This window comes from Anguilla rostrata, chromosome 9 (genome assembly GCF_018555375.3).
Source record: "Anguilla rostrata isolate EN2019 chromosome 9, ASM1855537v3, whole genome shotgun sequence".
Classification (NCBI taxonomy): domain Eukaryota; kingdom Metazoa; phylum Chordata; class Actinopteri; order Anguilliformes; family Anguillidae; genus Anguilla; species Anguilla rostrata.
This window is the reverse complement of record NC_057941.1, coordinates 15,545,012-15,617,100: the sequence shown is the minus strand read 5'-3', so window position 1 is coordinate 15,617,100 and position 72,089 is coordinate 15,545,012. Positions and strand designations below refer to the sequence as shown.

Here is a 72,089-nt window from a genome sequence, read left to right as displayed (position 1 = left end):
GAATCACACAGATGGCTTGGGTTGGGCCTTCAGCCAGCTGTTGTAAATATGCTGCGCATCTACAGAGCCTCCTCCACTCTTCACTGTGCTATGATCTCCTAGTTCATCAAATTCGATTCCAGAGTCTTGCATACCTAAAGATGGCTCCATAACTTAATTCCCTTCAGTCTGTGACAAAGAAAGATAAAATGTAAAACATAAAAGTGCACCTAACAGCAGCCTCACCATTTTTCACAAGTTCAACTGCTAAGCATCACTGCTTAAAGACTCCTACAGTGCCACAAAAAAGTATTTTCACCTTCCTGATTTTCTATATTATTCCTCTATTGTATCGAAAGTGGTTCATCTACCGTCATCATCAACATGTGTTTTTTTTTTTGGTCAGAACCCCTGTATGCTACTCACAAAACAGGGACTTTCATGAACTGAGAAAGACATCCTATTTGCTATTACTGTAATTTCCCTAGGCTCCGCCAATTGCCTTGTGAAGCCATAGGTGGAATGAAGCCTGGTGAGTAGGTGCATCTGAATTAATGAGCCCAATCATGTGGATGTGAGGTTCCACAAATCTCCCTCTTCAGGATAATAAAGATTTATTGCAATGCATCCAATTTTCCTTTTGCTTTTTCATGCCTATCTGTGTTATTTAAGGCGGAGAGGAATGGAGAATAGAAAACTTGTTGTAAACTGATGGAACACCTGACTAACTTGATTTGCTTCTCTACTTCATGATTTTAGATTTTTAATTAAACAATTCACATGTAGTTAAATGGTATTTTTACATATGCTTTTTATACATAGTCCCCCCCATTTAAGGGGAAAAATGTCTTCGCTGATGTTCTTCATGAATCAGCTGTGTTCAGTTGCATTCTTAGTGCAGGTATAAGAGAGCTTTCTGTATCTAGTCTTGATTCTAGGATTTTGATTTCCCTTGGGGTCTGTTCTTGGCATTTGTCAACATGAGGACCAGAGTTGTATCAATGAAAGACGAGGAAGTCATTATGAGACTGAGAAATACGAAAAACAGTCAAGAGACATAGGCCAAACCTTACACTTACAAAAATAAACTATTTGCAGCATCATTTAGATGAAAGAGAGCTCTGGTGTGCTTAGTAATCACAAAGGGCCTGGTAGGCCAAGGAAGACCTCTGCAGTAGATGACTGAAAAATTCATACCATCATGAAGAAAAATCCCCAAACACCTGTCCGACAGTCTTCTGGAGGAAGGCGTGGATGTGCCAGTAACTACTGTCTGCAGAAAACTTCACAAACAGAACTACAGAAGCTACACTCCAAGATGCAAACCATTAGTTAGCTGCAAAAACAGGATGGCCAGGTTATACTTTTCAAAGAAGTACCTAAATGAGCCTGAAGAATTCTGGAAAACATTCTTGTGGACAGATGAGAAAAAGATTCACTTGTATCACAGTTATGGCAAGAGCAAAGTAGCCAAAAGGAACTGTCTGTGCTACTACCCAACGCTGCAGCAACAGAGGCAAATAAAGAAACATACTGGCTAGACTAATTAAAGATGCAAAATAAAACAAAGCAATGAAACATTAGCTTTTGCATTAGGTCAAATAATAGCCTAAATAATCAATGAAGTATGCACAAACTTTATATGAAAAATATGTCAAGATCAATCTGAAATAAGGGCAAAAAGGGAAGATGGGTAGAATCCAAATACTGTGTGTGAGCTGCACCGTGTTTCCCTTGCAAAGTGTTCTATTGAGCAGTTCCACAATATTAAATACTCCTCTTTCAGGCAATATACTTCCACAATAGTTAATGTGACTGTTAGATAGATAACCTTAACTCTGTGAGAAGGGCACTGTCAACTTCATCCTTTTGTAGTTTGCTTTAAAGCATTTATTATACAGTGATAACAGCCAATAAGTACTGTAAGTGAGTGGTTCAACAGATGTCTCATCTAAACGCATGGAATAATGTAAGAATGTCATACTTATTGTGATTTGTTACAGATGATTGGACATACAATATCTCTTTTTGTAAATGTTACTTTTTCTAATAAAAACAACTGGGAAGTTTAAAGGAGATTTTATTCTTTTAAAGAAGTACATTGAGGTGAAACAGCCTCTGTGTGATTTCTTATATATGTTTAGCAAAGATTACTAGCATGGCTGCTCTTGCCCTTTCATTGCCCTTGGTTGAAATTTGCTAAACTAATCTATGGTTTCTCACCTGTACTCTGTCAGTCACTCCTATTGCAGCCATGATAGCTGTAATTCAAGAGAACGAGACCTGTCCAGAATTTTTATGCATGCTCCTCTGTATGCTGGACTTTTATTTTCTTAAATAATGATGAGCCTCAGCTCATCTGTAGCCTCATTCAGTCCACCATTGTGATGCGCACTGAATTACCTTTATGCAGATTTGTGAACCAGCAAAGAGTATTTATATTTTTGCTTGTCGGGCATTCAAAGGTGATTCCAAAAAAAAAAAAAAAAGCTTAAAAGAGTTTGAAGAGTTGAAAAGTGAAAAGTAGAAGGCATTACTTGAATCTGTACCTGTCAATCCATCATTTCTGTTAAGGAAAGTGTTAAGGAAAGTCAGAAATCAGTCCATTACAATACACAGAGCAATTTTAACAATGTTTAATTGACATGCAATTTTAACAATGTTTAATTGACATGCAAAACTGATAAGCAATTACTTCTGCATTTATGAAACGGCAGAGGAGTGGTAGGAGATGTGGTCATTTCAATTTATGCTTCATTCATTACTTCACCTTAATGTATTTCGTGAGATAATTAAGTCTGAAAGTTTCCTAAATCAGTGCTACTTTTGTGAAATGTGCAGTTATTAGACATTTTAAAATGTTTTTTTCCCCCCCATTCTTAAGTGGAATAGTTGGCTGTAATTAACCACAGGCACTCAAAATCTATTCATTTGGGCACCTGCTGCTTTCCTGATCTTTACCTTCCTAAATCTCTTGGCTCTTCAGATTCTAGGCAAATAATGAGAGTAAATTGTAGCCACTGATTCTTAACATTTTAGTCACACTTAAACAATAATGAATTAAATGAGTCTACATTTGCAACAGTTAGATAGAATACAGTCTTGCAATGGCTTTTATTCATATATATTTTGAGCAATTGAGCCATTGGCTTTCTGGTGAGCAATAAAGGCTGCTTCCCGGCTCTTGCAGAAGTGCCAAGAGGCTACCTGTGGGCACACCGAGCACAAGTTGACAGCAAACAGCCGTTTCAGTACACCACGCATATTGTGAATGATAAGAGGAACAGAGAGTCCTCAAAAAATGCAGAGATGATTATGTTGTGTACTGTACAGTTCATTGAAGCATTTAGGCAATGCCTTAGCTAGTTTATTCTTGTTTGTCATTTGTTAATAGCAGTGGTGGCTGGTGAGCAGAAAATAGAAGGGGCAGAAAACTTCCCTGTAGCTGGTCTTGTTTCATTCATTTTCCTTGATATAACAAGTGTGTCAATGATCTGAATAATCAATTGGTAGGTCAACGCAGTTTGTTTCATGTCATGTTAGGACGATTAAATGATAAAAACAATAAAAAAAAGTTTCAATCACTAAATAGGCCTACACTTAATGAAATAAAACTGGCTCGGTTAACTATCACATTAGCTTTCAGCACAACATGCAATAAAACCTGTATTTCAATATTGCTTAAATTACAATATTCTCAGTGTGTGAGTGCAGAGAATGAGAAGTATCTATCCACAATTCTAAATGATGTCAATAAAATTTGAACAATATTATTTACGAAGCAATTACTCGCCCTGTCAATTTTCAACTCATCAGCCACTGGTTAATAGCCTACGTTTGATAATAGAGAAAAATACAGGAAAAACTGAACCCTCCCTCATGCAGGGATTTTTTTATTTTATCGGGCTAAAAGTGTTTTGCGCATACTAGCGTCATGACAGTTATTTTCTTCTGCTTCCGGATAAGTAAATTATTAATCACTTTTCTCAAACAGATTGCAAAGTCTTCGAGAATGCCTAAAACATGCATAACTCAATCATCATAGAATCCTGCTTATTTTCTTGCATGAATTAATTGTTACAATTACCTGCTTGTAATCTGTTTCTAATAGCCTAATTCCCTCCCTAAGCTGTTTTATGGCGGTAGACACATAAAGTGCAACTGAGTATCTGCATCTTCACAGTCGCATTGTAGAACCAGTCCCAGACAGTTTAAACAGACTGCATTCACTCTTTGCTCCCTAGATTAGTATCGGTATTGGCTGATACTGTTTGCATGGCAACGGTATTAGTGCCAAAAAATTCAGGATCTGTGTATTTACTGTAGTGAAATGCAGGCTTTCAAAGGTCCTCAGCCCTTATTGACGGCTAGCTTCTACTGTGAGTGATTTTAGTTAGAATGAATAATGGAGCCTTCCTTTCTTGCGATCACTGATCTCATTTCCCTCAGGGTCACTCAGCTTAAATGTCCAAATTTAGACATTTTTCATGCAATAACAGATTGATGAGTTAATATTCTATATTGCCTCCTTCAAAACCAGTAGTTCATGATCACATGAGTTGAACGAAACTGATAGACTCATTGTTCTTAATACTTTTCCCCTGGGTCGCCTGCCTGTCTTAATTTGTGTTCATGCCATTGCTCCATTGCTTCGTCACAGTTGTACCGATAGGGCTGGAGCAAGATTCCATAGTGCTTAAATATTAACCGAAGAGCTGAACCCTGAAGAATCCCCCAAGTTGAATGGTTCCAAAGGAAATTCACCGATTCACAAGATCACACTCCAGATTCAGATCATCTTCATAGACCAAAATTCTAAATAATCAAAAAGTGACGATAAGAAGAAGAATTTGGAAGTGTTTAAATAAAACTATATAAAAAAACATGTGCTAGGCTTCACTTTCAGAGACAGAAAGCAGAGAGAAATTTTGACAGACTGTGCCCCCCCAGCCTAGCCAGTGAAATAACAGCCATAGTTAAAACTGTCTAACAGAGGGGCACAGGATCTGTGCTCACTGCTTGGCAGGACAGGGTTATACCTAGTTGCTTTTTTTTCTATACTGTAGTCCATGCTCTGATCCAGAAAATATATATTTTTTAACATACAAAGGCCCCCATTTCACATAAAGCACTGGCACAGAAAACCTGTTTTGTTGGCTTATTTTTTATAACATAATATTAATATTATAATTTTTATTGAGTTTTAACATAATAGCAGTTCTTCAACATGCTTTAGCAATACATTTTTTAACCATTTATTGAGAGAGGTTTCTCCCTTCATATGTTACTGATAGTCATAAGGAAACCGCAGGAGCTTCGTCATTTTATCAACATATCACCCGGATGGGACGTTGTACTATGGTCCTCACTCTAGCTGCCATTAACGATCCATGGAACTTACTGCAAAGAGTTAGGGGGCTTCTCAGTATCGTGGCAAAACTTACAAACTGACTTTCTCAACCTGGCCACCAAACCATCCCCAAATAAAATTTGCTCAATAATTTCCCTCCCTTTCCACCTAAGCTAATGCGGAGTGAAGCATTTTGGTGCAAAATGGCTACCAAGCATCACTCAAGTGAGTGCTATACATTCATGGTGGCTAAGATGAGTTCCCTTATGATTAATATTTTTGTGTGTTATGAGTACCCAAGATGGAAAAGAACAGATGGTCCTAATATCTGGAAATGGCAGAATATGTACAACATTTCAGCTTTGCAAAAAGCCTAGAATTATTTCCATAAAATTATTTTTAGACTACTTATGGAGATGTTTTGTTGCACCACTTAAAATATATATGGATTTCTTTTCTCAAATTCTCTATTTATTGTTCTCTGTTCAATGAAATTGGTCAAACATGCATCCAGTAATGATATGTGATTTGGCAGCTTTGTACAAAGAGTGAAACAGGACAAAATATCCTTTAAGCACAAAGAATAAATTTGTGCTGGCAAGCTGTGAATCCTATTTTTTATTTTTTTTTATTCCAGCATTTATGAACTTTTTGTCTTGGAAGGGAATGTGGAGGGTGGGGATAACTAAAAAGTTAAAAGATATTGAGAATGATTTTTGTGCATATCTGAATATTATATATACCCATTAGTATGATTGGGAAGCCTGAGCTATGCAATAAAGCTCCAAACTTGGCTAATTTTGTGTTGCTTCATCATCATCACAGTTACATTTATATAGACGGCATAAAAAAAAATTTAAAAAAAGAGTCTGGGTCTGAATTTAGTAGTACTTCATGGGCACTGGATCTGAAAATGGCTGAGTTAATGCTGACAATTGTTTTGCAGAATGGGGATACTGGGAAGACCCAGTCCTTCCAAGCAAACATAAGGCTTTCACATAATATTGGATGCAGTAAATATGATGTAATTTCCTAAATCCCCTCCCCTCCAAAATGAGTATTGTGGCACCACCAATTAGAAAAGGTTGCAGTCTCAATTGCAGATTTCGCCCAGTACAACTGGACTGTGAATTCCATTTTACTTCTCATCCACAAACATTTACTACGGTTGGCATTCAGTGTACTAAACCTAATTAAAACATTTCTAATGCAATACGTTTTTTGGATTGACTCTAGTACTCTAAAGCCAGTGTGATGAAAACATACTGCTAAGAATATAAAGAGAAGAGACTATTTATGAAGACAACAACTGTTAATATACAGTTTGTTAGCTGAATGTCCAATTAACATTGACAAAAACCATTTGTACTGCAAAACAAGCTTTGCACACAGGCATTGTAATCCATACGATGCTAATGAATGGGAACATGTCCAACTATGTGTTTGTTATATAATTAGTTATTAGTTTTTGTTTTCTTATGTTGGTCTTTATTTATCTTAACATATTCAGTGTATCCAGTTCTCACCTCCTGTCTGATAAGTCCTTAATTCCATGACTTAACAGCCATACTTTATTCTGTGAATTACATTAAACTGGAACAAAGCATCGTCAGCATCTGTATAAGCTCCGCAAATTCTTCGTACATATTGCCCTAAGTGTGCTTTATTGGCAATGTCATTCTTGTTTACAGTCAATTAATTAATGATGTTTGCCTCGTGGACAGCCAGCCCATTCCAATCTACTTGCACTTCCTGCCATCTGGGTGAATGGTTCTTGCTCATCCTGACCAGGAAGCTTCTCCACCCTAGCTCCCCAGTGGTGGAACAAACTCCCCATTCCTCTACAACCACTCATTCACTGCTCACTTTCAGCCATGGTCTGATGAAGCAGCTCTTCAAACTACATTGACTAACTGACTAACTCTATCACTACTCCTCTGCAGGGTTACCCCCGATCTAGTATCACTCATGAATTGCTCAAATCTTGATCTTCTAGAACTCATGTTGCACTTGTATCTTCATCTAGCACTTTCATGTTGTACTTGTGTCTTTATATATCACTTTAATGTTGCGCTTCTTCTTGATGTTGTACCTCTTTATTCCTGTGAGACCCTGTGTTGCAAAAATGCAAAATTGCTTTTCTGGCATTCTAGAGACACCATTTTCCCCATTTGGTTCACCATTCAGTTTAGAACAACATTTCCCAGTTCTTGAGGCCCTATGCTATATTTTAGCAACATATTTGGAGTGAGACATTTTTACCGTTACTCAGAATGTCTTAAATACACTCAACATAGGCCTGAAAATACGACAATGTCTGGGTCTTACACATCTCTTTATACATGCCCCACTTCTAATTTATGAATTGCCAAAACTTTACTGACTTAGCCCATGCTTACCGTGTGAACTAGACTTGATGTTCATGGCTATAGATGACTGATACTTTATGAAAATGTTACCTTATCTGGCCTTTGTTCAGTAGTTGTTGCAACAGCCTTTGGTATGCACGTATTGTACGTCACTTTGGATAAAAGTGTCCTCAAAATAAAATGTAATGTCATGCAATGTAATTATATGTTTGTTACATTGTTGTGGAAAATCACCACTCTCTGTTTAGGGCTGTAAGCCTTCTTTATTATATGCAGCATGGAGAGATCTCTACACTTAAGAGTGCAAAACAACGCTGGCAGGAGCGGGCGTATACAAACTCGTTATAGCACTTCTGCATATGCAATAAAAATCCCCCCTAAGTTGAGATGGTAGAAAACAAGAGTGTCACAGACAGTTCAAAATGGCAGTTGTAGTTGGCACGGGTGGATAAACCACAGAAGTTTCACTTATTAGTAAAAACACAATGTATACACTTATCTCTGGTCACGTGCACCAAAGTTAATCTAAAATCCATCTAAAGGACTGCGTTTTCTCTCTTCTTTCTCTTTTCACTATGTTATACAGTACAATCAGGAAAAGCATACACTCATATTAAACATCCACAATATCCTACCATTTGGAAAGCACATTTGTATTACTGGCCAGTCTCACTGTTACAGCCTCTTCTGTCAAACCGAAAAAATGCACAAATAGTCTGCTCTTCTCTGAAGCATGTTCTGCCAGCCACCAATTTTACCTTTTGCAGTCTACCAGTTGAGCCACATAAATTCATTAAGAAAGTACACTTCACGCTCTGTTGGCAAAGGTAGAGTACAGTTGCCCAATCACCCAAAGGAGGCTGCTGATGCCCAATGAAACATGGAGAAGCCCGCCTACCTAAGCCCATTCTCTCAGGGTGATGCGGCAGCCAATTATGCAACGCAGTGTGTGTGGCTGCCAACCACATTTGGGACTGAAAGCCTGGATTCAACACTGTGGCTTTCATCCAGACACTAGAACAGTATCTTAACAGGATTAGCCACCCAGGAGCTCTTCATGTGTGATTGCCAAACTTGCATATAATGTTTCTTATGGTAATTCTACATGACTAAATGTTTTTGATTTCTCTGTTTAATTCCCCCAGCCACTTTCAATGTATATTTCTTTTTTCTCCTCTGACCTTTCTGAAATTCCAAAATAATCTAACATTTATTATTCACAGACTTTGAGGTGTGAGGGGTAATTCTATAGTCCTGTAATATCATTCAAACTTGTCATCCCGATGTATACATCGATTATGTTATTCTGTGATTCTCCACTGTCCTATCACAAGGATAATGTACTTGTCTTATTCTACCTTGTAGTTGACCTGGACTATTCCAACAGAAAAGTTCCTGAATCAAAAAGCTCCTAAAATCAAAACTTCTTTCGTAGAAAATACTACAACTGGTTTCAGAAAATTATAAGCTGACTAAGAGTTTATCAAGCTTTTAATTAATTGATAAATAATTTGATATACAGTAGCTTTCACAATACATTTTTGTCCTGTACTGTGACAGTTTTAATACTTAACCCTGCTAACTTTTCTATTACCATGGCTGTTTTCTTTGTTGATGCTAGGTATAACAGTGGAATTAAATGGGTGTTTTTCATTAAATAAAATAAATAATTGAAAAATGTTTTGTGTGTTTTCCTCAGTTTCACAGTGTTTATTCAATATTACATTTTGTGTAAAAATATGACACCATTCTGGTTAGGCCACAAGTGGGCCTAAATTATACTAAGAAAATTCCCCCCTCAGCATAGCAGAGCCACTGAACCCCCTCACTTTAGGGGTCAAGTATTCAGGCCTGTACCATTCTCTTGGCGTATGCCACACATGCACTTGCCCACTTGTTGTGAAAGATGACCATATCACTTTTTTCCACATCTGTCAACCAGTGCCTATGGTTTTTCCACCTCTGAACTCTCAAATGTGCATTTGTCTTTGTAATGAGAGGTTTATGCACCGCAACCTTACTATAATATCCCTCTCTATGTAGTTGTTGATGGGCTGTTCTTGGTGACACAGTCTGATCACGTACTGCCTTGACATTCTTGGTCACCTGAGGAAGAGTCGCTCTTCAGTTTTTACTCACATATCGCACTAATGCACAAGCATCATGCATGAATGCAGATGTCACTTTAATCACTGTTCCTATTGAAACACCAGCCAGTTGAGCAGTCTTTGCGACTGAAGCTCCTGCCAGCATTTTTATGCATACCACAGAGCATGATAGGATGTTAATTGCTTAATTGTATCATGCAGTACATCTGTATGGAAGCATCTCCATTGGTTATGTTTCTCCACTCATTTATTCAAGTCTTTCCTTTAATTTGTCACTCGTCTGTATGTGTAAGTGACAAACCAATACATACACATATTAAACCAATATAATATTAAGCATACCAATATATATGTATACTAAATAGCCAGTCAAATAGCCAGTTAGGCTCTGCTGTTATCTGTGTTGCAGATTTGAATCTGGGAAGAAAACTGGATAACATTGTGTAAACAATTGTGAAATTTTCATTAATCTTTGTTTTTTGAGGGCTGTATTGTAATCTTCCACCTCACTTATCCAAGTGCATTTTCAGCACTCCAAACAGTTCAAACAGCACTCCTCTCTTACAGTGCACGTTTTCAATTGAATGACAATTCATGCACGGTTGTAGGCATGTTATGGTCTCATCAGCCATGTCGTTAATGTATAGCCATTGTTTCCTAACAGTCATCCCTCCATGGGATCCCTGGAATGAGATAGCTGGCCAGTATAAAGGCGTTGTGGCTTCATCCAAGATAATTTGTGAGCATGTGTGTGACCTTACATAGCATTGCAAATCAACTGGATGTTGATGGAGTTGGCTCCCTTGTGGTTCAATTATATAAGAGCGTTTTCTGTTGGGGCGTGCAGTTGCATGCAATTAATGTCACCGTGAACCCCAGGTAATCCAGAGTTCACCATCAACTCCTGTTTTATCTGTTCTTGGCTGTGTTTTGGGGAATTGAATTTATTCATTGGAATGTCAGACTAGGCTTGAGATAACTACATGTATGGCCAAACTTACGGCAGATGTGGATATGCCTCCAACTGGACATGGGGGATGCAGGCACAGCCCATTTTAAAAGAAATGCAACACGACTTACGACCAGATTTCTCCTACTATAGAATGCTTCCTTGGAGCTTCTCTGCTTGCCATAGTTCTCACTGAGAACAATGTATGCTTCCACTAAAAAAAGTTGTTTGTCAACTGAAATGCCAAATGCCTGGTAATGGACTGATGGAAATAGATTGCATAAATGAATGTCCATCATGGGATATGCAGTTACTATTTTGAGGGAGGTTATTTTATGAACCATTTGAGGCTTGTTTGCATGGCCCCATTAGGCTATATTGCAAAGCAGAATGCAGCGCTTCTTGGGGTGACCAAAGCTCCACAAAGAAAGATGTGAGAAAATTAGTATCATTACCCGTCAGCTTGGCGGAAATAATTCAGAAAAACGAGTCCAAGTCAAAAGTAAACCAAAGTTATGCTTTAACTTAAAGATTAATAAGATTAATGATACTTTTTTGAGTGTTTTGATTATTTTTAGTTCATATTCTTGTAATCTGTCCATAACATTGAAGTATATTTCCTAGGTGTATCACCAGAGCATCTGACAACGTACTGTATGCTCATCCTTAAAAAGCCAGAATGAAACTTTTGAAGTAGTTACTAGAACTTGATTTATTAGCCACACGGTACAGTGTTGCATTTGATGACTTATTTTTTCCTCCCATCGCTTAGAAGCCCACTGAATCTTTAATGTTTCATCGTCTGGCTTGCAACATGGATATGAATCATCATATAAGCGCATTTGACAGAGCAATTGAGGGTTTTTTATGGGATTGGCCATTTGAAATGGGTTTCCTCAAAATGTCAGGAAAGAGTCAGGCCAGAATATTGAATTTAGAAACTTTCTGTTTCATTTTATATATAGTTTAGCAGGAGCAAGCACCACTATTCAGTCCATGTTTGCAGTCTTATTTACCTTAATTATTCTTTGCGTTTCCATTCAATTCTACAGGGGGATTGATTTATAGCAAGGGATACAAGGGGGAAGGCAAGGGTCTAATGGGAAATGGAGAACAATTGCAAAGGATCCCTCATCATGTATTGCACAGGACGTCCTTAACAGAGCCCCCAAGAGCTAGAAAACATTCAATTCAAGGGTATATGAAGTTGAATGATTCTCCTTTAAGGTGTAGAATTTAGTTAATAAGTTTTGTAATAGTGCTGCTTTGTGCATGCCTGCCACCCCCCCACCCCACCCCCCATAAAATAAATAAAAGTAAATTAAAATAAACAAATAAATAAATAAATAAATAATATGTGGCATGGTGGTGCAGTGGGTAACACTGTCGCCTCACAGCAAGAAGCCCGGGGCTTCGAATCTCGGCTTGGGACCTTTCTGTGTGGAGTTTGCATGTTCTCCCAGTGTCCGCGTGGGTTTCCTCCGGGTACTCCGATTTCCACCCACAGTCCAAAGACATGCAGGTAGGCCGATTGGAGACACTAAATTGGTCGTAGGTATGAGTATGTGAGTGAATGGTGAGCGAATGGTGTGTGTGCCCTGCGATAGATTGGTGGCCTGTCCAGGGTGTATTCCTGTCTCTCAACCAATGCACGCTGGGATAGGCTCCAGCACCCCCTGTGACCCTGACCAGGATAAGCGGGCATAGAAAATGGATAGATGGATGAAATAAATAATAATAATAATAAATACATAATAACTCTTGGCTAAGGTGCACACACAACAAGGTAATGTCATAAACAACCTCCTTCAAGGTGATTATGGAGTAACAATGCTATTTACAGCATGCAATGTTCTTATTTCGCTGTGACTTGAAGGTGATTGTACACAGTGTTTCAGAACAGTAAAAGCAGTGAGAGATGAGTGCCCATTATTTGACGGCTGTTCTTTGGAGAACCGTCATTGTCAATGCCTTAAAAACCAGATGTTCAGTTCTGCAAGAAAATGGCAATAGGAGAACAGTTGTTGTTTAACTGCCACACAAACCACAGTTGAAGTCTGAGAACATAAAACTTGTTTATTCTGCAGATCGGAGATCTAGTTTAGTGTAGCATAATGATTAGGAAGCCGGGATTGTAGTTGTAGGATGGATTCCCAGGTGGGGCATTGCTGTTGTATCCTTGAGCAAGGTAAGTGCTTAAACATGAATTGCTTCAGTATACTATTCAGCTGTATAAGCAGATTATATGTAGATAATTTATTCTTTGTTAACCACCCTGCATGAGAATGTCTGATAAAATCTTCAAATGTAAATGTAAAAAGTACACACGTTTAAAATAAACTCTGAACTGTGAACAGTGAATTTTTTGTTGATTGGACTGTGCTAGAGTGAATTTAACACTGGTATTTTTGCTGTGTGGGTTCAAATGGAATGCCACATTTGTTACAGCTGTATTCAGCATTTGCAATTGTGCAGAAATTGTCCTTTATTTTCTTATTCCCACAGTGTAGTGTAGAGTTTGAAGAGCGAGGGATGGGGTCATTTTTGTTTGGCATTTTTTTGCATCCTGAATAGATAAAGCCATGTGACTAAATGCCTTCTGATAACAACAGAGATCAGATTTCATTGAAGTGTGAAGGTAAAATGATTATGCCAAATTGAGCACATGAAGTGAATAATTTTGGAAAATGAAGACAAAATCTGATACGCTTTTATTGCCCAACTGTACAACTGAACACTTATTCTTAGCTCCACAGTGCATTCTACTTAAAGCCAAGAACTGTGGAATATTGGAAGAGGAAATAATCTAAAAACAAAATTTAAAGGTAAACCTCTGCAATGCAGCAATATTAATGCACTTTTACACAGAGAAATTACCAGTGTAAAATCAACTCTGTATTAAATAAATTCTGACGGAGTCTAACTGGGACAATATGTGCTCTATTTGATTAAAAAATTATCTATCAGAGTTTATTCTACACTAGTTTTCTTTGTATTATGATGATGTATTTTGTGTGTTGAATAAAAAACAAAAAATCATCATATATATTATTTAACTTTCATGAACACGTATGTATGTGGATTTTAAAAGGAGTTAGCCAGCAAGCCACTTCAGCTAGCTGTCATCAGAGTCTGCATTGTTAGTGTAGTGTAATTTTCAGAAGGCATGAGAGCAGCACCCATCTGCTTACATAGCATACAGGTGTTGCTTGCATCAATTCACAAAATCACATACCTGAACAAATGGCCAGCTTTCATCTGACCAGTGTAATTGTATTGTTTACATGCTGACTGTCAAAATCACTACTGTCTGAAACGTTCAACTCAGCTTGTCGCTGCCAGTAAATGTTATAGCAAAAATGTATTTGAGCATTCAGAATAAAATTACTCCTTGATACATACTGACAAAACTGTGAGTATACTCTGAAGAGAAGGAAGAGACAATGCAGAGGCTGCACGTTTTCTGCTGACTGACAAAATCACTAATGTCTGAAACTTTCAAATCAGCTTGTCGCTGCCAGTTAATGTTATAGCAAAAATGTATTGACCATTCAGAATAAAATTACTCCTTGATACATACTGACAAAACTGTGAGCATACTCTGAAGAGAAAGAAAAGACAATACAGAGGCTGCATGTTTTCCATTTAAAAAAAATATGTTTCAAAGTATCAAAAAGGTGTGCTTTGGAATACAGCAAAAATTATTATTGTACTGCTTCATGGTTCCATCAGGCCATTAATTAAATACTTTTCTGAGTGGACAAAACTTAAAAAATGTATTTATATAAATTACTTTTCTGCACTTCAAAAAGATGAGTATTTTTTTTTCAATGTTTTTACTGTGCTTCAAGATACAAGAAATAGCCTGTCCTCATCCAAGTGAGTGTGCTCTGTTTGATAGTCCTGTCTTAGTTTCCATAGTAACCATATTTACCATGTGAACTGTGCTTCTGGTAACCTCTGTAAAAACTCTCTGCATGCACCAAGTGGTACATTTGAGTAGCACCGTAGGTAAAGCATTGTCTGCAATGCTCTAAAAGTGTTCAATGAAAGGTGCATTGTCGGAATAGAAATTGAGGGGGATGCACACATACACACACGCGCGTGCACGTGCGCGCACACACACACACACCAAATAATGATCTAAAAGAGAAGACTGAGAACTTGGGCCCAAAATTGAATGAAATAATATTTAATTATATAGGAATGGCACAAACATCACCTGGATTTCCTCCCTGACGTAACACAGTATTTGTACCCATATTGATAAAAAGTAAATGTGACCCACTCTTCAACTGTAATTGCCTCCATTGGCATTTTCTAGGGCTTATTCTATGCATATTCCTGTAGAATAGGAATGTATGTAGATGCATTCATGACCCGTCATAATTTCACTCTTATTACATCGACATGAAATTAAATCTATACATGCATTCAAATAGTTGATACCCAGGACAATTTTTTCCAAAATAGCTAGAGTTATTTTGACAAAGGATAACTGCAGGGAAAACATCAGTCTAAAGAATCTAAGACTGCTTGCATTTGGTTCTTGAATACCAAAGAGCCTTTGAATAACACATTCCTTTTCAATTGATATGTCCTTGTGCTGTTCTAAGCCACAAATGTTTTTAGTACATTGATTGTGTCATAGTTATAGCATCGTTCCTTTTGAAGGCTCACCCTCAGATGACATATTGGAGAAGCCCCACTTAGAAAGAGGTGGCCTGTGGGTTTTTAAATGTGGGGCAGATTAATGTCCTGTATGATAGCCTGTCTCACAGTAACACATTAAATGTAGACAGAACTTGTCTGTGTCTGTCAGTGCACTGAATGTCCGCCTTTTTTGTCATTATAATTGTCATGGCATGAACAAATCTGCAAAGAATTCCACAGCAAAACAACATGATAATAATAATAATAATAAAATAATAATAATAATAATAATAATAATAATAATAATGATTGTTGTTTTCACAACTTTTTGCAACCATATAAATATTTTTGTGTTACATGGCAATTTATTTACTTATTACTTATTTAATTTGGAGCAGGCATTATGTATGAGTCACAAACATACTAAATGCAAAATTCAGTTGCTGAAGGAATGGAGGCTAGTTTTAAGGTTGTCCAGTGTTTAAGAGAAGGTAATGGAGGGATTGAAATAGTGCCAGATTGTGCATTGTAAATCAGAGACAGATTTGGATGTGGATCTGAGATCATAATAGTAATAGTTCAAAAAAAAAACAAACAAAACTGTGGTGTAGGCTTAATGGCATGTACTGCTGGGTTTTCAACAGACTTCAATCAATGGAAGGCTGCAGTTGAGCAGACTGAGATCTGAGCATTACAGTAATCAATTCTTGATGACATTAGAGCTTGAACAAGTTTCTACTAGTGTCTGTGGCACACAATGTTATGAAGATCAAAACACAAATCAAGTTGATGTTATTGATATAGGATCCTAGGGACAGATTACAGCCTAACAAACAACAAGGCTAAATGCTTTCTTTGAGTAACAAACTTCACGTGACAGCAGTGAAATTTGTTTTTAGGAATTAATTCTTGAGGAATTTGAAATGCAACAACTACTCGCCATTTGTGTAGCAATAATAAATAGGCCCACTTTGCAGCCCAAACATCAGATTAAGGGGATGTATGTAAACTGAGAATAAAATAGGTCCCAGAAGTAAACCTGTGGGACTATTTCAGAAACAAGATTGAGAACACATTAAAACTCACACATTACAAAATATTTTAATTTTATTTTTTTATTTATCCTTTTTACCCCTGGAATACAAACCTCACATTTGACAATTACCAAACATTTTCCTTAAAATTCAGATAAAAAATCCAGAATGACCTGATCTTTCTCCCCACAAAGTAGGGGCATTTATCCTTGAGTGCTGCTTACTTCGGGCTGATGCAATTCAGTTATTTTTGTGCAAGAAACACAACTGCACATTTGCTGTCTCTGAAGCTTTATTGCCTTGAGAAAGCAAGGGAGTGAGTGGTTATAGTGTGCTTCCAGTTCAATCGATTTTTCACAATCTAGCTGTAGAAAAGAGTAAAAAAATATTTTAAAAAAACATACCACAGAAATAGTTTCAAAAGAAAAGACATTACATTTCATTTCAAGTCTAGTGATGAGCACTGGGAGTTTGTAAAGGAAAGCCCATTGTGAATCTTTTTTTTTTTTTTTCCCAGAGTGGATTCTTTGAAAGATGTCATTTGACTTTTAGTTGGCTTTTATTATCCTTTATGTCTTATGCATGATATAAAATTCCAATCCTCCTTAGACCCAGCATTTTGTCCCCTGTAGGGGTCATGGGTCTTTTGTCTAAATCTCGAGAGCCATATATTCTACTATGCTGAAACTTACCCTACAAAAATAAAATAGAAAATATTTTTACAGCAACCATCATTATTCACAGAAACCATTTTTGTCATCCAAGACACTTGTAAAAAAAAAAAACCCTATGAATACTTATTAAAAAAATACAGTTTTTCTCATACCACCTTTTAATAATTTCAACCATTTAAGATGCCCATGAAATATTTTTAAATATAATTTCATTATATTATACAATATGGAGACAATATGTTAGAATAATTTTATATTTATCCTCAAGTGGGTATAACATATCTTGGTCTACTGCTCTGGTAATCTGCATAGCAATATGCAGTTAAACTGATTTAAAATATACCTTTTCTATAATTGATAATGATAGAATACAGGGTATATTCCCCATTTTTAATTTCTCAGACATATGGACAAGAGTCCATTTTAAGATTTGTATTATGAATATTTGCAGTCACCATATATAATTGCCTGAATTACCCAGTGAAACTAACAATGGCCTTCACCTTTTGACTCTTCTTTGGCAGTGTTACGTACATTTCTCACTGCTTGGCCCAGTCTTGGGATGCAATAGACAGCAAAATTATTTTCCCTGTTATGTTAATTCCCTTGCACAGCTGTTACCATAGTAACACAGGCAGAGGCATCAGCTTTCATTTCGTCAATGAGGAGTTGATGAAATCCAAACTGTTTTACTTTTAGCCTTATCTATGGACTGAATGCACTTTGCTTTGTGTGTAATACTCAGGGCAGTGTCACAGGTCAGTATTAGCAGTCTCTTGTATAATATATATGTAGTGAACAAAAAATGGTAAGAACAACATGAATCCACTTAAAAGGTCTTTTCCAGTATGTGTGGCCAGTACCATTACTGCCATGGTAAACCTACCATGCATCTGGAGTTATGAAGGGTGAATACACCAAAACTTATCAGTGTCAATTTGTCAACCAGGAGTTGCTGCAATACAAAGTAACCATGTGGTGACAACATCATCCCAGAGGTCTCGCAATGCAAAAAACAAAAAAACAAAAAGAAAAATAAACTGCGAACATACCATTGTTGTGAGACAATCTGCAGTTTGTGTTATGACACAACTTACATAGCAACCCGTGTAGAAGGCACACTATGACACAACACTGATTTACCATGACATTCCTCCCCTTCAAGAGTTGCTGGATACATGCAAATAGTTCCCAGAATGCAGGCAGTCCAGAACGGAGAGGTTCCAGATCCTGTTCCAGTAGGATTCAGTACAAATTAAGCACCTGCAACTTGTTAAAATGAAAGCCAATCAATTCACACTTAGTTGGTAGAAGTGAAAAATGTTGTCTCAGGTGGCATTCCAGAATATCCCACAAATTCTCAATTCTACATTCTAGTCTGGGGCCTCATTTCTACAGATTGTGTGGATTTTTTACTAAATATGATCATACTGTGTGACCGGGTATTAAAACATGTATATGCATGATTTATAAAAACTATAAAAGTTGTGGAAATTACACATACACGTTTCATTTATAAAATTACAAATATCCCAAAAACTGTGGAATAGGGAATAAGCTTTGCATCTTCAGGTGATGAAAGCCCTCAGCTTTATACTGTGGCTTATTACCACTCATCTCGCTGTTTCATTTGCTTAAACATGCTTAGTATGTCTGGTCTCTGAAAACATGCTCATGACACGCCCCATTTGCAAAGTGTTCTTATATTGCAAGTGCAGTCTTGGCCTCTTGAATGTGAGTACCTTATATATCAGTTTTTATAGTCATGTCTGTCATGACATTTCATGTCTGTGAGTTAATTTGAATTATAATATTCTATCATGTTCTATGGATTCCAAACACATTTCTCACTTTTTTGTGTATTGTATTCCCATTGTGCTTCTCTTTTCTTATTCACACAATGTTTATTACATCAGCTAAATTATAATCATGGTGGCGGTCTATAATTCAATAGCTGGCTTCTTGTTGCTGTGCTTCATTTCTGGACATAAACACAACCGACATTAATGGAAATCAGGAATCAGTCGTCCTTTGCCTGCAGTACAACTGCACAGCCACAAGAAGCATGTGCAGTTTGTGCATGTGGCCTGTAGATTCCAGACTCCACTTGATTATTTTCACATCAAGTTCTATGTTTATAAAGCACAAAAAGCACAAACATGGATTTCAGCATATTCACAATGTGTACACAAAATGTTTCATAAATGAGGTCCCTGGTCCTTGAATGGTGTCATGCAGGCATTTGAAACACTGAGTGACTACGCACGTACTTCGGATGGGGGCATTGTGACCTTGGCAGACGCCCCATTTTGAAAGAAAGAAATTATTTAACATCAATTGGTACCATTAAGTTATCATTGTTAAGGGCTCATCTGGGGCTATGACAGACTATGTTATGAATGTGAGCCTGAAACCAAATCAGAACCAGTTATTAACTCCCTGTATGTTTTAGCCCATGAAATTAGTGGATATTCTGAGTGGATATAAGTGGATATTCAGATTATAATATTTTATTATAATTTTATTGTATTTACATCAATTCGTGCCTGCCTTTTATATTATTTTCTTGATAATCATCATAACCATTAACATATTTTCACTAAACAGTGATAAATGATAAATGTTTTCTGTTCCCTGCATAGTATTACAAAATACCAATATGGAATTGCTTTCTTCCATGTTCCACGAGGGTTTATATATTGCTTGATTACACTGGATCATAAACAGTTCAAAACTCGCTGCTGTGATTGTAATAAGAAGAATATTACAGCATGTCTAATGTGAATTCTAATGTTTTATTTGCTTGCAGCGGATTACATAGTAAGATGTATCTGATTGTATTACTTTGTCTGTGAACAGAATATGTGTTTTGTTGAACAGAAAGCAGGTTTGGCACCTGTAAAATATGTTGCATTTTACAGGTGTACATCTTCCTTGTACAGGTATTATCTTTTTTCATACAGAATGTGATTATTTGAGGTTATGTGGATTTATGCAGAACCATTCTATTCATCCTTGTACAGCATATCAAGGACATCCTGAAAGCGCTCTGTGTAAGACAAGTATTTGCACTGTAAATACATTTGGAATGAAAGGATTATTGGTTATTGGTTATCATTTTCAGAGGTTAAATTGATTTACTTTGACTTAAAAATGCTTTTTGCATGCTCTGTGTTCCTGGGACTGAACCCAACAGCTAAAAAAACAGCACTCACTGTGTAAACCAGGTGTAAGGACTCCTGCGTATAAAATTCATATTTATTTTGGTCAGGTATAGATAATTAAAAGACTAAATGTTGAGGATTCATTATGTCACACGGGTATTGTCTGTATTACTTTTTTTATACGGATAAACTTATATGTGCATGTCCCTTAATTATAAGTCAGAAATATTCAGCAATCACTACCTGGCAGATTTACCAGTTTTTGTGAAGCATATCTGGTCCTTCTGCGATCCACATTGATCCTTTTTTTAACTAAGGTAGTCTTTGGCATTAATAAAAATATCTGCCATAAGTGGTTCCTCTGGGGACTGATTGCTAAACAAAATCACAGCATCAGATAATGGTATTATTACGCTAATGATGCTGTTTGTTTTTTTTTTAATTTTTTATAAAAGCCTGAGCAAGGGACTTTGTGTTTGTGCCCTGGTGTGTTTTCCCGAGCAGAACACATCGAAATCTTGAGTCTGTCACTCTTTTAGCGAAGTCACAGGCAGTGCTGACAGCTCTGTTTGTTCCTTTTCACGCGCATGCCACAAAGACGAGGACAGCTGCATTATTGAGAATGATGCAGAGGAAATCTAAACCAACTCGTTGATTGGTTGGTACCACAGGGGCTCTGTGTAGCCTCACCATCTTCTCCAAGCAACATTGTCTGCCCAGTGCCCAGAGTATTGGCTTTATACATATGATCTGAATAACATTCTTGTGAAAGAAGATTTTGTAGGCTGGGACCACTCAACACATTTAAATGAAATAAATGGTCCACCTACAGCACTACGCCAAGAATAGCTTTGCACAATATTTTCTGACAGGCCTGGAGTAAAATAAATCTCTTTACAGCAAAGAACCATCCAACAACAATTTAGCCGTGGAGGTTATGTTAAATTGCATATTTGGTAACCAGATGGTTTTATCTACATGTTTTAATACAAATGCATTTTCCCCTTTCCTCCCAATTTTGTATGGCCACTCAACCTGCCTCAGTTCAGCTCTCAAACCATTTAAGACTAGCTAGATTTACACCTAAAAGTACAGCGTGTATATATATATATATATATATGTGTGTGTGTGTGTGTGTGTGTGTGTTTCAGATTTGAAACCATCATGTTTTACTATGAAGGACATTTTAATAATATGAATTAAATTACCATGCATCTAGTACTATGACATATGTTTATTGATCTTCATCACTATATGTATTGCAATATGACCCTTGTATTGTAACATTACATGACATTACATTACAGGCATTTAGCAGACGCTCTTATCCAGAGCGACTTACACAACTTTTTTATATAGCATTTACATTGCATCCACTTATACAGCTGGATATATACTGAAGCAATGCAGGTTAAGTACCTTGCTCAAGGGTTCAACAGCAATATCCTACCCAGGAATCAAACCTGTGACCTTTAGGTTACAAGATCCCTTATTTACATGAATCTTTATAAATTAAGCTTTTCATACTGGGTTTTGAAAAGTACATTACAGACACTTGCTTAATAGCAAACACCAGTGCCCCACAAATAATTTGAACCAAGAACTCCACACTCTGCATAATCCTCTCAGCTTGCCGTTTTTATGTGCACGCTCTATACTTATTTTCAACAGGTGTCTTCTCCACTTTGCTTTCATGCTACACGCATTGCCTGCCACAGCGAGAGTGAATATTCACATTAATGAAATGACTCCTGAAAGCCGTCGGACAGCTGGGGGGCAGCCGAGCAGGACCAGATTAAAGAAAAGATGCAGCAATGGCGGAGAATATTCTCCGACAAAGGCCTTCTGTCGGTGCTGAACAGGGAACCTAATAACTTTTAGATCAATATGCCGGCTTTGTGGGAAACGCTCCGCCACCGGAGTTCAGCATTCATTACAGGTGCGGCAATGATGTTGTCACGCAGGTCATGGATCTGAGGAATTTAAGGGAAATGACAATCCTGAGAACTAAGAATATAAGCATAAAACCCTAGTGAGGGGAGAAAAACTGATAAAACCTGAAAAGGTTTGTATATTCTTAGTACCTTTTTCATTAAATCCTAGAATACAGATCTGGATATTTCTTCAGGCTTTTTTTCATATATTTCCTATACATTATTCAAATCATTCCACAAAGAACCTGCCAATCATCTCATGTTATTGTCTCAATGCATCTCAGCTGACCTCCGGAGATGATTGGTTAAATAACAGTATTATTTATCTTCTGGGTATTGCTCAAAGGTGGGAGCCGTGTCACTGGCCCCAGTTTCAGTAAAACTCAAATAATGGTTTTCCTTGGTCTGGCAGGAAACTATAGATGATTTATTCCCAACTGGCTTTATAGCTACTCCTCTAATAGAGCTCACCTGGAAGAGCACCTTGGGCAAGTCTCTGGGGACTACTGATACAGAACAACTATCCCAGGTAGGAGGTTGGAACTCCCATCACAAAACTAGACCTACAGTTGCCTGACATGCAGCAGGCATCCATCTTGCAACCAAATGCCTTGGTTTTGGCTGCACCGCACCAGTGCATGAAAACAAAGAACTTCTGCTCCATAGAAAACTATTGCCTCCCGCACTGCTTCATCTTGGTAGTCAAACAAACGATCATGTGCAACAGCACTGGATGGCGACCATGAAGAAATACACGATACGCCCGTGACCAGGTGTTTCCTGGTTCCAGTGTCCTTTTGGCGGCTCAGCGCTGGTCATGACTCATGATTTATGCCGTTATGTCCCCTTCAACCTCCACGCCTTGTGGTCACAGGCCGATTTCCGTGGTCAGCCCCTGTCAAACTGCAGCCACAGATGGGATGCCAGAAAGCAGACAAGAACAGGAGGTGTCCAGAGCACCGCTCTCCCTCATGTCACTTGTCCCAACTGCAGCCAGTTTTCATGACGAGGCAGTTTTAATAAAGAGAGAAAAACCAAAGATTTACCCCCCCTTTTATACAAGCTTTGGAGTCACACAACTTATTCTCATTCTCTCCATGTTTTGTATTACTTTGGGTTGTAGATCAGCCAAGACATGTCACACAGAGCAGTACTACAATATGCCTTGTTTTGGTTTATATCTCATAATATTTGTTTTGTATTACTCTTGTTCAGGTGGGTGTACGTCACTGGCAGGCTTTTTTTTAAACAGGTTTTTGGCTATTCTCATGCGGTAGCCATTGTGGGTGGAAACATATACCTGCAGGTGCACTTTGTCATCAAGGTAGGGGAAAGGGGGAGCAAACCACAAATAGCTGAGCCACTGTCTAATGTATGTTATCTTTTTATTACTTATATAAAAAGTCCTCCGCATTTCCAGTGTCATTGTTACATCACTCCAAAATCCACTTCATGGTTGCTTAAACCTGAACTTCAAAAACATAAAACAACCCATTACTATCTCTAATTTCTATTCCTTATAGACCTTTCTCGAGACATATTTTTATCGTCATTATCAATTAATCAATAACAGGAGAGTGCTAAATATGGTAAATATAAGCAATATATTTTTATAATAATTTATTCTTTAATTTGGTTCATATATTTGCTACATACAAGTGTTCATGTGGCCCAGTCAATAACCAGATTTAAACCCCACTGAACATTCTTTTCAGTTTTTCAAAAGAAAACTTAAGTCTGAAACTCCATCTTACACACAGTAACTGAAAGAGGCAGCCGTAAAAGTTTGGCAGAGCATCTCAAAGGATCACATCATGGACCTAGTTATGCCGATGAGTTGCAGCACTCAATGTAAGCTATGTGCAACAAAACATTGATCAAGCAAGTCATTAAATTTGTCGAAACGTACTTTGTCCCAATACGTAACACTGACTTGAAGCCAGGGGGACTTGACTCATTGAATGGCATTGTTGTATTTAGTTCAATGTCTGTTTAACAGTTCACAAGTTTTATAAGTCAAGTGAGGGTTAAAAAGGATAATAAATTGTAAGGACTTTTTTATTGTATTTTTTTACTTGGTTTTACTTACTTTTTTGGCTTACATTTACTTTTAAAAAGTATTTAACATTTTCTGATGTTTTATTTTTCGGATGTCCCAAGGTTGGCAAATGTGGCTAACAGTGATAATTTTTAAACAAACTGTTCAAACCCTGAAGGGACATCCTTAACACATCTTATATTATGATGTGAAGTTTCCTTTTTCACCATATTTCATACAGCCTGATGCTGTATACATTCTTTAAAATAAGAGGGTGGTTTCTGCCATATCTTCATTATATCAACCAGGACTGATAACTTAACAGCACTGTACTTAGCTAAACATTATCCCCCTCCGCCTTAATTAGTGAGTCAAGATGGCAACATAACTGTATATAATCCATTGCTCAACAAGCCCAGATTTTTTTTTTTTAAAAGAGAATTTGTTGAGTGGATGAGACGGAAAACCATTTACATTTACATTACCAGAGACTGACTCTTCCTTTACAAGACAGAAAAGATGTCTTGTAATTGACATATTGCTTCACTGGAAGATCTGCTCACTCAGTGAGTGAAGGTGAGCTAGTAAATGAGGGACACTGATATAAAGTGTTGATTAGTTGCATAAAAAAATCACAGAAAACAAATCTACATTTTTGTGAATATCAGAAGTGTATTTACAACCATAATAACTGTAATGCAGTCCAGTATTTTATCTTTCATTTGTTGAAATAATTCTTGCTGTGTTTTCACACAATTACGATGATATTAGCATCCATACTAAATGACTAGTAGAGACCCTCTTGGTGAGCTTTATAATTCAGTGTTAAATATGAACACCATTAAAGGTCCAGGAAACTGGATTCAAATCGAGGTTGTATTCCCCAGAAGTTACAATTGATTGTCTTCTTAATTTCTTTCAAGTTTTTAACCCAATTATACTATAATAAACACTATTAGATTATCATGACTTGTTCAGCAGATAAGGACAGGGAGAGTGCCCTCCGCTAATTAATATTCATATCTATGAAGCACCTCGTATGTAAACCATTCCTCGTTTCTAGGTTAGAGCACGTTGTCCAGTGCAGTGACATTAGACTTCCCAACAACATGAAAGAAAGCAGCATAAGCTAGGCTTTACCATCGTATAGTTAAACCTGCAGATCATTCAATGTGCAATAACATTAGACTTGACAGCAGTCTCAAACTCTGGATATTACACCTGAATAATGAAATTCAACACATCTAAGCTATTTATTTATCATTAGCTAATGGTAGGGCTATTTACTGATTCATCTGCGACCTCCAGTTGAGAGGGAGGGAAGAAAGGCACTGCACCATGCTCCAGTGCTAGCTTTTTAGCGAACCCACATTGTTTTTGTAGAAAGTTAATGAAGTCTTCCTTGTGAAAATGGGCACTACAAATATAAACTGTTGGGGTAATTGCAATATTACAGTGCTCATGGGCCTTTTTTGGAAAAGAAAAAAAGCATACTGGTTTTTCTGCATCCAGAGGTGCCATGCTAAGGCATTTCCAACTTATTTTGCCCGCACAAAAGAGGCAAGAGCATCATTTACAGTGAGCTCCATAATGTTTGAGATAAAGCCATATTTTTTTCTTGATTTGGCTCTATACTCCATATTTTTATATATATAATCAAATGATTCATATGTGGTTAAAGTGCAGATTCTCAGCTTTTATTACACGGTGTTGTAATATTTGTTTGACCATGAAGGAATTACAGCATTTCAGGGCACCATACCATTTAGGACAAATGGCTTCACAGGTGTTTCTGAGAATTCTTCAGTCATTCTTCATCATTAACTGTAGAGGTCTTCCTTGGCCTTACTTGGCCCTTTGCAATTACTGAGCTCACCAGTGCTCTCTTTCTTCTTAATGATGTTCCAAACAGTTGATTTTGGTAAGCCTAAGGTTTGGCCTATGTCTCAGACTGTTATTTTTCATCCTATTTCTCAGCTTCTTAATGGTTTCCTTGACTTTATTTGGCACAATTCTGGTCCGGTATGCTGACAAACACCAATAACGGACTCCAAAGGCAAACAAAAGCTATGTCTGATGAAATGGCACATTGGACACATGCAGTGGTTTCCCACATTGGCTACCAAATATTAGAATGGTAGATAGGAATCAAATCCATTCTGTTATTAAGAGCCTCTTTATTTATCAATATGCTTTAATAGTTGGAAAATTATTATAGTTGGTCAAGGAAAATGCAATATATAGCTTAGTTAACTGGTCAGACTCCTCTGTCTGAATAAATGTGGGTCCTACATCAAGCAGATCTTGTCAACGAATTGATAATAGACCATAATCTCAGTGTATTATGTCTGACTGAAACTTGGCTAAGACCTGATGAATATTTTGCGATTAATGAAGCGTCTCCTGTGGGTTTCATAGGTACTCAGGTGTCACGTCCATCAGGCAGAGGGGGAGGCGTTGCAGCTATTTATCAGTCCTTATTGAGTCTAGTGCCTAAGCATGGATATATGTTCTCCTCTTTTGAAGCTCTTATTACTAACTGTGTACAGCCCGATCTAGCTAATAAAAGTGCTAGCGGGCAGTCCTTTTTTCTTGTGTCTGTTTACAGGCCACCTGGGCCTTATTCTGATTTCTTAAGGGAATTTGCCGAGTTTTTATCACACCTTGCAATTTCAGCAGATAAGGTCATCATTGTTGGTGATTTCAACATACATGTGGATAAAAATGGTGATCCCCTAGGAACAGCTTTTGCCTCTATTATTGATTCCATTGGTTTTGTACAGAATGTTTGTGAGCCTACTCACTACCGTGGCCATACCTTAGTATTGTCCCATGGTATTAGTGTGGTAAATCTTACCATCGCACCTCATAATCCTATACTATCAGATCATTTCCTTATTACGTTCAATATTAAGGCATCAAATCCTCCTGTATCAGAGCCTAGATATTACTACAGCCGCTCAGTAAACCCTGAGGTTATTCCAAAGTTTTTAAATATGCTTCCGGAGTCATTCCTCTCCACAGAAGAAAAGACTGATGAAAATGCTGATGAAGCCGCTCTGGACAAATTGACTAACCAGCTAACCTTTACCCTCAGGAACACTCTTGATGTTGTTGCCCCCCTTAAAAGAAGAAACCCTAGTCAGAAAAAGCACACTCCATGGTATAACGATACCACCCGGGCCCTGAAGCAGTCTACTAGAAAATTAGAGCGAAAATGGTGGTCAACAAAGCTAGAAGTATTTCATCTTGCATGGAAAAACAGCTTTCTTCAGTATAAGCAAGCTCTTGCTTCTGCTAGATCTGCCTTTTTCTTAAAACTTATTGAACAAAATAGACATAACCCAAAATTCCTATTTAGCACTGTGGATAAATTAACTAAAAAACAATCATCAGAGTTTTCAACTTATCCCTCCAATCTTAGCAGCATTGACTTCATGAACTTCTTCGATCAGAAAATTGAGGCTATTAGAGAACAGATTTCCAAACTGTCTCCATCATGCACTATTTCTGTTCATGTTAATAAACAGCCCCGCACCTGGTTACAACAGGAAGATTTACAGACAGCAGTACTGAGCTGTTTTACGCCCATTAGCATGGTTGAGTTATCTGAATTAGTTATGTCTTCAAAACCGACGACTTGTGTACTCGATCCTATTCCTTCAAACTGGATTAAAGAACTATTTCCAGTACTAGGCCAGCATATACTAAAAATCGTTAACACATCCCTAGTACCTCAGGATACGTACCTCAGTCACTAAAAGTGGCAGTCATTAAGCCATTATTGAAGAAACCAAACCTAGAACCCGATGAATTGGAAAATTATAGACCTATTTCAAACCTTCCATTTCTTTCAAAATTATTGGAGAAAATTGTTGCTAAGCAACTAAGTGCATACCTTAGCTCTAACGGTATCCATGAAGTATTCCAAACTGGGTTTAGACCCCACCACAGCACAGAAACCGCACTTATCAAGGTTACAAATGATTTACTACTGTCAGCCGACCGTAACTCTGTGTTGGTTCTTGTGCTCCTCGACCTGGTGCAGCTTTTGATACAATTGACCATGGAATTCTTCTGGACAGACTCCAGGCCTGTGTTGGACTTCATGGACAGGCACTTGCATGGTTTGGATCATACCTATGTGACAGGAAACAGTTTGTCAAATTAAAAGAAGATGAGTCCAGCTCCTCAATAATGAAATACGGTATTCCACAAGGATCAGTACTAGGACCAGTACTCTTCTCGCTATATATGCTACCACTTGGCACATGGCGTAGAGTTCCACTGTTATGCGGACGATACCCAGATTTATATTTCAATGAAACCTGGCGAAGCACTGCCACTTTCACGGTTAGAGGCCTGTATTGTAGATATCAAGGTTTGGATGCTTTCACATTTTCTGCTCCTAAATTCAGACAAGACTGAAATGTTGGTTTTAGGTCCCAAAATATTAAGGGAGAAATTGTCTATTCTCACCTTAAACTGTGATGGTTGTTTGGCTGAACCTAATATGGTCGTTAAAGACCTTGGTGTCACCATTGATCCTGATCTATCTTTTGACACCCATATAAAAAACATATCCAGAATTGCCTTCTTTCAGCTGCGCAACATAGCTAAAATTAGACATTTCCTGTCAGTCGAGGATGCTGAAAAATTGATCCATGCGTTTGTTACGTCTAGGTTAGACTACTGTAACGCCCTGCTTTCTGGCTGCCCTAATAACTCGTTAAAGAGTCTCCAGCTTGTGCAGAATGCAGCTGCTCGTATCTTGAGCAGAACTAAGAAGTATGAGCACATTACACCAGTACTAGCGTCGCTTCACTGGCTACCCATTAAGCATAGGATAGACTTCAAGGTTTTGCTCCTGACTTTTAAAGCTCTGCATGGACGTGCACCTGTGTACATATCGAACCTGCTCCTACCTTATAAGCCCACAAGGTCACTCCGATCTCAAGATGCAGGCTACTTGGTAGTCCCAAGAATTTCCAAGAACCTAAAAGGTGGTAGGGCTTTCTCCTACAGGGCCCCACTACTGTGGAACCAGCTTCTAATATTTATAAAGGAGTCAGACACAGTCTCAATATTTAAATCTAGATTAAAAACGCACCTCTATGCTCAAGCTTACAATCAGTTGTAGTCTGGAGACAGGGTGCGAGAAGCCTGTAGTCATAGAGCTTTGTAGGTGGCAATCCTTTCCTTACTGTCACCTGTCAATCAGCTGTGACCCGACTTTACATGGGCTGGCTCTTGATAGGCGGGTATGGTTGTCTACCCCTCATGACTGCATGGGCTCTCCATCCCTGTCCTAGTAGATATGCAGCCATATTCTACTCCTGGCGGGGTCCCCCAATACATACCACTGGCACTTACTCACTGTCTGCTATATTGCAAATTCCCTAATTGCTGTTTCCACCCTCTTCCCCACGCTGCCGGCGGGGCTCTTGCCCCAACCCTCGAGAGTGCTTCGAGAGTCGTCTGGTCTCCCCCACCTCTGCGGTCCAGCCCCTCCTTCGTCATTGCCTCCACCCTGCCCACATCTGCCGCCACCTGCTGTTCCTCATCACCGCCACCTGGCCCCACCCATCATCTGAGCCACATCACATATGATATCTTATGATATCTGCATAAACTGGCTGACATGCTGGTCACCAGTCGGCACCCTGAGCCGACCAGAGGAGGATGGGTTTCCCCCTTGAGCCTGCTCCTTCCAAGGTTTCTCCCCATCTGCCACAGGGAGTTTTTCCTTGCCACTGTTGCCTTAGGCTTGCTCCTGTGGGGGTTTAGGCTAGGGTTGTCTGTAAAGCGTATTGTGACAACTGTTGTAAAATACGCTATATAAATAAAATTTGATTGATTGATTGTGCCGACACCAGAGCTGCTTGCTGGTCAGCATGAGATGCCCATGCTTATATGCGAGGAAGCTCCTGCCCAAGGTCCTACAGACCTCCCAAACTGTGGGTCAACAAGGGTAGTATACAGCAGCCAAAAAGGAGGGGCAGCCCAGCCCTCCCAGCATCACATGATCATTTTCATGGGAGAATGTATGCTTTAAAGTGAAAATCTCTCCCTCTCTCTCAAATTAAAACAAAAAAATTGACTTTTTTTTCCAGAAGTAGAACCAAAAATAAATAAAATAAAATAAATTATAAATAGTAATGACCAAAGCATTAATTAAAGGTTTTCTGGCAAATAATTGTTCTTCTGCTCCAAGGATTTTTCACAGTTATAGAGTGGATTAATAAATAGCCCTTCTATTGGTGTGCTGTTAATGGAAAATCTGGCATATGTTTAAGATGCAAACACCTGGACAACTCTATACTTGCAAAATGATTTCACAATTTTAAAACCCTTCCACACGTTCTTACTCGCAACTTAACATCCTTAACCCCAACCCACCTAATCACCTGTCCTTCCAGTGTTCAATCCATTCTGCATTTGTGTGTAAAATATCCATATCCAAATCAGCAAAACTATAAGTGCCTAAAAATCCTTTACATCATGCAGGAGAGTATGACCACATAGCAAAACAACTGCAAGTATAATGACATTAGCTTGGTCCACTTCTATTCACAATTTATGTAAATAACATGGTGCTCTCAACACTGCATTGTAATTTCCATTTTTATGCAGATGATACAATCTTGTACGCCACTGACTCCACGCTTAACTAGGCCGTTGCTAACTTACAGCCTGCTTTTGATTCTTTTCAGTTAGCTCTCATTAATCACAAAATGTATTTTATTTTCCAGAAATCAAATAGGGAATTTATTCTAATGTCTTCATTCATGCACGTCATGCTACCCAAATTGAAATTGCAATATTATAAATATTTAGGATGTTGGCTGGGCGGTAGATTATCCTTTAAGACTCATGTGGAACATCTGCATCAAAAGCTAAAAGCTAAAATTGGAATCTTGTACAGAAATAAAGATTCTAAAAGGTTTCCCTGAAAAGGTCTTGTAATTAACATATTTATAAATAGTCTCTCTTTCATTAATAGAAAAAACATTGTACAATTAGCTATCTTGTCAGTATTTCCTCACGGAGACATTTTGTACATGTATGCTTCCCCTTCCACTTTAAAGCCTCTTGATGCAGTCATAGTGCACTGAGTTTTATCACAGGGGATATATGTCTTACTCATCATTGTGTTGTGTATGGAAAAGTATGATGATGCTCTTTAACAAAGTGAATGGAACTGAATTCCATTTTGTTTGTCTTTGAGTATACTTATGAAACTTCACTCTCTCTCATCCTTATTTCTTTTAAATCCAGGAACTATGGTACTGAGTCTCAGGACTTTTTTTTTAGCATTAGATACATCGCATGTAAACATTAAGCTTTGCAAACAGGTATTAGTCAATACATAATCTCACAAAATACAGTTTGATGCCACAACAGGAGCAAGAGCAAAATACAGAATGCAGTATTATTAGAAAGAAAATGGGTTAGGGGGTATAATTTCAAACTTAGTGTGGGTGTGGATAGTAAATCCACACAACACGTTTTAGGGCTACAACAACTAATCGATGACGTCGACAAACCGACAAAAAGATTTTTGTTGGCAACAAATTTCTTTATCGATAAGTTGGATCTAATTTTTTTAAAGTTTAGTAGGGCAGTGTTCCAAATTGTATAGCTGTGTCCCATTTAGATGGTAATAGACCAAATCGCACCAGTCTGGATAGAACACAGGTCTTGCACGTTGATCACATAGTCACTACGTTACTTCCTTGAGAGAATGGAAATGCATTTGAAAGATGGCGGGGATGGAGGTGGCAGCTCTACTGGTGGAAACTTGTGTGCGACCCAAATCTTCCAAAGTAAGGGAGCACATTGAAGAATTCAAAAAGCTGGACTTGCGTGGCACGGGAGCACAACAGTGATACACGAGCACCTGAAGAGAAAGCACACTGGAGCTACTGTATAACTGTGGATGAGAGGGCTAAGCACAATAAGTTAATACAAAATACTAATTTATAGAAACAAGAGAATCATCGACTGCTGTTCGACAAGCTCCGTTTATCACAAATTAAACAAATTTTCAAAACTTTTGTGGTTGAGCTGTGTGGAACTGACAAAACTAATGACAGAAGAGGAGCATCTGACACTCATAGCTAAACAAGCAGCTAATGGAAGACTCCAGCTAATGAAATGTGCAGCGTTTTAGTGCTTGTTCCTACTCATAGTGCCAAAGTCCTAATGTATACAAATATAAACATCTGAGGAGTAAATAGTCACCATCTGCCACACAACCATGATGGTTCTTTTCAAAATAAAATTACATTTTATGACTATTGAGATAATATACCTGTACATACAGTGAGCTTAATAATGTTTTAGAAAAGTCTTTTTTTCTTGTACAATTTTAGATTTGTACTCAAACAATGTGGTTAATGTTAATGATTCTCAGCTTTTACTTAAGTGCATTTTTACACATTTTGGTTCCACCATGTAGAAATTGCAGCACTTTTTGTAATAGTCCCCCCATTTCAGGGCATGGTCGTGGGACAAGGCGTCACAGGAGTTTCCAATTAGTCAAGTACGTTCAGCTTCCTTAGTGCAGGTATAAGAGAGCTTTCAGTATCTAGTTTTCATTCTAGCCTTTTTATTGCCTTTGGAGACTGTTCTTTGTGTTTGTCTACATGAGGACCAGAGTTGTGCCAATGAAAGTCAAGGAAGCCATTATGATACTGAGAGAAAAAAAACAGTCAAATACACAGGCATAGTTGCATCATCAATGAAGACAAGTGAGCCAGTATCTGGGACAGTCGTACAAACCATGACACCTCCACCACCACCATTAAGAGGGAAATCTGATTCGTTAGTTTTGCTATCACTCCAAAATATGGCTCCAATCCAAATCTAGCTGTATTTTCCAACACAGACTGAGAAGGGTGGGGTTGCTCAGTTTGTATTAGAAACTTTTTTTAATATCATGTTTTTCTTTAAAAAATGAACATGAATGTAAAATGAATGACTGAATATAAAACAGGAATTAATTTTTTTTTAATAAAATAAAATAAAGAAATCTTAGTCCTAGAGGGCCCTGGCAGTTCTCCACTGAATATGTATGTTTGCGTGTGTGTGTGTGTGTGTGTGTGTGTAGGATTACTCACCAGGTCTGAAGAAGGGCCAAAATCCTGAAAAGGTCTGTATGTAAAACATAATTTGCATGTATTAATTACCCATGCACAGCAATCATATCAGACAAGTTGTAGATAACAATCGATGCTCCTATTCAATAACAGAATGTTTGGGGAGAAATGGCAACCATAATTACTGTAAAAGTTGAGTAAATAACTGCAATATTCATATAGTTTCTTATTAGAATCAAATCAAATTTCAACATTGTGGTTCTTGAAACAGACATGCACGTTGTCCCCCAATCTTCACCTTTTCTGCCAGAAGAGGGCATACTTTTAGTTCCTGTCTGTGTGGCTGATAAAATACAAAGGATGATACAAGGATGATCTTTGAAGTCACAAAAATGACACTCATAAAACATGTACAGTTTTAACTTTACGTATTTCTTAAATTGCTGTAATCTGTATGGATTTTCCTCCCCAAAAACAATGGCATATTTGGTATATCTAAATGAGGAATGACTATTTTGTTATTATTTATTTGAAGCATATGGTTTCATGTTTTGCTTCTATTTACTGTTTAAAAAAAAAAAATAATAATAATAAAAATATATATATATATATATATATATATTAGAGTCTGCTTCAGGGTTTTCCTAATTTATTATGTATTTTTGCTAATGAACAGAAAGACTGATCTTAGTAGCAGTAATAGTGATACCTCTCAAGCAGGCAATTTCACTTAGAATGAAACATGTAAACCCATTATTATCTTTAAGCTACATCAAGTAATTATGATATGCCATGTTCCACATTTGCTTTACACAGGCCTATACAGAACAATATAAAAGAAAATTATTTAGATCATGACATACTTGAATGAAGACAATTCTTAACCTCCAGTATAACTTTACATTGACACTGCAGCCATCATTCCCCTCTGAAATCATATGAAGGCTCTCTGCTTCATCCAAACATAACACAAAGGTATTGGTGGGAATCTCATCTGATAAGCACAAAATATAGGATATATTAAGTAAACACTGTCATATGGAGCTATAACATGTACAGTGGGCTATAACATAACCATTTTGCCTTAACAAGAATAAAAATTTGTGTCCACCCCTTGAAGAACTCTATTTTAAAATAGGCTATGTCAGTAAGACAGTAGGCTTCACTTAAATAATTTTAGGTTATATTACCTCTTTGGAGAGGTAGTTAAAGGCCTTCATTCAATTGGTTAGGACTAGACTCCATAAATTACAGGCAACAGTTAGGCCTAGACCCTGATTCAGTAATGTTGCACATATTGTTTTATATAAAAATATATAAAAATATATATTGTTTCTGTTGTTGTTTTCACTATGGTTTGCTGTTTGGCAATTATTATATATATTATATTATATATTTATTTTGGGGGGGGGGGGGGGGGTAAGGTATATAGCCAATATATTTATGTGACTTGAATTTAAAACGAATTGTTTTGGGCGTTGGAGACAGATGTTTCTCAAAGTTTTCAATTTGCTATCTGTCAGCTTTGGAAACTCCCCTTCCACATACGCTTTCCACTTTTTGAAACAGGTTGTTCATATCAATCACCCTCGCTTCCCTTTAGGAAGCTTCAACTCGTGTGATGCTGTTAATCATTTGTATCTGAACGCAGTGTCTGTATCTTTTTGGATAATGGAAAGAGGTCTCTCCTTTTTGGGTAGACCGCATCTGAATTCGTTGAATTATTCATTTTCCGCGTCAATTCAATCGCCGAAACGCTTTTCAGAATATCACAGCACGTAGTTTTTTCCCCCCCTACAGAGCAGTCTAACTCAGACAGCGTACTGACAATCCTACGAATTGCAGAGCTAGAGAGAAGCAGCTTGACATTCAGTATCAACCCTCCGAGGTAGGCTAACAACGGTAGGATTGCTTCGGTTAATTTAATCAGGTTATGTTGAATTTTTTTCCCTCAATCTTTGTTAAGCCCGACTACACCGTTAGACTGTAGGATATATGGACTGTATGTGAGCGAAGCGGTATTTCCCTTCTTTCAGAGATGCTGCTGGAGTTGCGTTGGCACCAGTGCTTCTGTCCTTAGTCCCCGTTGTGTTAGAGAAGCAGTGTTTTAGTATATGCTACAACGAACTGAATGTCTAAATGGGACTAAACCGACCGGATAAATTTATAAAAATAAGTCGTTTTCAAGACGAATAAAGCCTGCTTTGGGATTTTAAAAAAATAAAAAAATAACTGAATGTACAGCAATGCGAATGTCTGTGGGAATACTGCTGCTCCGTGCGCGGTCAGTGACTGGAATAATTTTAAGAGAAAGCGAATCGTTTACGGCTTTGGGTAAGTTAACAGTTATCTTGACATACATGCGTTTTATGTTAATGTATGAAAACACAACATACCGTGTTTTATTCTGCGGTTTCCCTGTATTAATTTTATGTAATCGATTCTTTGGCTTGAGCTATGAGACCGCTTGCAGCATTAAAGCTCTGAACGTGCCAGATACATCGACTGAAAAGAACGGGTTACCGTTTTACTTAATAGTCCGAATGTGATTTTCCAAGAAATTTTGGAAAATTATTTATAATATTCATTTTTTTGTAAAGTGTTTTTAAATGAAGCTCGTGGTTGGATATATCCTGGATATGTGCAATTTCATATTATTATTATTATTATTATTATTATTATTATTATTATAATTATTATTATTAATACTACTACTACTACTACTGTTGTAGTTATCGTTTTTGTTGCTGTTGCTGTTTGTTGTATAATGATTTTTGGTGTTGATATGACACAACAGTACCCCCATTGCTGTATATTTTAAAAGCCATATTCTCCATTCTATAGTGCATTTTTAAAAGACCAAATATATGCATGAAAATGATGACATATTATTACATACATATATTAAAAAATCTGTATTTTTATTGTTTGTTTATTTGTTTTTGTTTTTTTTTTCTCCTCAAAGGTTATTAAATGGTGCACTGGATTTTTAAAAATCAAAATGCTGCTGTTCTTTCTGGTAGCTTTCACCATACCGAGTTCGTCTCCTAACTCGGATCCTGACCTCTCCGCGGAGACCTGCAGCGCTTGCTCTTGCATGTCCATCGAAAACGTCCTCTATGTGAACTGTGAGAACATTGCTGTGTACAGACCGACCCAGCTGAAACCCCCGCCCTCCAGCCTCTATCATCTAAATTTTCAAAACAACCTACTGATAATTCTTTATCCTAACTCCTTCCTCAATTTCTCTCATGCAGTCTCGCTCCATTTGGGAAACAACAAATTGCAGAGCATTGAAGGAGGGGCTTTCCATGGACTCAGTGCACTGAAACAGTTGCACTTAAATAACAATGAATTAACTGTGCTCCGGGCTGACACTTTCCTAGGCATTGAGAACTTGGAATACATCCAGGCTGACTACAATTTAATCAGATCTATTGAACGGGGAGCCTTCAATAAACTGCATAAGTTGAAAGTGCTCATCCTTAATGATAATCTTATTCCGGGCCTCCCTGATAACATTTTCCGCTTTGCTTCTCTCACACATTTGGATATTCGAGGGAACAGGATACAAAAGCTGTCTTACATTGGAGTTTTGGAACACATTGGCAGAATTGTGGAATTGCAGCTGGATGACAATCCCTGGAATTGTACCTGTGATTTGTTACCACTGAAGGCCTGGTTGGAGAATATGCCATATAATATCTATATAGGTGAGGCTATATGTGAAACCCCAAGCGATCTGTATGGGAGGCTTTTGAAAGAAACCAACAAGCAGGAACTGTGCCCCATGGGAACCGGTAGTGACTTTGACGTCCAGATGCCGCCTTTGCAGCCAGAAAATGGACAAACTGCACCTGATATTGAACCGACTGTGATACAAGGCCTGGTTACCAAAGCACCCAGGGCAACAAATCCCTCAAAAACCATAGGGATCGCTGCGGGAAATCTTAACCAAAACTTGACTTATCAGACGAAGATCCCCCCAGTTTTCTTCTGTCCACTGCCCTGTACATGTAAAGCGCATCCTTCTGACTTTGGCATCAGTGTTAGTTGCCAAGGAAGGAATATAGAAAATCTAGCAGATCTAGTACCCAAGCCACCTAATGCCAAGAAGCTACACCTCAGCAGCAATTACATAAGAGATATCGGCTTAGATGATTTCCGAGGATTTGAAGGTTTGGATTTGTTACATTTGGGCAGCAATCAGATAGTGACGGTTCAGAAAGGTGTGTTTGCCAATTTGACCAACCTCCGCAGGCTTTATCTAAATGGTAATCAGCTGGAGCGTCTTTACCCTGAAATGTTTCTCGGGCTCACTAACCTCCAGTACTTGTACTTGGAATACAATGCCATAAAGGAGATATTAGCTGGGACATTCGACCCCATGCCCAATCTGCAGCTTTTGTATCTGAACAATAATGTACTGAAGAGCCTCCCAGCTTATATATTTGCGGGCGTCGCTCTTGCCAGGCTGAATCTGAAGAACAATCATTTCCCCTATCTGCCTGTGAGTGGCGTTCTTGACCAGCTCAGAACTCTCTCTCAGATCGACCTGGAAGGCAATCCCTGGGATTGCACTTGTGACTTGGTTGCTTTAAAACTGTGGCTGGAGAAGCTTAGTGATGGGGTAGCCACTAAGGAGGTCAAATGTGCATCGCCTGTCCAGTTTTCTAATATTGAGCTGAGATTACTGAAAAATGAAATTTTATGTCCCAAGCTCATAGCAAAGCCCCCGCTGATCCTACCCGATCCCACTCCTGTTGCGACTTCCATGTCCCCAGAAGATGTGGGTAAAATGCCGCCTGGGGGGCCAGTTCCCCTGTCCATCATGATCCTCAGCATTCTGGTCGTCCTGATCCTCACTGTTTTTGTTGCGTTCTGCCTTCTCGTCTTTGTGCTGAGGCGAGCCAAGAAGCCCGCAGGCAGGCACGAGGGACTGGGGAACCAGGAGTGTGGCTCCATACAGCTTCAGCTCAGAAAACGTGATCGCAAGTCCAATAAGGCAGATGACCTGGGCGGGGAGACCTTCATTCCCCAAACCATCGAACACATGAGCACAAGTCACACGTGTGGGCTGAGGGACTCTGAGTCTTGTTTGACGTTTGCTGACTCTCAAAGGCTTTTTCTTAGAAGTGGTGCTGACAAGGACATGGACCCACTGGATCACAGAAACAGAGGACTGGGCTGTATAGATGAGCTGGATGAGTTTTTGCCAGGAAGGGAATCAAACATGTTTCTTCATAATTTTTTGGAAAATAAGAAGGATTTCAACAGTATAGGAATAAGTGGTTTTGAGATCCGTTACCCTGAAAAACCACAGGACAAAAAAATGAAAAAATCTCTCATTGGGGGCAACCATAGTAAGATTGTTGTTGAGCAACGGAAAAGTGAGTACTATGAACTTAAGGCAAAGCTGCAAGGTACGCCAGACTACCTTCAAGTGCTAGAAGAGCAGACGGCCCTAAGTCGAATGTAGGCCACCCATGCCCCCTCCACAATGAGAAAAGTGCCTTTTTGACTTAAGAATTACATAAATTCTCAACTACCATTGAAACATGTTTCCAAGAGGCTGCATGGCAAAATCAGATCACTTATGCTACGTAGACATACTGCAGCTGTGACTTTGTTGCAGATACAGCCTTTAAAAAAAAAAAAAAAAAGAAATTAAGTGATGGTATGTACAAATTGATATGAATATATGGTTCACATTGTTAGATATTGAAATTCAGTCCTTAGCACCAGTAATAAGTTGCTGCTATCAAAATAAGTACTTTGGGTTTCTTTTTTTTCTTCTTCTTTTTTAACCAAATTTATTAGGTATTGAAATCAATTTATGTACCTCATGTTTGAGCTTCTGCTTATTTCTTGCTCTTGGAAGCGTAGAATGGAATTGTGGAAATTTGGAATGTCTAACAGTACCAAAATTGGAGATCTTGATGTTTGACTGGAAACAGGTTTGGATCTCTACATGTTTTATACCTGGGAAATCCATCTGCCCTACAGTTTGGATTTTACCTTTCCATTGCTGGTTGTGCAACATTTGTATTCATTTATGGAATGGGAAGGCATGTGCAAACTAAACAGTGAGTTTTGTTTTTCAATTGCAGATTCAAGTAAATGTATAAAAGATAGTTGTTTTAACAACGGTGGTCTCTCTAGACATGTTTGGGCGTTTACATGTGAGGCTCTATAAGCCCAAAAGAACAGCTGCTTGCCATGTAAGCTTACCTGAATTTCTTTTGTAAGTCTACATTATTTGTATCTGTTTGTAAAGATAACATACAAAATAACATACTCAAGAAAATCAGATACAGAAATTAAATGTCAAAAGAAAAAAGAGAAAAAAAATACCAGTAATGACCACTGTCAATTTGTAGTACATAACTTCATATTTAATGTATTTTTATATACAGGGTTATTTAAGATATTAGTAATTGCTAATCATCATTTAGAACGCTTGAAGTAATTCAAGTGAGGACTCAATTATTTTGAAAGTTGCTTTACTAACCCGACTTGAAGTGTAGGCTTCTGTATTTTGATCTGATTTTCTGGCAGGGTTCTACTGATGGCTTCAGGTTAGGGGAGAGATATTCTGGTTCATTCTGAGTAAGAAAAATCCATGCCATGTTCTGTTGTTGTGCTAAGGTCTGACAGCATATCATGCTTACCAATGCTCTGATCCTTAAACCCTATAGTAATTTGTAAATGTTACAATATGCACCCAAATAAATGCACATCGAAATGATAGGGTCTGGATTGTATTTTGGACTCATAGCAATGAACACAATGTACAGGAGAGTAGAACAGCAGTTTTTCAAATATAGATCTGGACTTAAAAAAAAATCTTTTCTTTACATAGCTACTGATATGATCAGACTCATATCACATACCATGTGCAATATTATACTCAATCATATGCTTAAATGATTTATTTTTTCAATCTTGAGATTATATTGTGGAGGTAATTTCTGTTGTTCTTGGGATGTTTTCCTGCTTTTTTTAATCATATCTTTATTTAAAATACTGTTAAGTTAGAGTATTTGAAATAGTACATATTTCATTTTAAAACAAGGGAATAGAACGTACATTGAAGGGTATGTTTTCTATGAGGCTGTATGTTGGTTAGTGTAAATCTTTGAGCGCAAGGTGTTGGCTCCTATGTTGCACTGTGTTTTCTATTTGTTCTCTTTTGTCCACTGTATTTTGCCAAGTTTCTTTGATTAGTTGTTTCTGAGTTAAAAGCCCTGAATGTTTATCAAGCAATCTGTGTAAAAAAATAAATAAATGAAAAATCATTTTGAAGTGTTAGCTGAATTTAAAAGGAAAATTTTGAAATGTCCTTAAAGGCATTTTGGAATTATGAATAAAATAAGATAAGAAGAGGATAAACTGATCCAGTGGAAATTCAGATCCCTGGGCAATGCTATTGCCATTAAGTATGTTTGTGAACACGTGCTTTGCTGGAACCGTTTTGCACTTTGCATGTATTGGCTGGATTAGGTCTTGGATTAAGGTCTTCACATCTTCATACATGTGCATCCCACCACAAATATTAAGTTGACAATGCTTGGCATTGTTTCTAACAAGATTGTCCCTGTTCTTAAACTCATTTGAATTGAACCAGTAAGAAAATCATGTCACAAATACATAGCAGTCAGGAAGATTGTCAAATATATATATATGCAGTAATGCTTTAATGAAGCAACCTCAAAAGTTTTTACAAGGGAAAAACCATACTGTTGCTGCACAGTATTCATTTAAGTGAAATAGTCTTTATGTCAAATAGAGCCAACTCATGAAGGTAATGTAAAATTTAGACAGTTTGATTTATTTTATCCTTAATGGAACACTTAAAAAAAATATACTGGAACGCATCTGTGGCCCACCCCTCTTATTTGTTTTGGGATTGCCAGCAGTTTCAATGATGATAAAATGGATTTTTGTCGTCTGATTGCTTTTAAGCCAGTCGTCAGTAGAGTTCAACAGAAGGTCAAAAAATCAGAAGGTCAAAAAATGGAAACTAAATGGGTAGCATTCACGCCCTCAAATATTGTGAATGTTATGTCTAATGTTGTTGCAATTAATTGCCATTGTCGGTCCTCTCTTAGCACGCAGACACGTTGATATTTTTGAAAGCCTGTACAATCAGCCTTGCCTGATCCTCAACTATTGTCTTGTATGCTTAGGGCTGAATGCAGGCCTGTGCCTAAGTGCAGTTTCCACATAAATCACTCAGTCTTTCAATGGTGAGTTATGTGGAAAATGAACTTGACCGCCGGTCTGGATTTGGCCCTTAGTGTGTGCTTCAGTTTCCATGGTTACCTTGTAAAAGAAAGGTCCAAGCCAATATCTAAACCTAATTTTGCTTGATATTGTATTTAACAACCTTGCAATTTTATTGTGCTTAGGTCTCAAAATAACTTCTGTCTTCACGTTATGGTGAAACAAGGAAAGCCTAAAAATTGTCAGCATCTACATCCACATTTACTGTGCATTAATTGAAAAGGCTCTTGAGAGAGATTTATCAAGCCTAGTTGTGTGAGTATTAACAGTCTAGCTAGCTGTAACTTTAGCTTGCTTCTTTTGCTTGCAATCATAGAATAATTTAGCTGGCTTTTTTACTGTTTGAGGTTAAAATTATGTCTTGTCACTATGCAGCGTTATCAGTAGACACTGGCTAACATTACTGCAACTACCATCGTCTGCATCACAGGTGTTACAATCCTGTCCCAGAGGGCCGCAGTGTTTGCTAGTTTTTGGTGTGTTTCAGCACCAGTGATTCAGTTAAGTCATTGAGTCATGGCTGGAGTCCACACATATTGTTCTCAAGGCTTTAACTGGCTGCCGACTGAACAGCCCTCCAGAACTGGAGTTTTGACACCCCTGATCTACATGATAATACACGGCTCACTTATTAGCTTTCAAACTTGTTTTCTTCATTGCAAGTATTTAAAAAAAGAGATTAATTTGGCTGTTGAGGCCAGTGTTCAGGATGTCCTCTACCATTGACCAATCACAATCACAGCAGCTTCATAGACATAATGCTCAACATATTGTGCTAAGACCTTAATTCAAGGATGGAGTACCATTATAGCCATAATTCTTGAAATATGACAAGACTGAAAAAGAGCATTAGAGATATAGCCATTTCCAGGCTCTATTTTTGTATACTTGAATGCATTCAGTGAGCATTTTAACCCTTTTTCATTTCATTAAAATATGAACTAGTGTGTAAAATCAGGATGTATTTATTAACTGAAACTATTTTTTAACAATTCAAGAAATAAATAAATTGTTTTGCTTCTGCAAAACACGAAACAAAAGGACTGTTTTAACAGTGTGGCAAGTATTCAAGACTGATTCAAGGTGATGTCTGTTTTCATTTGAAGTATTATGTAAATGGTACCTATATATTGTGTGTTCTAAGGTTAATCATTTTGATTCAGTAGTTTAATGCAGTGTGAACTCAATTAAGGTTGTTTTATATTTGCTTTTAAAGTGCACTTTCTTTTGGTTGAGTTTTTTTCCCCTCTGCTCTCCAGAGAGCCTTGCCATTTCATTTTTGTAATTATTCAACTCATTATTTGTTTTATTTGTTCATCTGAAATCAATAAATAAATAGTTGCAATTGGCAGCGATTGTCATTTTTAATCCGTAGTGCATTCAATGAAATGATATAAACTAATAGTTTAGAGGCAGATACAGAGATTGCAACATATTTGGCTAGATTAAGAGGAGGTTTTTGCCACCATTTTCAGGGTCATAAAAATTGATTTTGGTGTAGCTTTTGTGACAAAGTATTACGAGTGTAATCTGTTAATAATCTATACATTACAATAATTTAGCAGACACTGTAGTCCAGAGTAGTTTAAAACCTTCAGTTTATTTCTGAAAATGGGCAAAATGGGTAATTTTTGGTAGATAGGCGAGCACTTATTAAGACTAATGCAGACAAGTAGTAACTAATAATTGAAGCTAAAGGAAAAATATCATCTTAATGGCTGCCTGTGTGATCTAATTCAGCAATAATAATTCCCTGCAGAATCAGTTTAGTTTTGAAGTCTTTAATACCTTCAAATCAAGTTCTAATCACAATTTGGGAGGTGAGAGTAATCTTTGATTTGATCTGATCAAATTTCAGCTGTGTGTGTGTGTGTGTGTGTGTGTGTTTTAGAACTTGGCGATATGACCGTATTGGATAGTGAGGATGATTGACAGCTATCACAGTGCTATATATTGTGATTGACCCACATAGCAGAATGCACAGTGGAGAGCCAAAAATGCATTCCTTTGCAGTAACCTCTTCAAGCTAAACAAAGTTGGGCATGGCTAAAAAGGCAAGAGGGACACATTATTATTATTATTATTATTATTATTATTATTATTATTATTATTATTATTATTATTATTATGATTATTATCCCATTTTGTAAGCACTATCTAGTCCTACAGCTTTTATACTACCCATGTAAAATGCATATCATACTGTTCTACAATATGTGCACATGTATGCTATTCAAAATCTTAATGATACTAATTATAGTTAATTATCAATTAAATAGCAAAAACTGCCATTGAAAATGAATTGAGCCATTCATTTCCTATGGAAGCATTACCCTCCCAACATGTCCTCCAAATCTGTCCATTTTTTTCAGCCCATTAGGATAGATATGATGCTATTTCAGCCAATAGGACACAGAAAAAACGGAAACTTGGTTGGTTCTACTTGTGAAGCCACCTACCAATCTGAATTAATAATAACCAAATAGTAACTATAGTGCTAATTTAACAATAATGTCAGGCAACATATGTTTATAAAACAGGTTTTCCCATATGCTGTGTTCATATTTCCAAACATAAATACTGCACCATATTATAGTTACAAGTATGATGAAACACAACTCCAGACTTGTTGCAGCCTTTAAAAAATGCATACACCTTCCCATCTATCAGTCTTAACATTTGGGAATGTGCTGTCTAGGCTACACTTTAGGCCAACAGCTATATTACCATAAAGTGCATAGCCAGGTGCTTTAAAAGCAATGTAACGTTAATAGCTAGCTATGTAACAAGCATGCTGTGAGACCATTTTGACATAATACTCAGATAAATTTTAATATTGGCTAGGTAATGAGACACGGCGAACCTAGCATAAAGCTAGCTTACATTCTAACCTGGTTTCAGAGGGTCGGGAAAGATGCTATTTCTACACTGCATGACCTTGTCATTTTAAAAAGCAAGACAGAGGGAGATACATTTTATTGAGTTATGGTTTATTGCGGTGTTCTTAATTAATGTAATGACAACAATAACCAAAATTGGTGCTGATTATATGGTATAAAAACAAGAAGGAACATTTTTTTTTTTCTGATGGAATAATTGTTTTTGTAGAATTAATGATCATAGGGTAAGAAGCTACCATACATAGTGACTAGTAATAATTGAATGTCTAATCTACATTGGATTAAACACTATTTCTAATTTGGTAGAAAAGCCAACGTACAGTCATTAACGCGTATCAGGAAAAATGATGTCATTTTCCCGTTCTTCAAATCCTTTTGACATATATGCAGGAGGTATAATTATAGAACTACAATGCACAATCTTAGATGGGCCATAGTCCTCTGCCTGATAACATGTTGAATAACTTGGATCTTAAGAAAGACGGAAAGACCCAGTTTGAATTTTGCTATTAAATGTGATTTTTTATAAGATAAGAAATGCATCTGGGCCTCTTACTGGGCCTCTTCTGTTTGAGGAATGATTCCAGATGATGAAATCCCGTCACAATCACATTAGCAGTGACCTGCACCGTTCAGTTCCTTGTGATCACTGGTGTTTTTAAGTCCTCTCCTTCTGCAGTGGTGTATTTCGCCGTGTACTCACATTGTTGTGTTGCTTACTCCTGTTATTCATTGCATTGTTCTGCCTGGTCTTACTGTGCTTTCAGACGTTTTTATAGCATTCTGTCATATTGTGTGTTCTGAGGGATGAATTACCATTTGACAGCATGGCGGTTAAATATGATAACACTTTTAAGGATTATTGTATTTTACCTGGACCTGAAGAGCACTTGTGGTTAGTAAAATGGCAGAATAGGTTCAGTGGCCTTGTGATCAGTGGATTGTCACTTACACTTGAAGTTTGCAATTATCCTGTGCTGTGCTGTCATCACATATGGGGGGTTTGCTTGTGCAGTTTTAATAGATGGAAATGCTGATACATCTGCTTATTTAACTGCAGATTAGCAGCCAAAAGAAAACTTATGCATTTTTATCTGTGAAAAGAAAGTTTTTCAACAGCACCTGTGCAGAACTGAACTGCAGTCTACACGCAGATATTATGACAGCAGTTTTTGGGTCTGAATAGTAATATTCTTAACTCGCTATTGGCTGGCTACTTTTTAATTTAAGCTGGCTGTAATGCTAATGCCCTGTCATTCCCATTAGTCAATGGGTGGGCAGTTTTTCTTCGTTTTTGCATTTATTAACAAGGTTTATTTATTTATTTATTTTTTGATTATTCCTTTTTTTAAAAAAAAATCCAATATTGAGTAGTTACTTAAATATATTACTATTTGAAATGTATACAGTAATGTGTGTTTGTTTACCATAACAACACAATTTTACCCATGGGTCATACTATAATAACACACTCATGATCTCTTTTGAGCATATCAGAATAGTTTAATTTCCTAACTTCATTGGGGAGTCGTACTGGGTGTGCCATACATGCTTCAGTCCAGCTATTGTAAAGAGGCACAGCATAGTTCTCAACAGCCAGGACAATCTTATGTGAAAGAATACTTACACAAGATTCCAAATAACCTGAGGCTTGAATAGAGTTTATAAGTTTAATAAACGGAGCTGGTTTGACCCTGAGGAAGGCTATTGTAGAATATCAAAATGTGAATCTTTCCACATTCCATGAACGTGCTTAAAACAGCCCTCCAAATTCCTTTGGTTAGTTTATTTTTAAGTTACAGGACAATGCCAAGTTAAAGGGTAAGGGAAAGGGATTCTTTCCATGATGATGATTTATGAATGGGTAACATGTTATCTGATTAAAAGTGTGAAATTAAGCCTGAAAATAGGGTGTTTTATGGGGTACTTTTTTCCGGAATCAATGGCACACAGCGCTTGGGCACAGTCAATGGTGCAGCACATGGATGCATTGTGATTGGTTATTGAATGTTGGTTTTTCCCAACCAGACTATAGGAGTGCACAACTCAAAAATTGGCTGGATTAGGCTTAATATATTATTCGAGGTGTGTTACAGATGGATGTAATCATAGCCAATCAAATTTCCTGTTTTCATTCCCTTAAAGAGCAGTGCGCTCTGTGCTCTGGTGTACCGCCAATGTCCGTGGTATACCACAGCTAGGGAAGACAAAGATATACTCATCAGAAAAAGCGCCTTCCAGTCTTGTAGTATTATTGTCACCTTTTTCACCCAGAAATTGAGTTTGAACAAATCTAATAAATAAGAGAAATTCATTCAAATTTTCAACCATCAAAATTTCTATGAAATGTTGCCTGAATGTGTGATTATGGCCCAATTTCAATTTCCCATTAAGCTTGGAGTTAAATAGCTTGAACGTACTATGTTGTAACTAAGAAATAATGACAAAAGTATCTTGAAGTATTATTAAACAATTTTTTAAAAACTATATATATATATATATATATATATATAGGTATATGGAATGACCAAAATGTGACCTTGCATACATTGGAGGCAACTTTCTCCTTGATTATTTGTTTCCAGTGACATAGAGCTTGTGATATTTCCAAAAGGCACTCCTGAGGTACGGTGGCGATTTCTTGAATGCATAGCCTACAGGCTGTGCGGATAACATGACCCACACATAAATTTTACTACCTAATGACATACAGAGATACATAATGCAGTTAATGCATGTACCTTTCATTTAGCTATTACTTAAACTACAGTAACATAATTCAAATGAAAAGATCATTTGAGGTCAAGTTGCATTCATTGTTATTCCGCTCATTACTCACAGAACATAATAAAGTACCCCAGGAACACAAGAACATAAACAACATGAGAACAGCCATAAACAATTAAAAACAGGCTGCAGCAATTAACATTATAAAAAGACAGTGAATGATAAATACAAAGTATGTTTCTTGCTTAGGGGATTGATATCAAAGTCAAATTAGACAGCATATGATCCACAAATGGTTGAGTGGCATTGCTTGGGAAAACCCCAAAAGTTGCAACTCACCATACGCTCGGCTGCAACTTGCATTATAGACCAGGCAGACAGGTGGTGCAGGTTTGAGTCGCAGACTATGCTGACACCCAAATTGCAATCCGCAACACTGTTATTGCGGTGCGCTGCTTGATCTTCACTGACACACCACCAAAAGCATCTCTCCCCCCCCTTCGACGCATGTCGAGTCACCAAATTACCAAACGGGCTCAGGCACATCAAAGTCCGTGATGAAAATACCACTTTGCCAATGCGAGCACTTGCCACAAGCCATGCGCTGGCCTGCAAATAGCGCCTGTGGTGTCATAAATTCCATTTCCCTCAAGCGAGTACATAATCGTGTGCCCATGCTAGTTATGTCATACAGGAAAATCTTCAGGGTAACATCAATTCTGAATAAGTACTTTTAACTCTAATAGAGTACATATTGTTGCTATTGCAGTTGCTGGTAATTTGTTGTGCATGACCACTGTAGTAATAAAGCATTTCAGCACAGTGATATGCAAAAGTTCAGCCACCCAATGTTAAATGGCATGTTGAATCTCCAAGAAACAATTAATTAAAACAACCTCTGCAGTGTACAAGCTTAAAGATGGCATATTTTAATGGACAATTACTATTTATTTGCTGAATTGAACGGTTATAAAAAATAAAACAGTAAATGTTGTTTATGCAGATGTTTAAGGCACCATTCCAGTCGATCCATTTAAACATGTTTTATAGTCTCAAAACTTGATTAACTTGTTAGGTCTTAAAGTAAAGGGACAGTTCACATTTTTTGGACCCTAGTTCGCTACATATAATTTGTTGCCATGAAAATGATGCCTTCATGGTTAAAAATGTATTGGCTACATCTCAATCTTAAACATTCAAGGGACATACAGCAAGTGTTCTTATCCTTTCACTGCAGACATGGATTAATTTAGTTTAGGTTGCATTAAAAATTTTTAACTTCCTGATAGAAGATGTACATAAAAGCACAAACTGAACTAAACAGCTATTGCTAAGTGTGGTTTCATTTTCTTGCCAATACATTTTCTTTTGAATCGAAATGGCCAGCATGTAAAGGAATTTGTAACACCGTGCTTGTTAATAGTTTGGATGTGATTATACCTTGAAACTGGCATGCAGTTTTAAATCAGACACTGTGGTAGGGATTAAATCAACATACAGTGAGCTCCATAAGATTTGGGACACAGACATGTTTTTTCTTGATTTGGCTCTGTACTCCACAATTTTAGATTTGTCGTCAAATAATTCACATGTGGTTAAAATTCACATTCTCTGCTTTTATTTAGGGACACTTATACACTTTCTTTTCACCACATAGAAATTACAGCACTTTTTATTCATAGCCCCTCTATTTCAGGGCACCATAATGTTTAGGAGATAATAATGGGATGTAAATGAAAATAGACATATTAAGCACTTAGTCACATATCTCAAATTTGAGAATTTTCTCTGGTGATGCTCTACCAGGCCTTTACTGTCTCTGTCTTCAGTTCCTGCCTGTTTCGGGGGGTAGTTGCCGTTTTCTCTTCAGTGAATGAAACACATGCTCAGTTGGATTCAGATGGGGTGAATAAATTAGCCAGTCAAGGATTTTCTTTTTTTTTTGGTTTTGAAAAATTCCTTTGTTGCTTTAGCAGTATATTTGAGATTATTGTCTTGCTGTCGGATGAAGTGCCATCCAATGAGTTTGAAGCCATTTGGTTGAAATTGAGCAAATAAGATACTTCTGTACACTTTAGAATTCATTCTTCTGTTGCTATTAGCAGTTGCAACATCAATGAAGACTACTGAGCCAGTAATTGTGACAGCCATACATGCCCAAACCATATCGCCTCCACCATCATGTTTCACAGATGAGGTGGTATACTTTGGACCTTGAGCAGTTCCTTTTATCTTCCACACTTTGCTCTTGCCATGACTCTGATACCAGTGACCTTTTTTTCCAGAACTCTCTAGGCTCGTTTAGGCAATTATTTTGCAATCCATAACCTGGTTATCCTGGATGCAAACCACAGCTAACTAGCAGTTTGTATCTTGTAGTGTAGCCTCTATAGTTCTGTTCCAGAAGTCACTCACTGGTGCTTTCTTCTTAATATCTCTGATTGTTCTTATTTCTGACTCATAATGGCATCATAGACTTTCATTTGCACAAATCTGGTCCTCATGTTGACAAACTCCAATAACAGACTGCAGAGGCAATCAAAAGCCTAAACTCAAAACTAGATACTGAAAGCTCTCTTATACCTGCACTAAGAAAGCAACTGAACACAACTGACTAATCAGAAACACCCATGAAGCCATTTGTCCCAAAATTTATGGTGGCCTGAAATGGGGTGACTATGTAAAATAAAAGTGCTTTAATTTATTCAAGGTGAAACCAAAATTTATTTAAAAAAGCAGAGACTCTGCACCATATTCCCATGTGAATTGTTTGATTGCAAATCTGAAATTGTGGAGTATAGAGGCAAATAAAGAAAACATATCTATTGGCCCAAATATTATGCAGCTCACTGTATCTCCTTAAATCTGACTAACAATATAAAAGGTTTTAAGATTTGTATTTCCAAACAGATCTTTTTGTGGCCTACAAAATGAGTGCGTCATTGTGTGTGTACGTGTGTGCAAGTGTGCGCGCGTGTGTGAGTGCATGTGTGCATGCATGTGTGTGTATGTGTGGATCCACATGCTCCTGAGAGGGAGAGAATAAATGTGAGTAGTCGCCATTAAGGTGCTAGGGAGTGGCTGATGCTAAATAAAGAAATTATTAAATAAATCTGATCAAAAATTCTCAAAAGCAGTATTTTGGCATAGGGTGGCAGTGTAATTGTTAATTGTTAGGGCAGGGGGCTTGTAACCACAGGGTTGCAGATTTGATTCCCAGATAAGGCACAGCCATTTTGCCATTGAACAAGGTACTCAGCCTGAATGGCTTTAACACAATATAGGCATCTAACCAGCTGTATACATGGATTGTATGTAATCATTTTCTCAGGATAATTATATTACATTACTGGAATTGTCTGCTTGTAAAATAATGTAATGCCCACTCTACTATAGTAAAAGTGTGACACATAACCAGTGCTGGAAACTGATAACATCTGACAACATATATATAGGTGTTCATCTTGTTTGAAGTTGCTAGCGTCTGATGCCGAGCATGCTAATGACATAATGACAGCAGATCAGCCTTTTCTGTACAACTCTTGGTTTTTCTTTTTTAATCTTTTTAATCTTGTGAAGGGAATTGCTGCACTGGTTTTTAGCAATATTAATACAATTTTCCCTTCTGGCAAGCAACTGGCCCTGGTTTCACTGGGTGTGAATTAGAGTCAATTGGGTGCATAATCAGCCCAACATTAATCATGAATGTCATTCCCGATAGCAACTCTTTAAATGAATAAGTAATCTTCCTTCACCAGACTAGGTCCAGTATGTGAAATTGGTTTAACAATCTATTCCAGTGGGTTTTTGACCGTCGATTCAACATTGGCATTTTGTATTACTGTTAGAATGGGTCTTCTGCATACTAATTCATGTTAATTCACTTATTGTGTGCTCATGAATCTAAAGGTGAAGAACTAACTGGGAAAATAACAAAGAGGCGAGTCGTAGCCACCAAAGAGAGAACTGACCCTCACAGCATATGCAACTCATATTCTGCCGACATGGGGATATCGATTAATCAATATCATCACTGGCCTATCATATTACTGGAGTGACATAATCTTCATTTCACCTCACAAATGTCTGTATATTAAAATGTTGATGTGAGTGTAGAGCTGATGTGCCACTTAAACTGGTACAGATGGCTCATTAGTTTAATCAAATGGAGATTGACTTGGACCATAAGCAGACAGAGTTTCTTCTTCAAATGACAGCTAATTTATGTTCTGTTATCCTCACTGACATTGGCTTGCTTTTACCTTAGTTTCTGGGCTGTGGATACTTGTTCAACCATATATATGCATTGTACAGTAATGGTCCTTGGAGGATAAATGGTTCTAATATGCTTAATAGTGACTGTGTTAGGCACTACTTGGTTGAAAACAAATAAAAACTCTCAGTGGGGTCCTACAATCTTCATGATGCAAAAAAGAAAAAAAAAACTAACCAAGGAACTATTTGATACCGTGCAATTAAAATGCCTCTATTTACTTTACTTAATATTCTCAAGAATTTGTAAAAAAAAAAAAAAAAGGACTGTACTGGCACACACATATGGATATGTTTATCAGTAAAGCCAAACCTGAAAACTAATGGCTCATTAGAATCAAGATTTTGATCCTAGGTATAGGTATATTTGCTAGCAAGGTTATAGTCGTTAAGTTTTTGTTAAGCTACACTGAACAAAATCAATGAAAATATCCTTTTTTTATTAAAATAAAACTAAAACTAAACTGAAATTGGCATGCTGGCTTTAAAACGAAATAGAAATAGCAGAAATCTTTTAAAAAAAATTTTAAATGACATTTGTTTTTACGGAAGCTCATTGCAATAAGCTTCCGTATGTTTTAATTTTTTTCTTTTAGTCAATTTTCTTTTCTTTTTTTGTCAAAAAAGCTGAATTGCACAGCCATTACTTTTCATAATGGATACAGCTCTTGAATGTCTGGTGGTGGTTAAAGAGAATGTAGCATTTGGGAATATGCTGTTACTAATGTTGTTACTAATGAAAGCAAGTGCAAGAGTTATTATTGCAAACAAAATTTGTGGCATCGAGCTGTTGAGAGGATCTTCTCAGTGTATGGTGAACATGAATGCAATAACAGTTTCTTTTTTCCTGGAATATTCATTATAGCCATTCAACTTCTGCTGTTTAAGAGAATAGTTCAAATGCGTTTTACAGTTGGGTTCATTGGAATGCACCTCTGGTCAGTACAGTGGTTGTCAGCAAAGCTGGCGATGGCAAAATAGAGAACAGATAGAAACCTCCCAGGGTGTGGTCCTAGTTAAAATAATCCTAAATTGCTGTCAATAAAATCCATTCATGTTACAAGTGTTGAGACCTTCATGTGTTTGCATGGGCACAGAATATAATGAGTATTAGTGCTTCAAAGGAGGGGTAATGCAGGCCAGGGCATTTTTTTCAATTAAATTTAACTAAAATCAGAACTAAAACGAATAATAATACAAAATGTAATGTCCAAAAACAAAATTAAACAAAATAATTGCCAGAAACTCACAAAACTGAACTGAAATGGAAAGGAAAACTGTAAATAGAACAAAAATAAAAACTAAAACCACCTTGGTTGCCACAGCTTCATTTGGATAAGTACTGAATAATTCAGTATAACTTACGTAAACACTTGGAGAATGGGTTAAGAGTATAAAGAAGAACAGCAGGATGAGGTGGCAGAGCCCTGTTTCCCACTGCAATTCAACATGGACTTGTGTGTATATTCATTTGTGTGTGTGTGTGTGTGTGTGTGTTCACTGTTTCCTTATTGCCTCAGGGAACACTCTGGGGCTTAAAACTTAAAACCGATTTTCTTGTAAATTCCTCCTTGTTATCACAGTCAAAAAAGGACAGTTGTTGAACTGAATTTCTATATTTCTATTTTTATTACTAATGTCATCATGTAACCATACACATACTTGTGATGTAACAACACTTCTATAGCAGTAATCTGCTTTGATTTTTTGTGCATTACTTTTATTTTCTCGAACTCATCTTCACTGGGGAAAGATTCTGACATTTTCATTTTGCCTAAAGAACCTACACCTATAATGATAGGCATCTTTGTGCACAAGAAGTATGTCTCCTTTTGTCTAAATTATAATGATGTCTGGGCATGTGTCATGCTGGAATTCATGTTATTCAATTCATAGGGCCTTGTGATGTCTAAAAGAGGGATTATAGGTTGATACAATTTAATTGCCTGGCTGACAGACAGGAAGAAGCACAAGAACTAACACCTAGTTATAAAAGTAATTTTAAAAAAGGGTAGTAAGCCAAGCCTGAATTTGTATAAATATGTTGAAAGGCAAAATTCTATTAACTTAATTCAGAAACAACAGTTCCCTCAGCACCTGGCTTTGGAAACATTGCAATAGGTGGATGACGGTGCATGAACTATACCAATGACTTTGAGAATAACTATTATATAGCATTTTATCACATATTTTGACATTTGCTGACACACACACACACACGCACACACACACACACACACACACACATTGCTTTTAGAGATATAAAAAACATTTCTAATTTATTGTTATTTATTTATTGTTATGCTATTGTTTCATACCTCTCGACATTAACCGATTCCATTGATAGACTAGCTATTTAGCATGTCCAGGCAACCCACTTGATTTGTTTTACCTAGCATGGGGAAGTCTGCACATGTTTGCTTGCATTGGCTTAACTAACTAAATAAATCAATAAATAAATAAATAAAGGGGGTACATTTTGTGGTGCACAGAGAAACTATTGGTGCTCTTCTTCAGCTAATGAAGTCTTTTTCATACACTATAGGGGTTTATTTCACCAGGGTTTTGCTGAATAGGAAATGCACAGGGAATATAATGAAATAATTTTTGTACTGTCACTTTCTCATTGCCCCCGGCTTTTGGAGAAGTAATTTAATTAGAGCAATAGCTCCAATCTGCACTTCTAACCAGTACCCTTTTGCACAATTTTAAGTCGTAGTTCACTTTCCAGGCTTTAAAGAATATTATTTCAGAACACTTTTATTTGGAATGAAGAATATTTTAGATATTTACTGAAGTTCCCAAAGAACTGTTGGCTTTACAATGGCTCCTATTGAGGCATGGTCTAAAAAAATGTTTCCAGAGGTTGTACATACGATTAATAGAGATTAATTTCATAGTATTTTTCTCTATACTAAAACATAAACAATTATGAACATAACTATCAGTTCTTAATATCATGGTTGTTCTTTCCTTCATAGGTTGCATGTGCCATAGGAAATAGTTACAAATGAAAATTAAATGTTATTCTAGAAGAACAGTCAGGAAATATACACATGTAGAACCTTTTGAGACATAACATGATTGTTCAAGCTTTGGAGTTAGTTGAAGTGTATTTACTTGCTTTAGACCATGAACACTGATTGCCCAAAAAGTAGCTATTGTAATGTTGGCATGGCATCAGAAACTTCTGTAAACATCTAGCACGTTATTTATTGTGCACAAAACTATTTAAGCCAATTAAAACAAATTTTAAAAAAAATGACAATCACTTTCAGGTGCTGATGTGGAAAAGGCAAAGTGATTAACAATGCCAACGATCAATACCTGATCCCCAGTGCATTTGTTTCACAAAGTGAAACTCATTTTTGGAAATGGAGGAGAAAAAAAAACATTTTTTCTGATTATCATGGAAGTTGTCCAAAAGAAACAGTCTTAAATTAGATATGTTTATTTGACTCTTGCTGGTGTTTGCGCCATGGCATAGCAAGAAATCCCAAACCTTTTACCTCTTTGACTTATATACGAACATTCATATATTTTCTTTTATTTTAACACAAACTCACAATTTAACATACATCATTCTGGAAATAAGAAGGGTTTCTGTGACTCCTCTCTAAAATCAGGTCACATTATGCTGCCCATTGCAATCCTATTGAAGACTTTAGTGCTCACTAAACTAAAAACCCAGATGTGTCAAAACATGATGTAGGTGCTTCTGTTTATTCCCATATTGTCACCAAGTAACTTTTTTTTCTGACAGTAACCTCCTTTATTCTGGCATGCATGGCCTACCAATATATTTATGGATGCTTGCTACACTGTAGATATGGGGCCAGATGTCTGTGAGGCAATTAACTATCTTCCTCAGTGATCCCTGGACAATGATGAGACAAAGATCAACTGCAACCCTGGAAATAGCACACCTATGATGCACTCTCTTAATCATCAGTGCAATATCCACCTGGATGGCCTTATCAAATGATTGTACGACCAATTTGTAAAATATTGATCCTACAGTATGCACAAGGACATTTTCATAGAAAGTGTGTGATTTAGCTATATGAACATGAAGCACCAGACTTGCCATGTGCACAATTCCTTTTGGTAGATATGCAGCATTGCAGAGTTGGTATTTAGACAGTCTGTGCTGGAGGGATACCATAGAATACATGCCAAAAACAGAATGCTAATGTAAGCAGCAGTGTATTGTGTTGGTTATGGAAAAGGCATACAAGTCCAAGGTTGTGGGTTTGATTCCTGTGAGGGGCACTGGTGTTTTACTCTCAATCACTGTGCATAACCTGAATTGCTTCAGTAAATACCCAAATGCATAATTGGATTGTATGTCCAGGATATTGTATCTGTATGACAGCCTGTCTGCTAAATTACCAAAATATAATGCTGGTTCATCTAAGATAATATAACAAAGCTACAAGACAGACATACTCACAAGGATAAAAAGAACAACTTGAACTTCTTCAACTAGGTGTCTAAATCACACCAGGAACCGTGTATCCTGCTAGGATGAGACAAAGTATTGATTTTTTTAGGCACTGAAACTGATGTGGAAAGGAAGCTCATGCCTGTAGTAAACCACAATGTTGTCATATATCTTCTGTTGCTTTCATTTCACTAATCTCCTCTGAACAATGTGCAGTGCTATTCAGGCCAGATTAGGGTGACTGGATTCCCTGGAGGACCATGTACATAGTGCAATGCAAACCTGCAACAATGCCAATTAAAGTCAGAAAGCCCACTTAAATATGGTATGACTGAAATGCAGGATGAATCAAGATTTGTATTAGAATAAGTGCGGACATGTGAAAAGAAGCTGAAATACAGGGCTGTCCTGGGAAAAACGGGACATCTGGTCACCCTCCACAGTATATGTGCAAGCTACTATTCTATTTTAGGTCAAAGTTGCTCAGCCCAAAAATGAATAGGAATGTTACACTGTAAAACTGTAATAATTATTTTCTTCATTTCATAATTATAATTTGAATTGCAGAGAAATATTTTTTTGCGAAAATTACCCCTAAATAATCCCTACAGTTTAATTTAAAAAAATTGACTTAGAATGTTCGTCTTGGTGATGTCTTGATGGAAAAAAAACAAAACAATGAAAGATATTGGCAGTTGTAATTAAAGTCAAACAGAATTGAACTTCTAAGCTGTCAAACTGGTCCACTGTTGAACTTTCTATCTTGATTTGAATGCCAACAAAGTTCAAAAATGATAAATGTACATGTTTAAAAAATTTACTGAACATATAATAAATATAATACGGAATTAATCTCTGTAGATTCAAGAAATGCAAAAGTTTTAATCAATGTGCTTTTTTCAGAAGACATTTCTCATGAAAAGAAATACCAAAATACAGCTTGGAGCTGTAGGGGAAAAAAAGGAACACAAACAATCCCACTCTTCTGCACTCATGGCCTATAAAACTCAATTTGAATGGCATGTCTTTCTGTTGCTTCAGGTGGCGATCTAATGGTCTCCCTCTCTCAATGGGTGCATCCCATTACTTTTCACTCCTCACCTCCTTTCCTCCAGTTCCCCACTACCACTCGTCTCCTACTTGGAAGTATGTGGAGGAAAGGAGGAGTTGAGCGAAGTGGAGGAAAGGAGGAGTTGAGCGAAGTGGAGGAAAGGAGAGACTGATGCGTTCAGAAAATTGGGACAGCTTATTTGCTTCTCCATCATCAAAGCCAACATTGACTATTGATGAAATAGCCCTGTCTTGAGCATTATAAACAGTCTCATAGCCAATAACAGATTTACACGTGGTCAGCCCATTTAAAGCTGCAAAATAGCTTGTAAGTTTCAAGTATGTAATTGCATTTGCAGTAGCCCGTACACTAGCTAATATGTTAACAGCAACATTAGATCAAAATAAACATTCATACAGAAATATACTGAAATAATGGTAGCTGCCATGCTTATTTATGTTTGGTCATGTTCAAGCAACATGAATGTAAGCAAATAAAAAACCTGCTTAAAAACCCCATCTTAAATCTCCATATCCATCTGTTGGATTAGAGTCACAAAACTAACTGACATTTTGTTCTCCGTTGTAGACAATCTAGCCTTCGGGTAGGATGCTATGTGTGATAATAATAATATACTGAACCACATGCAAATTTGGCTAAATATCTTTTATAACTGGAGAAATTCAAGTTCTCTGCTATCTCCTTTTTCTACAGTTTGGATAGTGTCCGATTTTATGGGATGGTTTTTCAATCTCTGTGTGCGTGAGCACGGCGATGTCACAGACTTCCCCGATATCTAGCATACATCAATGTATCCTCTGTCGGGAGGAGACAAGGAGCTGAGTTTGATTCTTGTCTCCTCCAATATTGGGACATTGGAGGGACAGAGGACACAAAGATTGGTTTCCGGGATTGGAGGAGACACGGTGGTAGTGGAGGAAAGGAGGATAGTGTTTTGATTTATTATTAAATTGCATTGTTTATTATTTTTTAGTATTGGGATACACCCAATGTAATCTGTAAGGGGATGAACGAACAGAAGTACTGACCAGTAAATGAACTAGGAATATTAAGTAGGAAGCTAACGTGGGTAGGTTCCTAGTTAATGTTCAATAATGTTAGCAAATGTTAAATACGTTCCTTCGCCAAGCTGCTCTAACAATGAATAACAAAAATAACCATGGTGCCTTCTCGCCTTACTACCCTCAATTTAAAAACTACAATTTTACAACTTTGAGCACGGTATGTCGGAATAACAGATATCTTGAAATAAATTTTGAAGCACAAATTGTGTTGCCATGACCATTTAAAAATCTAAATAGGAAACACAGACCTATTTAGCTAGAATGTCTGTATGTGACATTACCAAAACAACGGTCTTCAACATTTGGTGCAGAGCAGGGGAAATATATTTTATTCCGTTGTAGTTTTCACTATTTTCATAGCGCCACAATACACTGGGGGATATCACGGTGTATGTGTTTCACTGTGGAAACCAATTTGTACGGCTTTGGTTTCTAGAGACATTTATCTTCAAGCTGCATACAGCAGGAAAGGAGAGTTTAAATTTAAGTGGACGGTCAGGTTTAAACAGAAGAAAGCAAACTGAAGGACTTTCATGTCATCAGGTCTGGGAATGGTGTAGGCCGAGGTGACAGAATCTCTCCTCTTCTGTCATCACTGCCGCAGCCAATTTCCCACAGCTAAGGATGAGCAGTGAAGGTACGGGTAATTTGTGGAGTGGTGGAGTGTACTGCAGTGTATCGATCCTTGTGTCATTACAGTCCTTGGCCAGGATGAGCTCCTGTGACATAAAAGGAAGGGGAAGACTCTTTCTGTGGAGCACAGATGTACATTTTTTGTTTAGCTATATATACCGTTTTTATTGTCTTTGTGACTTGAAAATGCAAGCGTCTTTTATTTAAGACAGGCTCCAATTCATTGGCCCACTGTAAAATATTATTTGCAGAAATAATCAGATGCTTTAAAACAGGGTTGAAAACAAGGGCTGTGTTGCATGTTTTGTACTTTAACAAAAAGCTTTATTCCCTCAAGCATAGGTATCACAAAATAAAATCTAATATGGTTAGCATAATTTGGTGTGCACTGATTAAGCTAATTTTCAGGGACTACGGTATCTGAAGTGCACTGTGTCAGTTCACTTCTCTATCCCAGTATGCACATTTCAAAACTCATTTTTTGAGAGGAGGCTCACCATCTATTCCCCCATCAAGAGAAATGTGTACCATAAAGACCAGCCTTATCTGCTCCCACATTTTGCTCTCTCATTCTTTTCTCCCCTTATGAACAAGAAACAAAACAACAAGAAACAAAACTAATTGAACATATTTTTCGTCAAGTATTCTGGGAAGGCCCAACAGCATGTGTAATTGTTCAGCACAGCAGCCATTGGGGAAACGACAGTATTGCTATGTTACTGGTAAAGATTTATTTTCAGCAGAAAAACATTAAACCATTTTGTCCTTAATACCATCCTTTGAGAAATGAAATTTTGGAAAGAACAAAAAAGAACAGCATAATCTAACATGAACTTAATAAAATTAACAGCCTCATTTAGCTAGAATTCGATACTTTAACGGGTAAAAACTTTTTATCTGGCTATTCTCTGTAGTCAAAGTCATGTGTGCAGTGGCAGAGATTATGAATCCTAGCAGTTGAATGGTTTCAATTATAAGCATAAATGAAATTTTACATTAATAGCAATGACCTTTCTTTGCTCATTGGCTGCAATGTACTGATATAATGCAGTATTTCTGTGGATTTGGAATAAGTATATCATTCAGGTAAGTGCAGATCACTCCACACTCAATAGTGTGCGTGTGTGTGTGTGTGTGTGTGTGTGTGTGTGTGTGTGTGCATGTGTACGCGTTTGCGTGCATGCGTGAGTGTGAGAGACTATTGCACCCTATCCGCCCCATAATTTAAGTGGAATCTTATATTTCTTCTGAAAATGTTTAGACCTCAGCAAAAGCCCAATTCTAGATAGCTACAGGGGTGGAAATCTAGGTTGGGTGACATTTAAAAATAAATGAACTAGGTTAACCCCAATATAGCTCAGGTTTTACCTGGATTTAGCCGGACTATGTACTAGAAAACGTTTACTAGCCAGCTAGAAAACTTGCACTTTTCAATTAAATGCAGCAGAGTTGTCACCTGAATGCCTGAAAGATGGCTTTTCACTGGCTTTTAACTGCAAAAAATGTTCACTGGGTACCTTTTCAACCTCTGGCTGATGTTTTTGCCTTAGTGACATAGGATAAGAAATGTCCAAAAATCATCCTCTTGATCTCCTCAAATATTACATGAGCTATTATTGATCAAGTAAATAACTTGAACAGTGTGTTTCCCAGATAAGGTACATGCTTTTCCACACCCAAGGACACCTTTTTCTTGTCCATTAAAAAAAAAAAAAAAAAAAATATATATATATATATATATATATTAGTAATAAATAAGATTAATTGCCTCTGGCCATATTCAATAAATATGCAGAAGGAGGTCCAATCAGCCAATCATCTCTCCACTTTTGTATCACTCTGTTAGTTCTTTGCAGTGATCTTACAAGCCCCTGCTACCTCATAAAAAGAGAAAAACTACTAGCCACAGGCTGTGTTTACCTTCTGCCAATGGAAAGACTGGCAACTCAGTTGACTGTCCCTCTAGCTTTCATGTTAGTCTGACTCAGTAGCTTCAAGCTAGCACTTGCTCCCTCCATGCCGCACTTGTGATCGATGCTGTCTTTTGCTTGCTAGCTAGCTTAATGAAATCCAATGAGTTTAGCTGACTGAAACTACTGAGAGTTTTTCACTTTCTCCATGCTACAGTATTTAAGGTGCCTTTTTATGTGTTGCTGAGCCATTCTCACATAGACACTACTATAGCAACAATATCACATTTATACCCAACATAACAAAATGAACAATCACAATATTTTTTGTGCAACCACAGGTAAACATACGATTGAAAGTACAGCAAAAAAATGAATAAAAATAATATACACTTCTGAGAACCAAGTTATGAATCTGATCTGTGTTCAAAGTATTCTTACATTTCAATGTAACTAAGGCCATATAAGCTCCACCTTCCGCCAGACTGGCTTCTGCAATGTCGCTTGTAGAACCCATTTGTGTTGTCACTTTTCCTTACCAGTCAGCACATCAATAGAAAACATTCTATAAATGTTCAGGTCAGTCATGGCACAAAACACATCACATATACATCCCACGCCCCAAAATGCATCACATTTCCAAACAATTATCCCCAGTCTGTAAAGCTTCTAATGTGTGCTGTGTTGCATTAGTGAGTGTCAAGAAAATCTAAGAGGTGTGCACATCCACAAAGGTAGTTGGACATGAATGCGGTTTTAGGCCAATGGTTGCCTAAAATATTGCTGAAAACAAATAGATTTAATTGGCCTGTGACTTGGCACCCAAGTTTAAAGATTGGTTTTATTCAGTGTTTGACTCAATTAATGTTGTTTTTAACATTCTGGATGTGGTATGACACCTCACAAACCACAACTAAATAATGCAGTACCCAGGAGGAGTCTGAACATGTCCTTTCTGTAAATAGTGTTAGTTTGTTCTTATACAATACTAGCACATGATTGTTACCACCAACAGTTAAGGAGGAGAAGCTAAGAAGTGAGAAGAGTAGGTTTCTTGTCCGCTCCCATTCCCCCCTTGAAGATTCAGTTGCTAAATAGTTAATTCATCTCAGAATTGCACCTTGTAAGCAATGAGACATGTGCGTTATAGTGAAATAACTATGCACCCAGGGGAGTGTAAGCAGCAAGGCATGACATGGTGTGCATTATAGTGAAATAACTATACACCCAGGGGAGTGATGAGTGACAGGGCCATTGTGTGTGTGTGAGACAGAGGATCAGAGGATACACACAGGATCACATAGGATCAAGGTACTTCATATACACACACACACGCAAACACACACACAAACACACAAACACATAGACATACATATAGAAACCAACCTTATTAGATTTAAAAAATATTAGTTATTTTTGACATTATTCATAAAAACATATATTCTTTTTAATCCTTGGCCACAATAAATGAAAATATTGCTTTGAACAATTGGACTAGTTTCCATTTAATGTCATTGCTCCCAGTTTCTGTCCACACAGTCCACGTTTGGTCATTACTGTCCTCATTTATATTTTTCATGAGAGGTAACTTTTTGCGTACTCAAAATGATAAAACTACACAGGAAAATGTCCAGTGTTAATTCAGCCCTTAACAGATAACATTTGGTCCCACATTCCAGACTGAGGCCAAATGTTATCTGTTAAGAGTTGGATCACCACTGTTAGAGTTGAATTAACACTGGGAATTTTACTGTGTATGCACATGAAACATATTACATACTCATTTTACATCACATTTAGAATGTTGAGTGTGGACAGTAAGCGGTTTGGAACAGAGTTTAACAGTTCCTAGGAATATAAGGCCCACTAGCTTAAAGGGTTAATTATGTCCACCAGTTTGTCTCTGCCTTTTCTTTCACAGTGACTGCAGTCCTGGAGAGGACATACAACATACAGGTCCTTCTGTTGCCAGTAGACACAGCCCAGTAGCCCCCCATTTTGTGTTCAGGTACTGCCATAATTTCCCTTGAATCCTTTCAAGCATTTGACAGGTGTTGAGCTGCAGGGGAACATGCAGAATTATTGGTGTAGGAACAGCACAGGTCTTCCTCCTCCCTAAGGATGAATATTTGGGTGCAATTCGTTTAACTCTTTTTAAGAAGACAACATGCCAAATGTGCCATTATGTAATATTGTAGTGATGTCAGTGAGCAACAGACCAGGTGGGACATTTCTTTGAGCCACTGTGCTCATTTATTAACGTGCGGAGTAAAACACAGCTTTGGGACAAGCACAGGATTAGTAGAACTGAAGCGAGCGTGGGATGTCCGCTTTGTTTATCCACAACTAGCAGCCCATATTCAAACCTGCAATACAAATAACAACAAAGCCTAACTGGCTACCTCACAGTCCAATCCTAAAGAAGCTCCACCAGAACAAAGACGTGTCATACATACTGTAACTATTGATTATATACAAGGTGTGGCGGCTGAATAGTTAGCCAGCAGCCACTACAATATGAATTACTATTATTCTATTATAGTAAAAATTATTATAAAATAAAAGCATGCAATTTCTTGCTTACATCTTATTAATATTCCTGTTTTTTATTTTATGAAAGCAAAAGCACAAGGAATCTCTCTAAAAGTCCAGATAATTAATCGACAATCTAGCTAGCTAGTTACCATATCTGAAAAGAATCAAACATACAAGCAACATCAAAGTAAAAATAAAAACAATGCCAATGATGTTGGCAAATGCTGGTTTTATTTATAGTCAATCTTTTAATCAACTAAGATGGGTAGTCTGTTTTTAAGTTCTACATGCATTTTTCACTTAAACTTACAAAAAATTACAGGTTTGGCTTGTTGCAATTAAAATTGTCTTAACAAAATGTTTTTGCAATGTTTGGGACCCCAGTTACACAAAAGGGACTGTGTTTGTATACCGCTGTTCTATCTGTTTTTTTAATTATACATCAACTGGTGTTTGTATTTGGAGTCTATGTATTTTTAGTTTTTATAGGAGTATATCCGTCTTTTCAGGCACAGATAAGGTCCATAGCTTGTTGAAAGTTCAGCCAGCATTTGAGACCATCAGGAGAAATTAACAGTGTCTGGGAGAAAGGAACGATGTGTCAATCATTCATTGTCATGACCACAGTGAATCAATATCATGGTGTCCAGGGAGCAGGTAGCAAGCTTCCTCATGCTTATTGGATTAATGGACACCAAAAGAAAAAAGAAAGGAGAAAGAGCCTGGACCAATGACTGTGTGGGCTGGAGAGGACAGTGTGGACTCTATATATCTACCAAGGAGATCTCGAGGTAATTTAACTACTTTCCCTTGCAGTTAGCCATGTATGACTGAGACATGCTAATAACTAGCTCAAACCTGAATAGGGCTAGCTAACAACATGCTAAAAAGAAAAGTAACACTGTTATGGAGTTATGGAGAGGCATAACTGTCTCCTCTTTGAGCCTTCCTTTGGGCTGCAGTCCTTTTCTAGTTTCCGTACTGTGCTCTGATTGGTCACCCGTACTGAACTTGTCGCAGGCACAATCAAACTTTTGTCCAAAGCTGTCACACAAGGTAAAGAAAGGCAAAAAAATTCTGACATTTTTGACACGCCTGACAGTCTTTCTGTTGGGCGTCGTGAGGCGTTCCAGACACCGCATCAGTTATCTTCCACCATGTCACACTACGCGGGATAAAACGACCCATTGTCGTTCTCGACGCTCATTGTCATTCCCAACGCACCACGTCTGTTGGATCGGGTCTTTATCAGGCTAATATAGTGTAGCCTGGGGACAGTGGCACCTTTTGTGTCACTAGGTTTGATGCTGAAGAAGGTGTCCGCAATTTCAGTTAAGAAAATTATTAGGGGATTTTTAATTTGTTTTTAAATTGTTATCCATTTCAAATGAAAAAAGAAATGACAAACTGTGTATTGTAGATCTCGTCAAGCTTTTGAGTTGAAACTGTTCAATAAACATTGCAATGGTATTCTAAAATTCCAGAGAAAAGAACTGAATCTTCCATACTGACCAGTGGCATTAGTCCCAAGTGTTGCTTACTGTACATCGCTTTGGATAAAAGCATCTGCCAAATAAATGTAATGAAATATAATGTTGTGGAAGATCAATACTGGGGATACTGGCTTAAACTCTGCACCAATCATATTAGTACTGCAAAAAAAAAAAAAAGAAAATAAAGCAGCCCCGTTAACTAAATTCTGTTTCCACATGCTCTACAGTGCAGAAAGTGTCTGTGGTCTAGATAGCCTCAATGGGACATTTTCATCATGGGAGTGGTTTTTGGCCTCCCTTCCCCCCCATCCATTTACAATGTGAAAGAGCTTGGCTTCAGATTTTATAGACCCTTGGCCACAGTCACTTGAATGTTTTAACTTTTAATTTATCTGAAATGATTAAAACACCATCTCAATGACCGGAAATGGTCAGGGGGCTGCTGGGTAGGTCACTTGGTAAAAAGAGCCCCTTGCAGTGCCAGACTGAGCACCGCGGTCTCGGATCGAATCCAGCCCATGCCAGGGCGGACTGTCTTCGCGTGACCCAAGCGATATATGGGAGGGATTCAGTCGGCAGGGACAGCAGATCTCATTGCTCGAGCAACCTCTGTTGGCTGTCCAGATGCCCGTGGCATGCTCTCTGTGCACCCGCATGCTAGGATTTTCTTCATCCCCGCTCTATACATGTGTGGCTTTTGGCTGCAGTGTGAAAAGAAGCAGCTGGCTGGCACCGCGCGTTGGAGAACTGCAAGTTGTCATACATAGTTTGCAAATTGGACATTCCAAATTCAGGTGCGATTGGAGATGCCAAGTTTATCTTTTTTAAATGATGGTCAGAACAAATCCCATATGTATGGTAGGTACTAGATGTGAGCTGGATAGTTCTGACTCTCCGGTATCGATAGTGCTTTTTTTTTTCCAGATACGACTACTGTCCAAGCAATGAGGACCAATATCTGTAGTTGGAGAAAGAGATTAAATATTTTAGCTGAACGTGTGCAGTGCTAAAAGGAACATGATCTTAAAGCTGCTGCACGATAGGCTAGATGCAACATAGGTCCCTCCCCTGAGTCCCATCTGTATACCATTGCTCGCATTTAGGACTTGAACTAGCCAGTGTCTCATCGTGTGCTTACAGGAGTAACATATTATCAGTTGCATGAATTTTGATTCTAGGATATTTATTGTTGATTTTACTGCTTTGTTTTCTTTTGCATCTTAATTAGTCGAGCTTGTGTATTAATTTACCCGCCTCTACTGCAGAAAAGTTCGGGCGTTGTGTACCTACAGAACGGTGAATTCATTGTTTCCTCTTCTTCACTCTTGCATGTCTATAATGATGTTCATGTTCCATTTTACAGCAAACAATGCAAAAACAACAAGTGTCCGCCACGCACAGCAGACTGCATTCTGTTAATTAATTAATTACAACTGTTGGGCTTCCAGATTCAGGGCTGACTCTGACATGGTCAACTCTAGTTGTTACCAAGTGTCCAGCAACAGTTGATGTTGTCACTTAAGCAAAGCAAAAGTTTAAACTGGTTAACTACAACATTCATCAGAACTTGCTTACAAACATTTCTTACCTTGACATTCAGGTACATTAAATCATCCAAGTCAAATACATAATGTACTTGGTTTAATAGTGCGTGAAAATGATGTCATGTTTTGAGCCATGTTTTTTTTTTTCTTTTACTCTGCGTTACGTTTTAACACTGTTTACAAAGTCTTTCTTCACTCTATATTTGTTGTAGCGGAAAATCCAAAATCAGAATAATTTGTATGATGTACAGAATGTAAAGAGAGGGCTAAGAATACAGTAAAGTATTTTACAAGAGGTAGAAGAGGCTGATGATGGCATAGTCGAGGTACAAAATTAAGCACTTGCTTTAATATATCACTTTAGGATGGGTGAAAGGAATGGTTATCACAACACTGTCAACACAACACTATCACAACAAAATTGGTAATCATGAAGTGATTCATGATTTACTTTTATTAACTTTATTTAGTATGCCGAATTTATATATTTTACCAATTCTACATTTGACAACATTCTTCGAAACACATTCTTCAAAAACAACTTCAAAACAGATATAATTTTTAAAACATCAAAGTTATTATTCCAATACACTTTTACCTCTCGACGAATAAACCAGCTGGAGGTGATGAATTCCTGCTGGATTCAGTCAGATGTGTTTAGCTCACTAGATCAGATATGTTTTCCCACATTTTTACTGCAGTGTTTTTTTTAAGTTTTTTTTTTTTTACCGGTAAAGGTCACTTTAAATCTGATTGTGATGAATGAAGAGAGACTGATAAACTGACAAAAAGGTACACATACAAATTCAAAGTGCAGCGGTTTTCTGTGTACAAAGCTGGGTACAAAATCTCTTTGAGTATTGTAGACAAAAAAGAGACATTTTCCCTTATTCATTACATGTGACTGCTCTTGTGAGTACTGAATTGTCCATGTCTTGATTATAGGTTCCTTAGAAAGCACTTTAAGTCGGCTTATCACAGTAGTGCCAATTATAAAGGACTCAGGTTCTGGATAAATCTGTTACATCCAATCACATGAGTTTGTAAAATAAATAAAAAATGTAAAAAAAAACCTTTAAATGCCAGGATGATAAGGATGAAAAAAGGAAAGCTTCATTAAAGGGAAGCCCTAACCTTTTGCTCTTCAAATGCATTCATTTTCTGCACGTGCAATGTATTATCATAATATAACACAATTGACTCAGAAGTGCTTTGGTGATTGAAGACAGACATGCATGCTTGGAAGGCTCAGATTTCTCCAGAGCTTTAAGTCAGTGGGTGATCCATTTAATTAGTTGTGATCCATACGAGTTGGTTTAGGGAGATATGTCACCCCAATATTTTCATATTACTTAATTGCGAGACTAACTAGTATGCTTGTGAGACGTGACGTTTGAATACGTGAGGCTAGGTGGTACAGCGGTCTGTGTTCCCCAGACGTGAAAAGAAACCTACGCCTATGCTGCGGACCATTTCTTTTACCCCCTCTGAGTCATATTCTGTTGCAGTCCTGTGTGGGAGTATAACTTGCTTGCCAAATTACTCTGACATTTTGGTACATTAAATCAGCCAAATCAAGTTCACAGTTTACTAGGAAGCAGTAGGACAGAATTGATATTCTTCAGCTACATTCGGTTAATTTCCCGTGCACAATTGTTGCAAGACAGTACAAAAATTCATGAACATAGTCCTGCCTTAATTACAGTATGCATCATTAAACAAGGCATCTCAGAAATGCATTTAGAATGTTTCACACATGCAAGCACATTTACTTTTCTTATTAGAATCGTTTTAGCAATTTCACAGCTAAAATCTGTGAAATATCTTCAATTGAATTAAAAGATAAAATGACAAATGACCAACTGGTATCTTTTTATTACTCCTGCCTGCCAAACATAAATCTTGAAAACAAAATACCACATTCCAACACTGATTACACTGTTCTGTAATCTCTGCCCAAATGATCTTCAGCACGCCTGTGTTGGGTAAGACACCAACAAAAGAAGTAATCTTAGTCCCACATCTTATCATCTTCCATATCACAATTTCATTGAGTGATGCAAGATCTTTGGATACAGTTCATACATGGTTAACATGAATCTCTTAGCAATCTTCACTGAGTACTATCGTATAACAGCTGCAATGCCATAACCTTCAGGGCACAAATTCATGCCTTTACATTGCTTTCAACAGCAATTCATTTAAAGTGAAAGTTCCTTTTCTGGGATTGCAGTTTTAGTGCACTATTTTGATTGGTCCAGACAGTTTTTGAGTGATGAAGGTTGTTTCTGATATTTAGAGAAGTTTGTGATGACCTGCCAGCTTTAGTATGGCAGGCTTCCAGTCATTGTACAGCTCAGGGGGGCTGTAGCTGAGAACTGAGTTCAAATTGGGAACCTCCAGAGGAGGTAAAATTCTAGGGAGCAGTCCATAGCCCAGTATGCCAGCTTCTAGAAATCCCCACAGAAAACAGCAGTACATGCTGCTCCCTTTCTCATGGAGCAGCAGAGGCAGGAATGATGAATCAGATCTTAAAGGTAATGAATCCATCTGAGGCAAGCTAGTCAGTGAGGGTACAAGAAGGGAGGTTCCCATTCGTAAGGCCCGACACATGCCTCACATACAAAGGATGCTGTCTGTGGGCTTCACAGGCTTTCCTGAGAAGGATGTGTGAGGAGGCATTGTCCCAAATTGATGGTGAATGTGATGCAGCTGCTGTGCCATGTCCATTTGTGTGAAGCCTAGAAATAGCAATGTCTATATGAGATAGACGTCTGACCCCTTTATAAGGAGAATTACATACATTTTAAAAAAGTCAAAAAGAAAGAATGTGTCCATTTCAGAGAAACTCAAACTCGTTGGATATAAATGTGCTAGAAAAGTATAATGGTAGGACTGTGGGTATAAAGGGAGTGATTGTTTCTAGCAGTGTCAGAAAAGTTATAACATCAGTGAGGGATCACTGAGAAGGAAGCTGGGAGCAGAGTTTGTCCAATGAGCAGAGTGCTCATTGGCTACCCTGCTTAACTACGACTTTATATAATACTGTTAAGGAAAAATAGATTGGTATGCTGGGTTTGGTGTTCGTAAAAATAGTATGAAACACTGTTTGAAGTAGTGCTTGTTTATTTTCATACATAATGATAAAATTATTGTTGGTATAATTTTGCTGCAAAAATATGGTACACTGGAAGATTTTATTTTATTTTTTACAGAATTGGGTTCTTACAAATACACAGTATATGTTTTGTATGTGATTAACTTGTCTTTTTTCTCTCATAAGGAAATAATCTTTGTTGTGATATAACATATATTAGAGGACACCCAGCTGAATCTGACATTGATCCAGATAACTTCATTGGTATGTTTTCAGAAGTGGACCACATGTAGCATTATACATTGTGCTGACTGGATAAAATTTCATTTTCAAGTTGAAAAATGGCACTTTAACTGCCACAGACCGCATTTGTGATAGAAAATGTTAGCAGAGGGACTTGTTGTTGTGAATTGATAAAACATACTATTACAATGGCAATGTCCTGGGAAATCTTACAAAATCTTGCCCTTTTATATTTATCATGCTGTATGGTTTTACTGTGGTTTGAACATAACACATCTGATGCCTTAGAGTACAGTTTTATGGTGCAATATTGGCAAGGTTTTCTCTCAAAATATGAGTCTTATCATGATGGAGCATGTTGTAAGGGCAAAATAAATCCAGTTTATCCTTGGCATGCTGTTTTTCAGCATTGTCATGCCATTGATAAGCATCTGGGCACAGTGCCATAATCAACAACCAGCTTCTGCCCCAAATACGGCTATAGAACAAACAGGATCATACAAGCCTGCTGAGTGCAGTGAGGAGCTGCAGTGACTGACAAATAAATTCCAAACCCGACAAATTTTGCTGGGAGACGAGACAGAGAAACGATAAGCATGCACAGCTACACAGACCATCACCTGTCTGCAGAAGCAGACAGCAGGGCAAACGTGGAGGTGGACCCTGGAATGTCCCTGAATGTGTGCTTTCCCTGTGCACCCACTCATTCTTAGGCCAGGCGGCTCTAGACCATTTCCCCAGGCTTTGTCACATGCTGTTATATGCGCGCAAAGGAGGCAGGCAGTGGTCCAGCCTGCCCATTGTAACAGATGCCTAGCATGCAACACCTTGATGGGTTGGGATAAAAATGAAATGTTACTGTTGTGCCATGGACTGGCTCACATACTCCACACCACCCACAATAACAACAGCAGCCCCCAAGTTCTGGTGTGGAATCTAGACCATACCAGTGCTGACTGTCACTGTCAACCCCATGGAGTGATGCACAACTGGATCAAGGGACATCCAGGGATGGGAAGGTTTAATTTAGTGAGAATTAGAGCATTTCATTGTATGCTAGTCAGTCAGACACCCACAAGGCCCGTTACACTGAACATGAAGTGTCTTCCTCTGACTCATGTCTGTGCAAGCCTGACTTACGAACTGTCATGTAATAGAAAGAAGCTGACGTCACATGTTTGTCCGCACTCTTCCAAATCAACAAATCAACAAGAGGTTGCAAGAGGTTCAAGTCTTGAATGAATGAATCATTGCATTTATATAGCACTTTTCCGAGCACTCAAAGTGCTAAAAGTCTTGCAGTGTAATCATGGTTGGGAAATCCAAACTGCAAAGAAAAGAGTAAGAATTACTACTACCTTTGCTATTACTCTTTAAAAGACAATGATATCTCTATGGGTTTGCAAAAGGACAGGGGACACAGGCTTTCAGCATAAACTCAAGATCTGAATATTATTATAAATAAAAAGTGAAAAGAGTGAAACTTCTTTAAAAAAGAATGTCTGCTACGTATGTTAATTAATCATTTATTCAGGGTTTGAACATTGTAAATGGGCTAATTAATGCTTCTTGGTGTTCAATAAATAAATGTAATCATCTATATTCACAAACTGACAATGCTAATTTTAATTGCTGCTTCATGATACAGTATGTCTCCAGTGGATGATAACTAGCAGCTAGTTTGTATGATCATGAGTTATCCTCTCCTCACTAAATTCATACAGTGCATGGCAGTTATGCAATTGTAGTTTTTTTGGCTCTGTAGGTTACTCCAAATGGGGTAACTATGCATAAAAAAGTGCTGTAATTCCAACACGGATCACCCGATATGTTTGTAAATCCCCCTCAAATAAAAGCTGACCATCTGCATTTTAACTTTATATTCATTGTTTAATTTACAATGCAATGTACTGGAGTACAAAGTCAAAACAACAAAAAATGTGTCACTGTCCAAATATTTAAGCACTGTAAGTTAGGAGGTAAGTATCAATGCAAGTATCAACTGGAGGTAAAAATCTACACCAGGTTCTTGTTCCTCTTGACCCATATATGCAACTTTGCAGACTGTCTACAGCATAGCACTGTCCTTGAATAGCTTTCCAAAACCTTTTCTAGAAGGAAACAGAGACCATGAAAAAGCCTTTTGGAGAACAGGAGACAGCTTGTGATGCCTTTTCACCTGCTTGGCTTGCTGCTATTTATACTACAAGTCGTATGTTCTGTATTCTGTATATTTATGTATTCACCCACAATCCAATGTTTAACCTTTAAATTAACAAATTTAAATCACCTCCAACACCACCTCAAATCCTTTTGTATCTTCAGTGTTAGTGGCAGTGTTTCTCCCACCTACACCCCAAAGTCCCCCCCCCCCCCCCCAGCCATTTTCTGATTTTAAACATCACTTACTTAGCATTGGGAAAAAAATAACTGGTGAAACTGTTACCATGGAAGCATAAAATATGACTGCAGCACCGAACATTCAGAAACAAGCCCTTCAATGTGCCAATTTGATG

At 37.6% G+C, this 72,089-nt stretch overlaps 1 protein-coding gene across 1 annotated transcript; it reads left to right on the top strand.

The window, feature by feature from the left end:
- Window positions 1-35,015: 35,015 nt before the first annotated feature.
- On the top strand, window positions 35,016-42,983 carry LOC135263027 (SLIT and NTRK-like protein 4). The gene is made up of 2 exons (XM_064350574.1): window positions 35,016-35,687; window positions 36,319-42,983. The coding sequence occupies exon 2, from the start codon at window positions 36,355-36,357 to the stop codon at window positions 38,830-38,832; it is 2,478 nt and encodes an 825-aa protein (XP_064206644.1). The 5' UTR covers window positions 35,016-35,687; window positions 36,319-36,354; the 3' UTR covers window positions 38,833-42,983.
- The last annotated feature ends 29,106 nt before the right edge of the window (window positions 42,984-72,089 follow it).

What these genes read in the sequence shown, in the direction of transcription:
- LOC135263027 (XM_064350574.1), top strand. Translation starts at nt 36,355, where the DNA reads ATGCTGCTGTTCTTTCTGGTAGCTTTCACCATACCGAGTTCGTCTCCT.